At 37.3% G+C, this 70095-nt stretch overlaps 8 protein-coding genes and 2 long non-coding RNA genes across 20 annotated transcripts; 6 read left to right on the top strand and 4 right to left on the bottom strand.

The window, feature by feature from the left end:
- The first annotated feature begins 19626 nt into the window (after positions 1-19626).
- Positions 19627-20707, top strand: LOC130736768 (uncharacterized). The gene is made up of 2 exons (XM_057588558.1): positions 19627-20240; positions 20293-20707. The coding sequence occupies exons 1-2, from the start codon at positions 19627-19629 to the stop codon at positions 20705-20707; spliced, it is 1029 nt and encodes a 342-aa protein (XP_057444541.1).
- Positions 20708-24804: 4097 nt separating this feature from the next.
- On the top strand, positions 24805-25143 carry LOC130736767 (uncharacterized). Its single transcript, XM_057588557.1, has one exon. The coding sequence runs from the start codon at positions 24805-24807 to the stop codon at positions 25141-25143; it is 339 nt and encodes a 112-aa protein (XP_057444540.1).
- Positions 25144-36323: 11180 nt separating this feature from the next.
- On the top strand, positions 36324-38888 carry LOC130738634 (uncharacterized). Its single transcript, XM_057590724.1, has 2 exons — positions 36324-37902; positions 38596-38888. The coding sequence occupies exon 1, from the start codon at positions 36905-36907 to the stop codon at positions 37808-37810; it is 906 nt and encodes a 301-aa protein (XP_057446707.1). The 5' UTR covers positions 36324-36904; the 3' UTR covers positions 37811-37902; positions 38596-38888.
- Positions 38889-41060: 2172 nt separating this feature from the next.
- Positions 41061-42827, bottom strand: LOC130735518 (blue copper protein-like). Of its 2 annotated transcripts, XM_057587472.1 has the most exons (3): positions 42618-42827; positions 42189-42372; positions 41061-41770 (listed from the first exon to the last, which is right to left on the bottom strand). In XM_057587472.1, exons 2-3 carry the CDS (start codon positions 42367-42369, stop codon positions 41280-41282), a joined length of 672 nt encoding a protein of 223 aa, XP_057443455.1. In that variant the 5' UTR covers positions 42370-42372; positions 42618-42827; the 3' UTR covers positions 41061-41279. The 2 variants fall into 2 exon arrangements, with proteins under 2 accessions (XP_057443455.1, XP_057443456.1); XM_057587473.1 differs by lacking the exon at positions 42618-42827 and having other exon boundaries at positions 42189-42444.
- A 1740-nt stretch (positions 42828-44567) lies between these two features.
- Positions 44568-48663, bottom strand: LOC130738633 (probable ADP-ribosylation factor GTPase-activating protein AGD15). Its single transcript, XM_057590723.1, has 9 exons — positions 48210-48663; positions 47684-47742; positions 47136-47226; positions 46994-47048; positions 46726-46822; positions 46419-46617; positions 45652-45832; positions 45220-45346; positions 44568-44957 (listed from the first exon to the last, which is right to left on the bottom strand). Coding segments are annotated over exons 1-8 (735 nt in total). The 5' UTR covers positions 48261-48663; the 3' UTR covers positions 44568-44957; positions 45220-45344.
- Positions 48664-50863: 2200 nt separating this feature from the next.
- Positions 50864-54375, bottom strand: LOC130738632 (uncharacterized). The gene is made up of 7 exons (XM_057590722.1): positions 54216-54375; positions 53553-53617; positions 52993-53114; positions 52362-52504; positions 51592-51739; positions 51352-51511; positions 50864-51251 (listed from the first exon to the last, which is right to left on the bottom strand). Exons 2-7 carry the CDS (start codon positions 53563-53565, stop codon positions 51160-51162), a joined length of 678 nt encoding a protein of 225 aa, XP_057446705.1. The 5' UTR covers positions 53566-53617; positions 54216-54375; the 3' UTR covers positions 50864-51159.
- A 2459-nt stretch (positions 54376-56834) lies between these two features.
- LOC130738631 (uncharacterized) lies at positions 56835-59181 on the top strand. 2 transcript variants are annotated; one of them, XR_009019490.1, is made up of 4 exons: positions 56835-57723; positions 57792-57929; positions 58074-58208; positions 58494-59181. It is a non-coding gene; the product is annotated as an uncharacterized LOC130738631 (long non-coding RNA). The 2 variants fall into 2 exon arrangements; XR_009019489.1 differs by having other exon boundaries at positions 56837-57653; positions 58494-59177.
- Positions 59182-59397: 216 nt separating this feature from the next.
- On the top strand, positions 59398-60066 carry LOC130738630 (uncharacterized). Its single transcript, XR_009019487.1, has 3 exons — positions 59398-59696; positions 59773-59917; positions 60019-60066. It is a non-coding gene; the product is annotated as an uncharacterized LOC130738630 (long non-coding RNA).
- Positions 60064-62090, top strand: LOC130738628 (uncharacterized). 9 transcript variants are annotated; one of them, XR_009019486.1, is made up of 5 exons: positions 60064-60241; positions 60490-60563; positions 60989-61098; positions 61284-61518; positions 61631-62090. XR_009019486.1 is itself a non-coding variant. In XM_057590720.1 (2 exons), exons 1-2 carry the CDS (start codon positions 61491-61493, stop codon positions 61963-61965), a joined length of 363 nt encoding a protein of 120 aa, XP_057446703.1. In that variant the 5' UTR covers positions 61105-61490; the 3' UTR covers positions 61966-62090. The 9 variants fall into 9 exon arrangements, 1 of the variants encoding a protein (XP_057446703.1); XR_009019482.1 differs by having other exon boundaries at positions 60954-61098; XR_009019485.1 differs by having other exon boundaries at positions 60458-60563.
- Positions 62091-66204: 4114 nt separating this feature from the next.
- On the bottom strand, positions 66205-66528 carry LOC130736766 (sufE-like protein 1, chloroplastic/mitochondrial). The gene has a single exon (XM_057588556.1). The coding sequence runs from the start codon at positions 66526-66528 to the stop codon at positions 66205-66207; it is 324 nt and encodes a 107-aa protein (XP_057444539.1).
- Between the last annotated feature and the right edge of the window lie 3567 nt (positions 66529-70095).

The raw sequence follows: 70095 nt of genomic DNA, 5'->3' as shown, positions 1-70095 counted from the left end.
TCCTTAGAAAAAATGTACACCTTAACACCTTTGCTTCAACCAGAGCATGATTGCATTTTCTTACTCTTACCCCCGCCCCCTTCCACCTTTCATTTCCTTTCCTTCCACCCACTAATTCCATCAGTTTGGCAATCAAAGCAAGTAACAAATAACTACATCAAATGAAGACCTTGAAAGCTCAACAAAGAAACAAGGTTTTGAAGAAAGAGAAAGAAACAAGAGAATTCCAGCCCAAAGAGGAGTACAAATCAACAAAATCTTGTAACAGTGTCTGTGGAACAGAAACCCAAGCAAAGATTACAACGATTCCTCTGAATAGATGTTACCGCCTCTGACGGCACAACCACCATCACCTTCAGATGAGATTTCAGATGAGGCTTCTACTCCGTCGCTAAATTTAAAAGCAGGATGTTTACTTTTAAGCCGCGGATCCGTCGGTAATTCCGTCGCTATTAGCGACGGATTTTTGTCCCTCGCTAAAATCCGTCGGTAAATCACATTTTTTTAGTAGTGTACCAACCATTTAAAAAACTAGCTATATCAAAACATTTAGGTTTTTTTTTTTGACAGCAGAAAAGATATAGATATTTTATTGAAATGAATTCTTCATGAGAACAACATGCTCAAGATGTTAAATATACAAACCAACCAATACCTATATTACTAGAGTATGAGCCTCATTAAAACCATACTAGGAAAAACTCAAAAGAGATAAAAACCTAGTGAAGGAAAAAGAGTACATCATACTCTTAGTAAATTACAAACAAAACACATCAAAATCAAAACATTTAGGTAATATTGGAATGGTCCATGCTTCAATATTTTTCCATACCGTAAACACAACCAACTAATGGTGCGTTTGGATAAATAATTTAGACCGCGTTTGGAAGAATTTAATTGAGTTTATCTTATAGTATTAACACTTTGTAAGTATTTGGGAAAGTTTATATGAATAACTTATAAGGTATTTTGAGCTTATTTTCATAAGCGGTTCATATTAACTTATGAATAAGAGCTTATATATGCTTACATACAACATATTTTGGATCCGCTTATTTTGATAATTTCTTCGAATTGGCTTATGAATAAGTGTTTTTCGCATAAAGTCTTAGTTCCATATAGGCGCTTAATAAAGTTATTTTCAAAACACACCCTTAATTAAATACTTATAACAATAAATGTTTATTTATTAGTTAATTTGATAACTTTATTGAAATAAGCCTCAAATTAATAATTTAATTTATGTGCCCGGCTGACTACAAAGTCGTTGGGTTTGAAAGCATCTCAATCAACCAAAAGGCATGCACCTAAGCACTTTCTAGAAGTATGGATTGAAGGACTTGAAAATGGACACCTCGTCTCAACTACTGATCCACGACAAGAAGGCCGAGACACAAGGAGCTTAATAGATGGGCCCATATAAAGCCGACCACATGATCCGAAGTTTCACTCAAGGGACTTCTCAAACACTTGCAAAGACAATCTCCAATGATACCGAGCATATAAATACAGGTTCTATCATTTATTTACATAACATGTGTAAGATCAAGATTTGATCGTGTAGTACAACTCTATGTTTTGATGATTACATGTTAACTATTGTGTATGAACAATTATGGTACTCAAACGTTGTTTTCTGAGTGTTTATGTGATAGGCTCTGACTCTGATCAATACTCACACTTATCAGAAGCACTATGCCCAAAGAGTAACCTATGCAACGATTTCTCACTCACTATGTTCTTTTGAACATTAGTATATGCTTCAGAAGTTCTGAAGTTTACAAGCTCTGATACGGATTCAGATCACTTGAAGTTCTGAAGACCAGAAGTTCTGAAGGTCCAGAAGCTCTGAAGGTTCAGAGGCTCTGAAGGATCAGAAGTTCTGAAGGTCCAGAAGCTGAGAAGTGAAGACTCTGAAGTCCAAGAGTAAGCTGGCTCTGAAGACCAAATACCTTCTACTCTGAGGTCCAGAAGCAGAAGTTACGAAGGTCAGAGGATCCAAGCTTCCCTCTGACTCTGATCACCAAGCTTCACAAGTTCCAACACGAAGCATCGCTCTGATCAGAAGTCAAGGTCACGTGGCTATCCAAGTACAAAAGCAATTGTACTATCCTGACGATCTTACCTAAGATATTCAGCCACAACATAATCTGGAAGTTACATATTTGCCCTCCAACGGTAGTAATCCATGCAACGGATACAACCCTAATCCTTGGAGTATATAAAGAGGCTGAAGATGAAAGATGCCGCTGAGGAAAAAAACCTTGTTCAAGCTCAAGCAATATTCATATTCTCTTAGCAATCTTTCTTCAAACCAATCTTATTGCGTTTACCTTAGCTTTCTGAGAAGCATTTCTTTGTAAACCCAAACATTCAAACAGTTAGTTTATTTTTCCTTAAGGGACTAAGGTTGGTCAGATCCTTGAGAAGACTAAGAGAGTAAATCTTAGTGTTTACTAGTTCATTGTATTGTTAGTCACTGAGCAGGTTGCTAGTGCAGTTGTAACAAACTCTGAATAGTGGATTGCCTTCATTCATAAAGGAAGAAATCACCTTAACGGGTGGACTGGATTAGCTTGAGGGATTTATCAAGTGAACCAGGATAAAATCCTCGTGGGCTTACCTAAACTCTTATCTTAGCACTTTACATTCTTTGTTTGAGAGATTTGTTAAAATCTCAGGTGGGAAAAGTTTTAACTGAAAATACTATTCAAACCCCCCTTTCTATCGTTTTTCATAACTTCTATTGGTATCATAGTGCAAGTTCTGATTACCACACCTAACATTGTTCAGTGATCCGGGCCGGTGTGAAAAACTAAGATGGCTACCACCACTGATGTGCAAAAGGATGTTTACAGTGCAAAGCCTCCTGTCTTTGATGGACAAAGGTTTGAGTACTGGAAAGATAGAATCGAAAGCTTCTTTCTGGGCTTCGATGCAAATCTCTGGGATATCATAGTGGATGGCTACACGCGTCCAGTTGATAATGATGGCAAGAAGATCTCCAGAGAAAACATGACAGCTGAGCAGAAGAAGCTGTACTCGTTACATCACAAAGCAAGAACTATTCTTCTCAACGCTATCTCTTATGAAGAATACCAGAAGATAACAGATCGTGAGTATGTTAAGTCTATCTTTGATTCCTTGAAGATGATACATGAAGGAATCAAAAAGGTGAAAGAGACAAAGGCGTTGTCTCTAATCAGGCAGTATGAATCCTTCCAAATGGAACCTGACGAATCCATTGAGGACATGTTTTCCAGATTCCAGTTGATTATTGCTGGAATAAGATCCCTCAACAAAAGCTACACCACGGCTGATCATGTTATGAAGATCCTTAGAGGTCTTCCTGAAAACTGGGTGCCCTTGATAACCTCTTTGACGTTTTCAAGAGACATTGAACAGTTGGGTCTGGAAGAACTCATAAGCATGCTGAAGTGTCATTAGTTAGATCGTGCTGAACATCAGAAGCACAGGAAGAAGTCCATAGCCTTGAAATCCAAATCTGAAAAGGCTAAAGCTCTCTAAGCAGCTGCAGAAGAGTCTGATGAAAGCTCTGAAGACTCTGATGAAGATGAGCTAACCTTGATCTCCAGAAGGCTCAACCGCCTCTAGAAGCACAGGCAGAGCAAGTACAGAGGTTCATCAAAGGCCAAAGGAAGGCATGAATCTTCATCTGGTCAGAAGAAGTCTTCATCAAAGGAAGTCACTTGCTTCGAATGCAAAGAGTCAGGGAACTACAAAAGTGATTGTCCAAAGCTGAAAAAGGACAAGAAGCCAAAGAAGCATCTCAAAGCTAAGAAAGGTCTGATGGTGACTTTTGATGACTCAGAGTCAGAAGAAGTTGAATCTGATGGAGAAGTTGTTGAAGGACTCATGGCTATAGTCAAGAACAAAGAAGCAGAGTCAAAAGATGCAACTAACTCTGAACCTACATCAGAGGAAGATCTAAACGCTGATGATGAAAATGAGGTATTCACTTCTTTCTCAACCTCTGAAGTTAAAGATGTTTTGTCTGAAATTATGGATAAATATAACTCTCTCTTGACTAAGCATAAAAAGTTGAAAAAGGATTTCTCTGCTGTTTCTAAGACTTCTACTGAACATGAGAAAAGTATTTCTAAATTAAAAGAAAGTAATCATGCTTTAGTAAACTTTAACTATGTGCTCAAAAATCAGATTGTTAAGTTAGAATAAGTTGTTGCTTGTGATGCCTCTGATAGTAAGAATGAATCTAAATATGAAAAATCTTTTCAAAGATTCCTGGCTAAAAGCGTAGACAGAAGCTTAATGACTTCAATGATCTATGGCGTAAGCAGAAATGGAATGTATGGCATTGGATATTCTAGACCCAGTAGAAATGAGCCTCCTATGCCTAAGGCAAAATCCTTGTATGAACATTTTGTACCCTCTGGTACTATATTGCCTGAACCATTGCTTGATAAAGTTGTTGACCCCCCTCTGAAAAAGGAAATCTTCTCTATGTCTAAATATCATGCTCAAATTCCTTTACTTTATCATGTTGAGAAACCCAAGGTTGTCAGAACCTCTGAGGTAACTAACAAGAAAGGACCCAGAAAGTGGGTACCTAAGGATAAGATTATCTATGTTGAAGATATCCTTGATCGCTCCACTGAAACACCAATCATGGTATCTGGATAGTGGATGCTCGCGACACATGACGGGAGAAAGGCGTATGTTCCAAGAGCTAAAACATAAGCCTGGAGGCGAAGTTGGCTTTGGTGGCAACGAGAAGGGTAAAATTGTTGGTTCTGGCACTATTGGTATTGATAATAGTCCATGCATTGATAATGTTCTGTTGGTAGATGGTTTAAATCATAACTTATTGTCAATAAGTCAATTAGATGACAAGGGTTATGATGTTATTTTTAATCAAAAGTCTTGCAGGGCTGTAAGTCAGATCGATGACTCTGTTCTATTTAACAGCAAGAGGCGGAACAACACTTATAAGATCAGATTATCTGAGTTGGAAACTCAGAAAGTAAAGTGCCTTCTTTCTGTTTATGAGGAGCAATGGGTATGACATAGACGGTTAGGGCATGCCAGTATGAGAAAGATTTCTCAGCTGAGTAAGCTTGACCTTGTCAGTGACTAACCCACTCTGAAGTTCTCTTCAGACGCTCTTTGTGAAGCATGTCAGAAAGGAAAATTTACAAAAGTCTCGTTTAAGGCAAAGAATATTGTTTCCACCTCAAGGTCGTTGGAACTTCTGCATATCGACCTGTTTGGACCAGTGAAAACTGAGTCTATAGGTGGCAAGAGATATGGGATGGTCATTGTTGACGACTATAGCCGTTGGACATGGGTAAAATTCTTATCCCGCAAGGATGAGTCTCATTCTGTGTTTTCTACCTTTATTGCCCAAGTGCAAAACGAGAAGGGTTGCAGGATTGTGCGTGTCAGAAGTGATCATGGTGGAGAGTTTGAGAATGACAAGTTTGAGAGTCTGTTTGATTCCTACGGGATATCACATGATTTCTCTTGTCCTAGAACTCCTCAACAAAATGGTGTTGTTGAGAGGAAGAATAGAAATCTTCAAGAGATGGCTAGACCTATGCTTCAAGAAACTGACATGGCAAAGCACTTCTGGGCCGAGGCAGTAAACACAGCATGTTAATTTCAGAACATAATCTCTATCAGACCAATTCTGAATAAGACTCCTTATGAATTGTGGAAGAATATAAAGCCCAACATTTCTTATTTCCATCCTTTTGGTTGTGTTTGCTATGTTCTGAATACTAAGGATAGATTGCATAAATTTGATTCTAAATCTTCTAAATGTCTATTACTTGGTTACTCTGATCGCTCTAAAGGTTTTAGAATTTATAATACTGATGCTAAAACTATTGAGGAATCTATTCACGTTAGATTTGATGATAAGCTTGACTCTAACAAGTCAAAGCTAGCTGATAAGTTTGCAGATATGAGCATAATTGTTTCTGATAAAGGTAAAGCTCCAGAGCAAGTTGAGCCAGAGGCAGATGATCCAGAGGAAGCTGGTCCCTCTGATCCACAACTTCAGAAGAAGAGCTGAATCATTGCCTCACATCCTAAAGAGTTGATTCTGGGGCACAAAGACGAACCAGTCAGAACCAGATCTGCATTCAGACCCTCTGAAGAGACTTTACTAAGCCTGAAAGGATTGGTGTCTCTGATTGAACCAAAGTCTGTTGATGAGGCTCTTCAAGACAAGGACTGGATTCTGGCTATGCAAGAAGAGCTGAATCAATTCTCCAAGAACGATGTCTAGAATCTTGTCCAGAAACCCAAAGGTGTTCACATCATTGGAAACAAATGGGTCTACAGAAACAAGCTCAATGAGAAATGAGAAGTAGTCAGAAACAAAGCAAGGATAGTTTCTCAAGGCTACGGTCAGCAAGAACGGATAGATTATACTGAAACATTTGCTCCAGTAGCAAGATTGGAAGCTATCTGACTGCTGATCTCATTCTTAGTGAATCACAACATAATTCTTCATCAGATGGATGTTAAAAGTGCTTTTCTGAATGGATATATTTCTGAAGAAGTATATGTGCACCAACCTCCTGGTTTTGAAGATGAGAAGAACCTTAACCATGTATTCAAGTTGAAGAAATCTCTCTATGGTCTGAAGCAAGCTCCCAGAGCATGGTATGAGAGACTAAGCTCATTCCTTCTGGAAAATGAGTTTGTAAGGGGTAAAGTAGATACAACTCTCTTTTGCAAAACCTACAAAGATGATATCTTAATTGTGCAAATTTATGTAGATGATATTATATTTGGATCTGCTAATCCATCTCTTTGCAAGGAATTTTCTGAGATGATGCAGACTGAATTTGGAATGAGTATGATGGGAGAACTTAAGTATTTTCTGGGAATACAAGTTGATCAAAAACCAGAAGCAACTTACATCCATCAGAGAAAGTACACAAAGGAACTTCTGAAGAAGTTCAATATGACAGAATCTACAATTGCTAAGACTCCAATGCATCCTACATGCATTCTGGAGAAAGAAGATGCTAGTAGCAAAGTGTGCCAGAAGCTCTATCGTGGTATGATAGGTTCACTTCTATACTTAATTGCATCTAGACCAGATATTCTGTTTAGTGTACACTTATGTGCTCGATTCCAATCAGATCCGAGAGAAACTCACTTAACTGTTGTTAAGAGAATTCTCAGATATCTGAAAGGTACCACTAACCTTGGCTTGATGTATAAGAAAACATCATAGTATAAGCTTTCAGGTTACTATAATGCTGATTATGCTGGAGATAGGACTGAAAGGAAAAATACTTCTGGAAATTGTCAATTTCTGGGAAGTAATTTAGTCTCACGGGCAAGCAAGAGGCAGTCTACAATTGCACTATCCACTGCAGAGGCAGAATATATCTCAGCAGCTATTTGCAGCACTCAGATGCTCTGGATGAAACATCAGCTAGAGGATTATCAAATCCTTGAGAGCAATATTCCAATTTACTGCGACAATATTGCTGCTATCTCACTCAGTAAGAATCCAATCTTACATTCAAGGGCAAAGCACATTGAGGTAAAGTATCATTTTATTAGAGATTATGTTCAGAACGGCGTACTTCTTCTGAAGTTTGTTGATACTGACCAACAATGGGCAGATATCTTTACAAAGCCCTTGGCAGAGGATAGATTTAATTTCATACTGAAAAATTTGAATATAGACTTTTGTCAAGTATGAGGATGGATCAGAACCTCTGACTATGATGCTTCTTTATCAGAAGATGTCTAGTTCAGAAGGTAACTTTGTCAGATGCTGAGTACCCATTGGTACCCACTCTGAGACAAGACAGCAAATGTGTGTCAGTCTTTTCTGATGCCTCATTCCTTGTGCCCCTCCGGACAATCTATTGTAATGAGTGTAGATGTGTTTATTCTCCACCGTGTGTTTTGTGTATTAACTGTTCATAATCATGTATTTAATTTCTAGCCGTTGATTTTACTTTTGTTTTACAACCACCAACGGTTACTTTCAAAACCACTACGCACACACGTTGTCCACCACTCTCTATTTTTGTTTCTCTCTCTCTCTTATTTGCAAAAACCTAAACCTCCCTTTTTCATTTTCTCTTCTCTCTTTCATTCACTCCTCTTTCGACCCAAACCTTCATCACCATGGATAGATCAGAAAGGGTTGATTCTGCTGATGGAAGAGTGTTTCCAAATTTGGTAGTGGGTCTTCCAATGGGTCAAGTTGGTCCTGCTCCTCGTTCACGATCCACTAAGTCTACTCAAGCTGCGAATCAAGAAACTGGGAATGTTATTCCAATTGCTCAGAGAGGTTGTGCAGTTACCTGCAATTCTCCTCCAGAAGAACTTCAGGTTCTTTCAGAGATGCGTTTTGACCTCAACAACATTGCTGCAAATGGGTTTGATCTTCGTCCTGCAGTGCAAGCTCAAGGCTGGGAAGGTGGTTTTCTACGTGCTGGGCAAAAGGATCATCATCACTGAGAGATCTATTGCTCTGCTTCTGGGTGCAGAAACCATCAATGGCTACAAGTTTCATACAAGCGAACCCAAGACAAAGGGAACCAAAGACAAAATCAACAAGGCGTTGTACTCTACCTGGAAACCAGGTAAAGGTGATTGCAAGACAAAAGATATTCATCCTAATCTGAGGATTTGGCACAAGATTATACTTAAATGTTTCAATCCCAGACCAAAGGGAAGTTCTCCAGACTATATCAATTTCAATCAGAAGGTGATGCTGTACTTCATTAAGACTCACAAGAAAATCTGTCTTCCTTATTTCTTGTTCAACTATCTCAAGGATTGCATCAGAAAGTCGAGAACAACAGCAGCCTCAACAAGCCTACAATCAAGTACATTTCTTTTGGAAGGCTACTATTTGATTTCTTCATTGAGAGCAAGTTGATAGAAGCTCTGACCAAAGCAGGATGCTCTGAAGATCTCTCAACTATTGTTGGAGATGCTTTCACTCCTACATCAATGAAGAAGATGGGTCTGGTAGATATGAAAGTTGAAGCTGAATCAGCTGCCACAACAGATGAAGTCAGGAAAAGAAGAGTCTCTCTCACAGACTACCCCCTCTGGTCAAAGGCTGATGATCCAGATGCAATCATGTTCTATCTTGATGATCTGAAGAGGCAAGGCTTCGAAATTGATGTGGATGAGTTCTTCAGAGTTCTGCCAGACGCTCCTGATTTTGAATCACCCAAGAAGAAGAAGACCAAGAGGAAGCAATAGGATACTGCTGAAACAAAGGATGACTCTGATGGTGATGATGATGAGCAACCACCTCAGAAGAAGAAAAAGAAGGTCAGAATTGCTACAAAGGTTATTCGGCTGGAACCTACTAGAGCAGCAATTACAACCAAAGTTACCAGATCTTCAATCAGGAATTCAAGTAAGTTCGTTGTTCTTACTGATGAAGATGAATCCGATGTTGTTGATGCTGTGTCTAACCCCACTCCAACCTTAGCTTTACCTTCTCCTATTCCTGAGTCCACACCTGTTGTCCAAACAACCACTCACATCTCACCACCTAGGCCTTTATTCTTTCAACCTTCCATTGAGGAAGAACCCCTCTGACAAATGCTTCAAAATCCTAAACCCTCTGAACCAACCTCACCTATTATACTTCCATATAATCCACAAGCCTCTGAAACACAAGCTTTTGAAACACAAACCTCTGAAAAGCCAGACTCTGAACCAAAATCACCTGATCACTCTGATCGAGAAAATCTCTCTCCCGCTCCATCTGTTTCTTTTCCTACCAATACTCCATTTTCCTCACCATCCAACAAATCTGAATCTAATCGCCAATTCGTTCAAATTTCAAGTTAAAGGATCTCAGAGATTCCTGAGCATGTCCAAACCACTATCCTGGACCTAGACCAGAACCTCTGGTTGCTCCTGATTTTCCAATCAATGCGGTCCCTCTGAACTCAGCGCCACCTCCTCCTCCCTCTCCTCCTTCTTCTCCTCCTCCTCAGAAGGAAAAAGATTTCTCCAAAGTGTCCCTTTCAAATCTCTCTTCAGTCAAATATGCTGATTTTGAGTTTCCTAATGTTGACACTGGCACTTCAAACCAAAACCCTAAGACCAATACCACTGTCCCTAAGACTCTGAATATTGGCTCTCCTCAAGGTACCTCTGAAGCCACTAGCAGTAATCATCCTCCCTCACCTGAAACCAATTTGTCCATCATCCCATACACTTACCCTAAACCAGACACTCTACTTAGTTTCCTGAACTTATTTTATGATCAAACATCAACACACATTCACAACTTGTATGGTCAGACTGACCACAGTGAAAAACCCAACTTGGTTGCTGAAGACTGGAGTCGTCGGTGCAATTGGATGCATAACCAGATTGATGAGATGATGTTACTCTACAATGAGGAAAGAGAGGTCATAATTAATGCTGCTAGACAGAGATTTGAAGCCAGAACCAGGAGAAGACAAGCTCTACATGAAAGACGCTTAAGGGAAAAACTCCACACTAAAATAGAAGAAACAAGAAAGAAGAAAGAGGAAGCAGAAGTTGCTGCAAGGCTTGAAGCAACTCTACGTGAGTCTGCCAGGCTTGATGCTTTGGAATAAACTGCAAAATTAGAAGCTGAGACCGCAGCTCTTAAAGCTCAAGTGCTCGCTCCTGTTCAGGTTACAAACATCGCCTCATCCTCTGCACAAGCTCCTCACTCTGATCAAGCTGCTCCGTCTGCTCCAGTTCAGTTAGACTCCAGACTTGACCTCATTGAAAGAAGACTTGATTCTCAAGAAGCTCTTCTCCAGAGTCTTCAAGAGATGTGCGCAGAAATTCTGAAGATGACAACTAAACCTTAGTTTAGGATCTCTCTTTTCTTCCAATTTTATTATTATGTTATTATCGTTCTTATCTCTAACTCTGTTCCTTTTATCAAACTATTTTCTTTTCTTTCTTATGTGCTTGCATATTTACTTGTTCTTTGTTACCTTAGTTTTACATATATGCATTAATCAACAAACAAGCTTCTTTTATTAAAATCAGTCATACATTTACATTCATACATTCAAAAAGGAGGATTTTTCCTCAAAGATCTACACTGCCTACGCATCGCTGCTTTCTCAAGCTCTAGACGATGCTGCCTATACTCTAATTGGACCAAGCTCTGGCGCACTTCCTGCCTCTCAGGACCCTCCGCCATAGTCTCCAGTGCAGTCTCCACCGCTTCTATCTTAGTAGAGTTATTCAGCTCCCGCTGGAAAAGATCTTGAAGCTCCTCTACAAACGCGAGGAAACCTCTAAGGATGTTGTCCATTTCTGGACTTAGGCCCATGCCTAATAGTTGGTTTGTCAGACTATAGACACTCGGATCCTCTGGATGCCGCACATTAATGAAGAGATCTTCATCAAATGCCTTCTTCCTTAGTTCTTCGATGAAAGCTATGTTGGATGCCATTGCAATGTTGATTTCAGAAGCAGATAAGATGTGAAGACTGTTATGCTTTAACCGCTATTTATAAGCTCAGTTCAGTCTCCAGAAGTTATTGTTGAAGCAGTTTCTCGAGGATTATTCATTGGAAACAACTGCTTACTTTTGACTCCTTGGCCGGTGGTAAACGTTCCACTCTCTCATTTAATTTTCTGCATATGCATTAATTAACTAATTTTTTTTTAATCCTTTTATTTTCTCCTTTTTCTTAACTTAGACTTTCTCTAAGGGGGAGTACCTTGTACTTCAAGCTAAGTTTTTCACACCCCATTCTTTTTGCTTATGATAAAAAGGGGGAGTATAACCCAGTTTTTGATGTGTAAGCTGTGTTAGTGTGATTTTTTTTTCTTTTGGAGAATTCAAGAGTTCCACCTTTATGACCATAAATTTGTCACTGGGCACATACAAGGAATACATTTTCACTTCTTCTGAAGTGATTGCATGCTCAATCGGTTAATTCTGTTACCTTTACCTTGCTCATGACTCTGAATATTTATGCGCTTTGATATTCACATATTATCTATGTCATAAACTCTTACTCTGATCTCTTTTATTATTTAGCTCAGAATCTAGATATTACTAATGCTTTCATTAAGTCTTAGATTCAGGAGGAGCTAAGCTCAGAATCAAGCTGTGACTTGGATTCAGAATGAGCAACATAAACCATTTATCTCAGGATAAGTTTATCTCTACTCTCTAAACTCTGAGTGAATTAAGTTTATTGTTTAAATATTGTTCATCAAAATACTTGGTTTTGTCATCATCAAAAAGGGGAGATTGTAAGATCAAGATTTGATCGTGTAGTACAACTCTATGTTTTGATGATTACATGTTAACTATTGTGTATGAACAATTATGGTACTCTAACGTTGTTTTCTGAGTGTTTATGTGACAGGCTCTGACTCTGATCAATACTCACACTTATCAGAAGCACTATGCCCAAAGAGTAACTTATGCAACGCTTTCGCACTCACTATGTTCTTTTGAACAGTAGTATATGCTTTAGAAGTTCTGAAGTTTACAAACTCTGATATGGATTCAGATCACTTGAAGTTCTGAAGACCAGAAGTTCTGAAGGTCCAGAAGCTCTAAAGGTTCAGAGGCTCTGAAGGATCAGAAGTTCTGAAGGTCCAGAAGCTGAGAAGTGAAGACTCTGAAGTCCAAGAGTAAGCTGGCTCTGAAGACCAAGTACCTTCTACTCTGAGGCCCAGAAGCAAAAGTTACGAAGGTCAGAGGATCCAAGCTTCCCTTTGACTCTGATCACCAAGCTTTACAAGTTCCAACACGAAGCATCGCTCTGATCAGAAGTCAACTAGGATAAAGGTCACGTCGTTGTCCAAGTACAAAAACAATTGTACTATCCTGACGACCTTACCTAAGATATTCAGCCACAGCAGAATCTGGAAGTTACATATTTTCCCTCCAACGGTAGCAATCCATGCAACAGATACAACCCTAATCCTTGGAGTATATAAAGAGGTTGAAGATGAAAGATGCCGCTGAAGAAAGAAACCTTGTTCAAGCTCAAGCAATATTCATATTCTCTTAGCAATCTTTCTTCAAACCGATCTTAATGTGTTTACCTTAGCTTTCTGAGAAGCATTTCTTTGTAAACCCAAACATTCAAACAGTTAGTTTGTTTTTCCTTAAGGGGCCAAGGTTGGTCAGATCCTTGAGAAGACTAAGAGAGTAAATCTTAGTGTTTACTAGTTCATTGTATTGTTAGTCACTGAGCAGGTTGCTAGTGCAGTTGTAACAAACTCTGAATAGTGGATTGCATTCATTCTAAGAAGGAAGAAATAACCTTAACGGGTGGACTGGATTAGCTTGACGGATTTATCAAGTGAACCAGGATAAAATCCTTGTGTGCTTTCCTCAACTCTTATCTTAGCACTTTGCATTCTTTGCTTGAGAGATTTGTTAAAATCTCAAGGGGAAAAGTTTTATCTGAAAACGTTATTCAAACCTCACTTTCTATCGTTTTTCATACCTTCAACATGCTACTGTTCAAGCATATTACACTTGAGTTTTACTGAGTTTCTAGGATTCTCTCCCAAACGTAACACTTATAATAACTTGAGCGTCGGAGCATCTTCTGCAGGAATCCCCTTGTCGTGGAACTAGCTACGCCATCGTCATCTCGTAGACACTCACCATTGTACGTCATCGCTAGCTCTGAGAGAGAATCTCATGTTATCTCAGGATTGAACAAAATCAGTGCTATTGAACCAACAAGAACTAATTTGAAGTTAATTTTTGAAATACTCCAAAAAAATCCAAAATCTATTTATTATAAATTTAATAGAAATATATTTTATTCAAATAAATTTCTTAATAAGAGTTAGAATCCCCCACATATTATTGATTATTTTTATTTTATCTTTTTATTATTCATTTTTATCTTATATAATATATATATATATATATATATTAGAATGACTTTATATTAATTTAAAATTTAATTTAACTTAATTTCTTAATAATATATATATACATATTTAATTTTTATCAGCTTAATGTACAATTGAAACCATTAAACTGTGAACTAGTATCTTCACCGATTAAATATGTTGTCTAGTTTTTAGGACACCGTTATGTTTATAAGTACACTCAGACAATTATACAAACACTTTTATTAAAATAAACTCAAGTACACTCTTTTAAACCAAGCCCTAAATTTGAAAACACAAATTGCTAGTGATCGTGAACGTGAAAATTAAGGTATGGATGTGGTGTGCGAGTGGTTGAATTTGGCCCACTAATATATATTAATCCTACCCACTTTGAGCATCTGAATTTATTGATTGCATGTGTGTTAGTGGATAATTAATTTTTCCATTTAGACACCGAAAAAATTGGCTTTTGTCCTCTGGCTTTAGCCCAAACAATAACGACAGGGCTGAATTACTGTTTTGTGAACTTGATTAGTTTCTTTCTATTACATGTATGGGAAGCAATCATCTTTCAGAATCAGCATGTTGAGCATTGAGGTCTTGATAAAACAAAGGAAAAAAAACATTGTGAACAAAATAGATTGGTGACCATGATTATGACTGGTAAAGTGGTATAATACATATTGATCGAGCAATGAAATGAAGTTGGGGATAAAATTAGTCTTAAGTTTTAGAAAGTCTTTCCTCTTTGGTTTTTTATGAGTCATTTGTTCTGTCTTTCCTAATAAATTATGATGAAGCCATGGATGATGTTAATTTCTTCATCAGGTCCTGCATGGATGTAAATCTATGATAGCTTACACCTCACGTGAAGCCTAAGCCTACGGATTAACCAAAGTCGATCTTCAACTATAAAGACTGCTAGTTTCACAAGTATAGCTAGGAATGAAGATGGTTTTAATTAAGGGTAAACTTTATATATATATATATATATATATATATAACCACGGGTAAGACATACATGTCTGAATTGGGTACATTCACATCATCACAAAGGTCGTCATCTTAGAGAATTATTTTCATACACAAAATTTAAATATGAAATATTACTTAAGAGAAATCAAACATATATATCACTTGAACCGATCATTCGTTTACTCTTGTGTTATACTTATCATAGTATATAATAAGTCTACAACATATATCAGAAAATGATTGATCACAAATTTTTAGATCAAAATTTTGCATTTCTTATGCATCAATGAAGTTTTTGTGAAAGAATTAAACTAATTAAGGGATAAATTAATAAAAATTAGAATATAAATGGTAAAGTATCAACATGATCTTTCCTAATTAAAGCAGGCTTAGCTGTAAGCAGTGGAATTTGGTAGCTCCTTTTAGTAATGTGGTAGTCTAGTCTTGAAGCCTAAGGATGGGGACACTGAAAGTCACATTCTTTATAGGTTGTGGCAATGGAGTTGTTGCCACTAAATGACCTTGAGAGCTACATCATATTGGTGAGTCTCCACCAAGCGGCGTTCTGCCTTTTTCAACTATTTTTCTTCAACTTCAGTGTGAGTTTTGTTCTTCTTTATTCATGCTAGAGTACAAGGAAGGATGTGGGGCTATTTTGAATTTGAAGAGGGTCCTATTGGGACAAACAAGAAGTGAAATCTATTTGGATGGGTCCCCTGAACTTTGGGGTTGTTCTGGTCTGGCAGAGCTATTGAGCTAGGCTAGCAAGCTAATCTCGATGCTATGGCAGGCAGACCTATCATATTAATTTACATGACATGTATCATTTATTTGAGATAATCATGTTTAAGTGACAAATATATAAAGATGTCATTTGGGATGCCCGACTCATTCGGCTCGGCCCGGAACGGGTTAACAAAGATTTAGGTTGAGTTGGACTGAGCCAACTATTCCCTCCGTTCCAAAATGGTTGTTGTTTTAGAAATCCAAGACTATTTGTCACATCTTCTTCCATATACACCCTCATTTAATATTGTATCTCTCATTTACCACCTTCAATTCTCACCAATCACAATGTCCACCAATTACTTAACCAATAATTATCATTCTCTCTCTTTATACTCAACTTTAAATATGAGTGTTTTAGTCAAATATTATATCAATTAATGATCTCTTAAACTATGTGCATTACCTTAAACAACAACCATTTTGGAACGGAAGGAATACTAATTTACTAATTCAACTCAACCTTCCACGAGTTGCGAGCCTAAATAGGTTTGTCCATGACCATTGTTTTTTAAAAATTAACTTCAAAGATAGAAATAAGTATCAAGTTTTTTAACACGTTTATAGTTAATAAAAAAATCCACATCAACGAGTCGACCTAGCCCGTGTCTATTTAAACAACTTTCCAGTTAATATTTAAAAGTTGGGCAATTAGACAAACTCATCGACCCTAGCGCATTTTGGCATATGTTCATCCATACCTTGGAACAAGTTCTCTCAACTTTTCATACGGAAGACTTAACCTGAGACAGAATAATCTTTTGTTCGCATCTCATTTTTTGTAGAGAAAGAAATGAGATAGAAAGAAATGAGATCGAAGATAAAGATATGATAGATAATTTGATTAATAGAGAATAGATAAATATATAGAAAATGGAAGTGGAAAAAAAATGAAGGCGTGTATGAATCTTAACTCTTAACACTCCCCGGGACACCTATTTGATTTTGCAGGCCTCCCATTTGATTTGCATGATGGCACACGCTTTTCTGTCAATCTAAGCACTTTGGTCACTGAAAATGTTGTGGCCCTCTTTTGAAAATGTTGTGGCCCTCTTTTCATCATGCAATGACATGATCTTTACCAAGTCTCCACACTCACCAATACTTTTGTTTTTTTACTCCTCTAGCTAGGTACTGCACTTTCTCAAATATGCTATTCCATACAGTATCACAGATGGCATAATGTGTATCAAGACCCATTATGTGAACATCAAGCAGAGCAGATGATACATTCATTGGAGGTATCAGGTATGAATTAATTACAGCAGGTCCAATCATTAGAATCTACCTGGCTCCTCCTGTTCATCATTAGAATTAGAGGAGGAGATAATATAATTTTGCATATCCAAAATGGATGAGTAGTGAAAGCCAGTGCACCATAAAGTTAAGGTAATTAATATGAGATGCTAAATAATTGCCTAGCTACTTTATGGAGTTTAGCAAACACCTATGAAATAATCTTTAACTAGATATAAAACCCGTGCACGGGTTTATTTATAATATTTTTTAAAATTATATACAATTATTATAGTTTAAATAAATTTATAAATATTAAAATATTTAATTATAAAATAGATAATAATGGAGGTGTGACATTTCATTAAATAGAATTAGAGTTTTATTGGTGTAAATAATTAATATTACTCAAATTTAATAATTGATGTAAATAATTAATAGACATTTTACTTAAGATTTTTTTATCTGATAATATAGAAAATAATTAATTGAATTTGAAATATTTTAAATCAAGTAATAATTTTTGCCCGGTATGCGTCAAGAGAAGGCTCTTCGCATCGCATTTAGCGAGTTCTCCCGTTGTTCATTATAGCTTTGTTGTATTTGGACATCGCGATGTAGTTTTTTGTGTTCTTTTAGCCTTCCTCTTGTAACAAAAAAAAGTAATAAGTTTTTAATATCATAAATAAGTTATAATGACATTTTTTTACTTTATATCAACAATAAAGAATTTTAACAATCATCAGTGTAAAAAATTATTTATTAAATTTTACTTTATTCAACTTTGGTCATGGTTATTTTCCTCTGTTATGCATCATCAAATCATTTTTACTAATATAAAATCGATCAAAATTATATTTAAATAAATTTTTCAATCAATACACATATTAGCAGCACAAAATTAAAGAAAGGTGCAAACAACAACCTTTCAATAACCAGAGATAAAAGTAAAAGTTAAACTAAGGAAAGAGATGTAATGTTACAGTTTGAATGAAAGAGTTATATTTGAAAAGTAGTTCTGCAATATAAATCATAAAGCAAAAGAAATTTTTTTTCACTGGTATCATGAAATGCTATTTATGTATATAGTTAAGCATACACATTACACAATAGTACATGTGAAATACATGTTTCTTCAAGTTTTAGTATAAAATGAAAGGGAATGATGAAGAATAATTAAGATAAAATAAAAAACCACAAAAATTAGTAAAAGAAAAAATGTGCAAAAACTGAGATCCTTGAAGAATTTAGTTTATACATACAATATTAGAGCCTCAAATTAAACACCCCGGCGTGAAAGCTAGCAAGGAAAAAGTGAGTAAGAAACCGAGAAGGGTTAAGCAAGGTGGGGTAAAAGGGTCGAAATATGGTGGTTTTAAAGAATAAAAATATCAAAGTAGGTGAGAGAACAAAGAAGAAGCCATAAAAGGACAAATAAACCTTACCAAAGCAAGATATGAAAACAAATAACAAAACAAATACATGTAGCACCCAAGATCCATGACCTCTATCTCCATATATATCTCATACTTCATGGGGGTTGAATGAAAGTTGCATAAAAATCAAACAAATGAGGTGTATTTATACTTGAAGATTAATCATTGAAGAATATGAAATGTCTCACTAATTTTGAATAAGAGGATGAATGATTAATAGCTCATAAAAAATGAAACTGATCCATATTTGTAACCGATAGTATTAATTGAATTTGGGAAAATGAATTGGTGAAGAGAAAGATGACATATTTCCATTAGTCGAAGGGAATTTGCACTTTCAAAAACAATATGTATTCAAATTTTCACTTAGAAAGATTGGCATGCGATTATTATATATCTTTTTCAATTACAGAAGCTATATGTATTCTTTTCAAGAGTTACATTATATTAGCATGTGTATCGTAAAAAAATAAAAATTAGAGAGATTCAAAAGTTGCATTATAATAAAAGAAGTTGAATAGAAATTTGTCCAACTTCATTGTTTAATGCTAGTATGTGTAACATTAAAAAAAACACAAAAAGATTGGAGAGTTTCAAAAGTTACATTATATTAAAAGTTGAATAGAAGTTTTGTTCAACTTCATTGTTAAATGCATTTAGTACTTACATATATATATACATATATATATATATATGTATATATATAGAGGATAGATAGATTTAAAAGTATTTTATATAAATTATTTATTATTAATTTTAATTTTTAATATTTGTAAAATGCAAAGCTCAAGTCAATTTTAAGTTTATGAATGTTGTTATTTAATATAAGTAGTTGAATACTTTTTTATTATATAATTTTTTTTCAGTTGTTAATATATTTAAATTTTTTTTGTTATTTTTTAATGTATTTAATATAAATGTATGGGAGCTTTATGGTTTAATGCATTTAATACATGCAAAACCTCAAGTCTCCTTTATATATATATATAGATAAGATGACCTTGTTTTCTTTGGGACATTAATAAATCATTATCGCAACTTCTATGTATAGAGTATCTTAGTATTCTAATTGTGATCAGTGATGAATTAAAACCTATGCAAAAGTACAAGCAAAAAGACTGCAAAAGGACAATAAGAGTTTTGTGTATTAAATTAATATATCACAATTTTCTTGAGTTAGAGCATCTCCAATGTAAGGTTGCTAAAACACTATTCTAGTGGGTCCAAATTACCACATAGAAATTAAACAATTCAAGCAGAATTCGCTCCAAGGCAATAGCATAAGTTCTAGAGAGAGTGAGAGAGAGTTCTAGAGAGAGAGAGTGAAAACACCATGGAGTCCACTACTCCGGCACCGGTGCCTGAACCGGTGGGGGGAGGCACACAAGGTGTGTCCTTCAGGGACATGGTTGTCGGCAACCAATCTGCTACGATGCCTAGGACCAAGGTAGATCTGATTGCCCACAAACTGGTCCGTATTGAGCATGACAATGGTGATAGGCTTTGCCCTAGAGTCTATGCGGCAGATTCCATTGTGGATGCACTGAGTATTCCTTGGAAGGAAGCTTTACTGGTTAGAATCCTGGGGAAAAACCTGGGATATTCTCTAATGAAACAGAAGTTGCAAGCTACCTGGAAGCCACAAGGCGCGTTTGACCTTGTGGATTTGGAGCATGGTTTCTTTATGGAAAAATTTGATAATGTCCGAGATAGAGAGCGGATTCTCCAAGGCGGCCCCTGGATGATCTTTGATCGATACATCGTTGTTAGCCAATGGAGTCCAGACTTTGTGTCCACACCACACGCGGTTGGAAAGATGTTGGTTTGGGTGCGTTTCCCACGTTTGAACCTCACCTTTTATGATGAGAGCTTCCTCTTAGCCTTGGCTACAACCGTGGGTTCACCGGTGATGGTCGATTCTAATACTATCAAGGCCATGAGGGGCAAGTATGCGCCAGTGTGCGTTGAGATTGATTTGAGCTTACCGGTTGTGGGTAAGGTTTGGTTTAGAGGTCACTGGCTTCGAGTCGAGTACGAGGGTCTCCATATCATTTGTGAGCACATCGGGCAAGGTCCAAGATGATGGATCCCACGAAACTGCTGGTAAAGCATCTGCTCCGGCGGCAGCGGCGGACCAATCAAAGCCTGCTCCAAACCCTAAGGCAAATAAGTCAAATGATGACGTCATTTCTTCTTCAGCGGTGGGGCCATCGGATGATGTACAACATGGGGATTGGCTTGTGGTGAAACGCAAGAAATCCAAGAAATTAAATGCTAATAACTCCAAGGAAGGAATCAAGGGCACAAAACTAGGAAATTCCAAAATAGCAGATTCAAAGAATAAGGGGCCACCCAAGTCAAGTGGGGCCAAGGAAAGTGGGACCCCAGTTCAGTCTACCATGGGAGTGGCTTGAGTGGATAGTCAGCATCAATTCACTCCCCTCAAGCGTCGTCGGAGCAACGATGGCACGCCGGAACAATCGTCCAAGGGATGCCAAGTTACGCCAACACCCTCGCGGCCCATATCTACGACCTTGAAGCAGGGTCCCAGGAAATTCTATCGAGCCAAAGGGACGGCACAAGCCCAGACTGATGCTATCATGTGCACTTCTACCCAGACTGATGCTATCATGTGCACTTCTACCTAGTCACGAGCAGTGAAGAACCTGAACCTTGCTCTCGCAGCAACTTCCACCCCTCATCTCCAGGAGCAGCCACCTGACCTCCCGGTTGCTCCCCTGGAATCTTGATGTCCAGGTGCTGGCCTCCCCCATATTATCATTAACCATGATTGAGTTCAAAGATGTTAATATCCTTGCATGGAATGTAAGGGGGCAGCGACTGCCTCCTCCAAGAGGCATATTCAGGAGATTATTCGTGCGAAACAACCAGTTCTAATTTTCCTGTTTGAAACGCATGTGGCTTTCAATAGGGTTCGTTCCTTTTGGACAAGATTGGGTTTTCAACCAATCCACATTGTTGAGGCTCAAGGCCACACTGGGGGCATCTAGTGCTTGTGTGCGACCGCTTTTGCTGGGTACTTCTCGCTTGTTGACTCCCACAACCAATCTGTGACTATCCAGGCCTCTAGAGGTGGCTTGCTTTGGTACTGCACAGGGGTGTATGCCAGCCCAACACCTTCAGCCAGGGCACTTTGTTGGGACCATCTCTCATCTCTGCGAGCAAACTTGCATTCGCCATGGCTCATGCTCGAGGATTTTAACGATTGTTTGTATCTGTCTGACCAAAGGGGAGGTTCTTTCTCTTTCACTCGAGCGGCGCCGTTCCAGGACATGGTGGAAACTTGCAACTTATTGGACATCCAGCCGGTGGGCTATAAATTTACATGGATTCGTAAGCGGGGGGGGTTCCGATCCTCTACAAGAAGCTTGATTGGTGTTTTACCGATCCTGCTTGGCGCTTGGAATTTCCAGAAGCTACAGCTGAGGTTCTATCGCGTGTTGCTTCTGATCATCACCCCCTCCTTGTTCGGTATGGTAATGCCCCGCCGCGTGGCCCTCGCCCCTTCCGGTTCGAGGCTGCGTGGCTTTCGTATGATGGCTACGCGGGGTTGGTGGAGGATGCTTGGAGTGGTTCCGGTAATATGTTGAGCAAGCTTGGCTTAGTCAAGGACCGCTCGTTGGTGTTTAATAAGGAAATTTTTGGCAATATCTTTCACCGTAAGTGTGAATTGGAAGCAAGAATTCGTGGCATCCAACGTAAGCTAGAGAGGGTAGATTCCGCCTCTTTGTTGCGGTTGAATGATTCCCTTGAGCATGATTTGGACTTGGTTCTCCGGCAAGAGGAAATGCTTTGGTTTCAAAAGTCTAGAGAGCAAGCTTACTTTCTTGGGGATCGCAACACTAAATTTTTCCATACTCAGACTATTATCCGGCGTCGTCGCAGTAGGATTCATGCTTTGACTCTTCCCTCTGGAGAGTTTTGTGATTAGGAGGATGTTTTGAAGAGGGAAGCCTTTTTATTCTTTAAATCTCTTTTTTTCTCGCAGGTTCAGGTCTCTCCTTGCACTATGCCATCTTCTGCTCCTGTCCTGCTGACAGGAGAGTGGTGCAATGACCTTGTCCAGCCGGTTTCCAATGCGGAAGTTTGGAATGCGCTAACTTCCATGCAGCCGCTCAAAGCCCCAGGTCCTGATGGTTTTCAGGTGATATTTTTCAAAAGCTTTTGGCATGTCCTGGGTGATGATGTTTGGCAATTAGTGCGGAATGCATTTGATACTTGCTCTTTTGACCCTATTGTCTCTGAGACTCTGATAGCTCTTATTCCTAAGGTGGATGTTTCGTCTTCTTTTAAGGAGCTTCGACCGATTAGTCTTTGTAACGTGGCTTATAAGCTCATCACTAAGGTCCTTGTGGCTCGGATACGACCTTTTATTTCATAGATCATTGGCCCTCTTCAAAGCAGTTTCATTCCTGGAAGAGGCACCTCTGATAATGCAATTGTGTTGCAAGAGATGATTCATGCTATGTCTCGTCGGAATAGGAAGAATAAACATCTTATCTTTAAGTTGGACTTAAAGAAGGCTTATGATAAGCTGAGCTGGTCGTTTCTGAGGGACACCTTGGTTTTCTTTGGTTTTCCCTCCAGTACTATTGAGCTTATTATGTTTTGTGTGTCCTCTTCCTCACTTTCGCTTTTGTGGAATGGTGTCAGGTTATCGGCTTTCTCTCCAGCCAAGGGTCTAAGGCAAGGCGACCCGTTGTCTCCTTATCTATTTGACTTATGTATGGAGCGTCTAGGCCTGCTCATTCAGCATCAGGTGGAGGCTAAGCAGTGGCATCCTTTACCCACTGCTCGGGCGGGTCCGCTGATTTCCCATTTATTCTTCGTTGATGATGTTCTCCTCTTCTCTAAGGCGAAGATATCTCAGGTGCGGGTCATCCAAAGTGTGCTTGAGGAGTTTTGTCGTATTTCTGGGCTTAGTGTGAATCTGGCAAAATCCAGGGCTTATGCTTCTGTTTCAGTTTCTCATGCAAAAAGGGAGAGAATCACAGCTTGCACATCCATTTAATTCATTGATCGCATTGATAAGTATCTCGGGTTTCCTATCTTTTCTGGTAGGCAAACGAGTGCTCATTTCCAGTCGGTCTTGGACAGGGTACCCCGCAAGCTTGCATCTTGGAAGAGTAACATGTTGAGTAAGGCTGGGAAGGTTACTTTAGTTAAATCTGTCTTGTGTTCCATGCCTATCCATACTATGCATATTTACTGGTTACCTCAAGTAATTTGCAATAACCTTGACTCAGTGGCTAGGAACTTTATTTTGAACAAGGGGGCAGCAAGGGGGGTGCACCTTGTGGCATGGGATAAAATGACATTACCCAAGCGGTTGGGTGGTCTAGGGATTCGGCGAGTCCGGGAGACTAACATTGCCATGCTTGGTAAGCAAGTGTGGCACATGGTGCACAGTGACAATAAATTGTGGGTTAATATGCTTCGTGCCAAGTATGTTAGGGGGCGGGACTTTTTTCACACTACACCTACTGTGTGTTCACCGGCTTGGCGTGCTATTTGTAAAGCTAAGGACGTGTTGCATGATGGTTTTCAGTGGCGGGTTGGTGTTGGGAACCTATCATTCCGGTATCACAATTGGTTCGGTCTTGGTCTCCTGTGTGAGCAGGTCCCTTTTGTTAATGTCTTGGACATTGAGCTGCGAGTGAAAGATGTTTGCTCAAACAGTGCTATTGACTTCCGTGTGATCTATACCATGCTACCATTGCCCCTTCGAAACAACTTGGCTTCTGTTCTTGTTTGCATCAATGATAATGTTCCGGATTTACTCACTTGGCGTCACAGTTTGCATGGGCAGTATTCCGTTAAGGAGGGCTATGATTGGTTGCGGAGAGGTGTAGGTATGCCCTTTTCTGGTGATGGTTGGACTTGGATTTGGGGCCTCAAGGTTCCGGAGAAGGTGCGGATATTTGCTTGGCAATGCTGCCATAACTTTCTCCCTACTGCGGCTACTCTGTCACACCGTGGCATTCCTCTTCCAGACCTGTGTCGATGTTGCCATTTGTTCCCGGAGTCCTTGATTCACTGTTTGCGGGACTGTCTCGTGCCTCGTCAGGTGTGGCTCTCCCTGGGTTTCAATGCTGCAGAGTTTTGGGGCAGCTCGTCTTTCTGCCTGTGGCTTGATTCTGTTGCTCGGAATCAGAAGGAAATGTTCTTGGTCTATGCCTGGTGCATTTGGAGGGTCCGTTGTTGTGTCGTCTTCGAGGGTGTACCTTGCTCCGTGCATGCAGTTTCTGGTCTCGCGGCTCCCCTTTTGCGTATTCTAGAGTGTGCTGTGGGCGATAGACCAGCTCGAGTACCGTGTTGGGTTGTGTGGCAGGCACCGGAGCCGGGGTGGGTCTGTGTTAATGTCAATGGCAGCTCCAAAGGGAATCCGGGACCTACGAGCTTTGGTGGTGTAATTCGCGATGAGGGTGGTCGGTTGTTACTGGGGTTTTCATGAGCTATTGGTCATTCCGAGATTCTCCAGGCGGAACTGATGGCGCATCTTCATGGTTTATCTCTTTGTTGGGAGCAAGGATTTCGCCAGGTCTTGGTTTATTCGGATTCAGCTTTGGCTCTTGATACCGTCAAGGGTTCAGTGGCGCGGTTCCATATCTATGCTGCGTTGATTTGGTCTATCAAGTCTTTGCTTCAGCGGCCTTGGCAGGTTGTTTTGGAGCATACTCTTCGCGAAGGGAATGCTCCAGCTGATTTTATGGCGAAGCTTGGTGCTGACTTACATGGTGTGCAGATAGTGCAGTTCTTGGTGCCTCCTCCGGGCCTTGCTCCTCTTTTGCTGGCGGATAGCCTTGGTGTTCCTCATTTGAGGCCTTAGCTTTTTCTTTTGTTAGCTTTATTTACCAAAAAAAAAAAACAAGACTGTCATGTCGTGTTGCTCCAATGGTGCTCCAAAATAAGCAATGTCGCTTAAGTGCTCAAACTGGATTAATTAAGCAACCTCATTGGAGATTTTCTTACTCATATAATCATGTCTATTTATAATTGAAATTGAATGTTACAAATATGACCGGCCTGAGGTATATATTCATGGTATTGTGGAATTAAGATTATCGCTACTCTCAATTTTTTTTTTCACAAATAAATTTTAATCATATATATTAAAAAAACATGAGTGATCTCCGAATGATAGCTTAAGTGGTAAGAACTAAAAAATATATTGAGTGAGTTTATGAGGTCCAATGAACAATTCCTTGAAGATGTAATTTATCTTTCCGATGTAAAAAAAAAACTTAAGTGAAATTATGTGTGGAGTAAGATAAAAAAAAATCAAAAAGATTAAAAAAAGGCTCATCATCAAACGTAGAAGCAAATAAGATGCCCATTTCGGAGTTGACTGTGGCAAAAGCCAAGGGAGGTTTTGAAGGCACGCCATACTGCACGAGGTTTTTAGCCAGTGTGGAGGGTCTAAATTGAAACTTCAAATAAACCTACAAATAAAATGAGTCACATTCAAGATGGGTGGAAGTTCAAAAGGAGGAGGCACCATCTACAATTAGACATCTTTTGCTTAAGTATTAAAGAAACAACCGGTACAGGATGACTGAATTTGAGGAGGAATCAAGCATGATTCGAAGGCAAAGTCCAATGATGTCATGACTCACTTCAGGATCCCACGATCAAGGAGTTGAACACACTAACGACCACATACCATGATCTTAGCGGTTACAAGATGTGAAAAACTTAAAGCTTAGTTCAAAGTAGTTTGAGAGGTTTGCAGAAACAAGTTCAAGACTTCTTAGGATTAGTTTTCAGTTATCATGTACTATAAATAAGCTTTTGTAATATGGAAAAATGGTTGGCTATCTAATACTCACACTCTAAAAGCCAGTGTCTATCATACATGATACACGATCGCACAAAGTTTATGTTGAAATTCTAGCAACCGTAGGACAGATGTTCTACTTAATGTCTAAGACATCGTGTACAATATATCACAAACAAAAATGTGCATTTCAGAAAATTAACCAGTAAAACAATAAAGATTAACACAAGAGATTGGTAACGTAGTTCGGTGCAATATCACTTACGTCTGGAGGGTTTTCACCCGAGAAAGCAAATCCACTATTAGTGTATTGGTACAATGATTTTACAGAAGCAAACCTTGCTTAATACCCATGTCCCCTAATACCACCCAGTGTTTTGTACTTAGTTCTCTCCCTAAGTATGAGAGTCTCTCTCACTTTCTCTCATAATCATTACCATAGTGATTGATCCCTTACAACAAAAGCAAAGACAGATGTCACGATCAAACACAAAACAACCAAACAACTCCCAGCCAAAGGATAACAAATAGAATGGCTAAGAGAGTTGAAAAACACAGTATGAACTCACAAGAATAAAACCCTAATCTCTCAACAAAAAGCACGCCTAGCAACTAGGTTTAGGTCTTCTAATATAGCAGTTCTTCAGGCCTTGTCTTCGATGGGCTTGAATGAACAAAGAGTCCACAACATATCCAGGAAGTGAATCTTCTAAAAAACAGGCAACAAATCTTAACAAGTAAGATTTGAGTAAAAGATAAAACTTTCACACAATTAAATCCAAATCAAATTCTTTGCAGCCGATTTGATCACACTTGATATATTCTCTGAGTAGCACACGGAAGCTCCTTCAACAACCCTAACTTGTTGACCACGTAAACAATCCAAAGCTTCCCGAAAACAACAATTAACACAGAGCAGGCTCACAGGGACAAATGTTGCATCCAAGATGCTAGAACATCTGGTCCCACATCATGTCACATAAAACACACCTTAGCTAAAATGTAGACAATCATGATCAAAGGAACAACACATCTCATGAATTTCCTTCCACTCCTTTCATGCTTTGATATTATTAATCACATTTCCTTTTACTTTACCTTCTCGTTGATTTTTGTTATATAGGTACTAGTGAATTTCGGTTTCTATCACCACCATGATTTTGAATTTTTTCGTACTTCAAATCGAGGTCCATTGGGACTGATTTGATTTATCAAGCTATCATTGGATAACTTGTCGTTTTCTCATCGATCTTAAGACCTAGCAACATTTCAAAGTCACACATACATCACACACCCCCAACACACTGTTTTGTAATCATCAAGCTTAAGAACCTACAGTACTTGAGGACCTGATCCAAGTCTCGGATTGCCCTTTTGGATCTATTTATTTGTATGTGCAATTTTTACGCGTAAATAGACGGTTACGAACTTATATTACGGTTTTTACTTTTCGTATTGTTCATGTATAATGAGACAATAAAGCTAACCAAATCAGAGCTTTAGCAAAAGTAGGAATCCCTTAAGGCCTAACTGCTTTGATATTCAAGTGAACATACATAATATAATACATTCCCCTTTTATAGAGATGTCTAGCCCTAAATACATGGATTTGGGCTTTGGTGCAAAATGACATATACAGAAACAACTTATCACAGGCGGGATCTCCTAAGACTCCAAAATAAGTGACAAACCAACATGGCATAAAGAGTACATGAATTGCCAACTGAGACGACTAATATACAAGGCAATTTGAGACCGCCCACGTATAAAGAGATCACCCGCAGGACGAAGAAGTTGTGGGGCTAAGGGCTCGCCAAATGTGAGATCGCTCGCTAGACAGAGAATTGCTCACCAAGTTGTAGAGTCGTCCGCTAGATCTAGATAATGATGTCTCCCATCAAATAAGAAGTCGCCACCAACTCCTATTAACTTATTTTAATTTAGATCATTCATGATGAGATCTAACAGTCATAATTTATTCTTATATTTTCACATAAAAATATTTTAATTTTATCCTCATAAGATACATTTTTTACATATATAGTATCAAAATTCTAATAAGGCGTCCTTGTTTTTGAGCATACCCTTGATATGTTGTACTTTAGCATTTTGATAAGGCTTAATTGCACTTTTGGTCCCCCAACTATTGCCTTCCTGCGAAAATCGTCCCCAAACTTCAAAATTAGCAAAACACGTCCTCCAACTATACACCCGGTTGCAAAATTGGTTTTCCGTTAACTTCCGTCCAAAACTTAACATATTGCTGGAAAATAAAATAAAAAATCACCATCGATTCTATCCCATCCTTGTCCCTTTTCCTCCCTCTGTCTCTGTCGTCCCCTCTTTCACCTGCAACCTACCCATGAAACCCATCCCCACCCAAAACCCATCGCAACCCACCGCACCTCACCTGCAACCCAACCCCATCCCCACCGTCACCCGCAACCCACCCCTGAAACCTCACCCGCAACCCACCCCTGAAACCCACCCCTCACAAAGGCACCAATCTCGCTACCAGCCCAACGATTCAGATATGAGATTTTGCAGGTGATGAGGGTGAGGTTTGAATCTCAAAAACCCCAAATCCATACCGAACGAAAACCCCAACTTCCATAAGGAGAAGGCGAGCTCAGATCGAAATCGAAGGAAGAAGGCGAGTTGATGGTGGAAAGCGGTCAGTGATGGCGGCGAAACAGGAGCTTGGAAAACGCCGCCATCACCGGCATAACAGGAGCTTGGCGGTGTAACGAAGAAGAAAAGAGCATGGCCCAATTGAAGAAGTTGGAACAGAAAGAAGAAGGTGATGCTGGAACAGGAAGAAGAAGAATTTTTCTTTTATTTTTTAATTCATTTTTAACGGAATATTCTGTTAGTTTTTTGACGGAAGTTAACGGAAAACCAATTTTGCAACCGGGTGTATAGTTGGAGGACGTGTTTTGCTAATTTTGAAGTTTGGGGACGATTTTCGCAGGAAGGCAATAGTTGGGGGACCAAAAGTGCAATTAAGCCTTTTGATAATGATATATGCCGCTTAAGCCCCAAATAATACCCAATTATTTACTATATCTTTCCATGCTTTATCGAAAGGATTATCCCAATTTATCTTAAACATTTTACCAAACAATGCACGTTTCAACGCACCTAATTAATCTTGCTTTTTATTTTATATGCAGCCATATAGTTCCCTCGCTCTATTTAGAATCATACGCAGAAAGAATAGAACATTCCAATGCATAGTTAAATCATTGAACACAGTTGAATTTATTATACTACCTTACATGAAATTGGAATATGGAATCCCGTGAAGAGGGCATAACGATCGATCGATCGATGATGCTTTTGAGAAGAGTTGTATTTTTTTTTCTTTTTCACCAATGATTGAAGATATTTTATTTCAGCCTTTGAATGGCTAAAAAGTTTACTATCAAAATAATTAGGGAGGCCTCTTTTTATGGATAAAAAAGAAGAGAGAACGTGTAGTAAATCCAACTCTTGTGGATACAATAATTCTCTAGTGTTAGGTACTTATCACTTATCAAACAGTACTTTACGTTAGTGTGCTTCAAAGTTCAAAGCATTGGCGTATGTAAATGTTTCCATACGTAGTCTATATATGAGAATTTGTCAAAATGACTCGTGATTGATTTTGAGTTCAACTTTTCCCTTCGTCCCATCAATAGTGAGTTTAGAAAGTTTATTCATGAAGAACTTTTCAATCAGTATTAAATCTACATTAGTTAGAGATACTAATATATTAGAAATGAGATTATGAGATTACAATCTTCCATTATATTTGAATTAACCTTTTATATAAAGTTCAATTGACCACAAAATTTTAATATATTTTATCAAAGGCAATTCGAATTTCATTGTAGGGCCAGTGTTAAAATTCAATAAATTGATCTGGCCATTCTTAAAATATCTCATGATGGGGTTGTGAACACTCCGATGAATATCTCATGATACGAATAAATACATTGACCTGAATCACCTGAGTCACTGTTAGATATCTCATGATGGGGTTGTGAACACTTCGATGAATATTCAGTATGATCCAAATACACTACAAAAAAAAGTGTTTAATTTGTAGTAGCACCTTTGTGGCCTTTACAAAAAAAAACCAGTAAGTAAAAGTATTCTAGCATTATTAAAATGTTAGCACTTTAGAAGCTAGGTTAGCTTCAATAATTATTCTCAATAGGATTCGATTTCAAATTTTTGCAATAGATTATCTCTTTGCAGCTACAATAACTTCTTTAAAAACTTTAATTAGAATTCTTTCTACGCTCGTAGATTCATTGCACTCTGTTTTCTTCACGAAAAGAACTTTTTTGGCTCGATCTTTCTTGCTCTTGTTTGTGATGTTCGATCGTTCGATAATATTATCTGTTTTTTCTTGTCTTCAACATTCAGTATAGCTCTCACCCTCACTCTCATAATTCATTATATTAATTCCCTTTCAAAAAAAAATTATATTAATTCAAAAAAACAAATTAACTATATATTTTTTTAAAATTTATATTATTTAAAAACTTTTATATTCCAAACAATGTCTTGAGTATATAAACCTTCATATCAATATTTATCTGATCTGATGTTTGAAATTCTCAATATTTGAAAGACACTTTAGACTCGGATTAATTCAACTTAACTCAAGTGAACACTTAATTTTGACATTCATAATACATCCGATCTTGTTTTTTTTTTTTTGAACGTTACATCCGATCTTTAATCCAATGTAAAACTCATTGGTTTAACATTATATACCCCCTTTCAAAAACATTATATACCCAATTCTTGAATATCATGGGTACTACTATAGACATGTTTTTTCTGATAGAAGAAGAACACCTTTGCGCCCCCAAAAAAACAGAGTGAAAATATTATAAGCATAAATTATATGTTTATAATCAAACATGAATAAATTTGAAAACAAAAGCAGATATACTAAAATGTAAAATATATGGCAGGAAAAGAATTGCAAAAGAAAAAAGGAAACTAGATGACAGAAAAAGGAAGTGCCTCAACAGTACAAAATAAAGAGGAAAAAGCCGAAAGACCAATTGATTTGATGTCATATTATATATGGAGCTCACATTGACACTTTGTTGGCTTAGAGGTGATAGATTGCAGGATGATTTTCCTGCTTGTTGCAATTGATACAACATCAAGTTTCGGATTTCAGCCGTACATATACCTAATTTTTATTTTCGTCTATCTTCGAATCACATCATATTGTATATGATTAACTCATTTATTTTTTTATGAGAAATAACAACTTAATACTTAAACAGAGCAGTGAACACTAAACATTTACTAATCAAATTGCTAGAATCAATGATAAGCAATAGAAGTGTTCACAAATTGAGAGTTTTTTATTAATTAAAATATATGAATCAAACCGATCAAATTAAAATCTGGTTTATTTGGTTCAATGATCAAGTTTGTATATAAAAGTAAATAACTATAGAAAAATTATCTCCATATATTATCATTTTTTTGCATAGAATTTGGAGCAATATGTCTTTTTGAGAGCCCCAGAGCAGGTTGCAGAACTTGTTTGCATTTTGGTTTATTTTGTTTAGGGCTAGAAACAAGCTATGTTTTGATGGGATACAACGGGACTCCGGATGAGGAGAGCTCTTTCTAGAAGGGGTGGAGAGAAGTAGTAGGGGGTCGAGCACCGTCACCGAATCCGAGAGGGGTCATTGTGAAGTCATTCTGATGCCTAAGTTAGTGACTGAAGAGCTTTAGGAAGGAGCCATGTATACCCGTTCATATGGTAGGGGTAGCCCAAAGGGTGCAATGAGTGCTTAGAATCTGGGCAAGCGTGGAGCCTTGGATCTCTCTAAGCTACCAACAGTTCGCAGCGATCCATGGGCCAGAGGTTCCTCGTTAATGAGGACTAGATCTTGAGTCTCACGCCTACTCCTATAGCTAGGTCATAGAATCATTGATGAGATTGGTGAGGTGATGAGGATTGTGCCCTCACAAGCGACTGGTTGGTCTAGTCTGGTCTTCCCTAAGCTTGGTCGGCTGGAGATGACCAGCTTTAGGGTCTGATCGTCTGGGACTGATCATCGCGTCAGCGACCGACTGCTGATCTTCTCCTGGAACAATACTCTTCTAACTCTAGTCCACAATGATTGTGGGGTGTGAGTTAAAAGTGTGAAATTTTTGTGCAGGAGGTGCAGGGGAGTGGCCGAGTGGATCTTGGAACGCCAACGGGTATATAAGGCTTTCTCTCAAGAGGAGTCAGGTACGTTATCCATTCTCAATGTCTTAGCTAGAGATTCCCAAAGCTCCTCAGCCACTAACTTAGGTTTCAGTGTCTTCGCAGGAACCCCTCCTAGGCTCGGCGATGGTGCTCGGCCCTCTGCTACTTCTCTCCATCCCCACTGGAAATAGCTTACCTCAAACGGAATGTTATCGTTTCCTCCTCAATCAACAGCTTCTCGAGTAATTCGACTAGCCTAATTCAATCAAAATAAGAACAAGGCTGTAGCTCAAATTTGAAAACTCTACTTCAACGAAAGTGTCCAAATTGTGGTTTGAGAAATAAATAAATAAAAGAAGGTGTTGTGGTTATGATTAGCAGACATTTAAGCTGCTAAGATAGAGAGAGGGTTATATTATAGCAGCTTGGGCCTTGGGGGGGGTCAGTGGGTGGCTGGTTCCCTAGGGTAAGACAAGTGACCCCATGCCAGATGCTTCTACTCACTCAATTAACTAGCAACAAAATACTACTATATACCTACTATATTCAAATAGTGTGAATTGTGCTTTACATTTTTTTTTTTGACGAAATTCTAAGCAAGTGCACGGAGTTTACATTGCGCGCGTGTCCTCCACAATTTTCCTTGTTGTCTTAAAATTTTCTTTCAGGAATGTCGGTCTCTCCCCCTTCTCTAGATGCACTCTATAAAGAGATGGAATATTAGTATTTGTGTAGACATTGAGAAAAATGTAAAAGTTTTTATTTTAATAGGATAAATTTGACAATTTGAAAAAATATGCAGGAAAAATGTGTTATCACTTTCAACTCACTTTCTAAACTTAATCAAACACAGTTTTAGTTGAATTGAAAATGATTCATTCTCTTTTGTAGATTTAGAGTTTGTTTGTTTTGAGAAACCATTTTATATGATTTTTTATTTTTATTTTCGAAAATAGTTTTTATTCTCAAATTTTTCAAATTTAGATAACATGTCTGTTATGACTTTTTATTTTTATTTTTATTGTCGTTATCGTTGTGATCGGCCCCGCCATTGTCATCGCCCCTACCACCTCAACCATCATCACTATGTCGTTACCGCCACAACCATCATTACACCAATTTTCACCATCAGAAATTTTCATCTCACTAGTTAATGGTAGTAGAAATAATGACGATGATGGTGCTGACAAATGTGTCAGGGGTAATGGTAGTGGTGGAAGAAGCGTGGCGATGAGAATGGTGGTATTGGCGACAATAGTGGTGACAAAGGTGATGGTGCCGGCGGCAACAGAAATGGTTGGGTGGTGATAGTGACAGTGACGATGGTGGTAACTCGTATTCATTTTCAGTCAAAATAATTTTTTGTTTTAATCATATTTTTGAAATATTTTCTAAAAAAATCAACCAAATATGTTTTCAGCTTTATTTTTTATTTTCTTTGAAAATAAAAATAAGAAATGGGCAATCAAACAAGTCATATTTGTTTCCTCTTGTAACCAAAAAAAAATAAATCATATTTATTTATTAGATTGTGTAGCTCAAAAGAAAAAAAAAACAGCCATATTTATTATATAAGTTTTTATGGTTGATGAAAATATAATTGCTTAGGATGGAAAACTTTTGTGTCAATGATATCTTATCAAGCCAATAGAAAAAATAGTAATGTAGTTATAAATTTACATCATGGTTTTTAATTAGAGGTGATCTAGCGTCTACCATCTATTTGAGAGGTGAATATAAACTTGCTATTAAATTGTTACGATAGCAAATTTGCAGCTAATTTTCGAGCAACTATTTTACTATCATTTTTTTCTGATTGAAACCCTTATTTCACATGATTACGAATCTTATGCTTATACAAGTTTAAAGCGGTGTTCTGAACAATGAATTAAGTTCTTAAAATCTTTAGGATATATGTTTTAAAAATTAAACAAGTTCTTATTTTTTTCTCAAAAATCAAGTTACCACAATTTAATGGAAGAGGAAGGTCGACAAATCACCAAGCACTTGTTCTCTCTCGATCCCTCTGTTCCCCCACCTCCCATTTATGAATATCATTCCCCACCTCATTATAGCTCAGGTGAAGTCTCAACTTTACCCAGCTTATGGTGGAACCAACTTTACATATATATCTGATTAATTATGTGGAAAATTAAGTGGCAAAAATAGAATTACAAATTGCACAAATTCTTGCAAACATTGGACAGCTGTTTTGGGGGAACATTTTTCTTTTAGTTCTCCATGTTTTAAGACATAAAAAATAGCAAAAGAATAGCACTGTCCACGCAAGAAAAATCCAGAATCCAGCAGTAAATTGTCACTTTGTTGTGTATATAACTATATATATGCGATGTACACTTATGGTTAGTTTATCAGCTTTAGCTTAGTGGTGCCAAAAGTTGGTATTATCACCTCCGCAAATTGAGCTCGCCGTCGCCCAACACAGCAACTTTAATTCAGATAACTTAAATTACCTTCCAACATTAGTTACACTAATTCTCAATAGAAAAAATAATTGAACCATGCTAACAACTGAATTAATCAATGATCAATTAACTAGTTGTAAGATTTTTATTCATGTTCAAACTTTTAGTTTTGTTTGACTTTGCAAAATTGATCCAAATAATTAAAAAGAACATTGGTGGGCTCTCTATTATCTTACCATTATAGTGATAGAATTATTAAAAAGGGTGCAAATGAAGTCTTGATATATCTACTACTACTATTCTAATTTCTAAAGCGTCTCACTTACCTCCTTTTGTTTAATAAAATAAGTATACTTCTATTAAAAATATACACTTTTTAAAATTCTCTATATTAATTTCAATTTTTAACTGAGGTGCAATTTTTAATTTTTTTCACTTTTTATCATTTTCTTTATTAATTCATTTCCGGTGAAGGCTAAATATTTAAACTTGTCAAGTGATCAATTATCTAAAAAGCTTAAATTATTAGAGAAGAGTCATATGAATGATTTTATATTATATTCTAACATGGACATTTATGTCTTGAAGTGTGGGTAAATGCCCAGACCTACTTACCATATGCTTAAATATCTTTTTTTCTTAATTAGAAAGTGAGGCGAGTAAGGATCGAACTTTAGACCTCTAAGTCACATAGAGGCTATGATATTATGTCAAATAACCAATTATCTCAAAAGGTTAAGTTGTTGGGTAAAGGCACCCCCTCACGCAAGAGAGGTTCACATGGAACTTTTCCCCTCTTCGGCCTTCAACGTTCTCACTTGAATATTTGCTACTACCACCAAGATCTACACCGGCGACTGCTCTGCCTAGGCTTGCGCCCCCAGGTTTTGCAGCAACCGCAACCCCCTCCTACTCATCGAGGCTCAGCCCTTGACCCAACGGTCGGGTATATGTGAAACGCTTTAGCGCCATCCATTTTTGAGGCTAGCTGATTCGGTATGTGAGTTTTTACACACTCCTTAGTAGGTGAGTTGTTAATTAAAATATAATATAAAACTATTCATGTAACCCCTACCCAATAGCTTAAGCTTTTGGGATAATTTGTTACTTAATATGGTATTACAGTCTATCCTAGATCCATTTGTTGTGGAGACCACCAATATTTGGGCCACCTATTGATGTTCATTCCACTCACCAGATGTCCACCCCTTAGCATGAGTCTCACATTAGCTAAAGATATGCATGGTCAAATAAGTGTATATAAAAGATAAATTAACGATCAACTCTTAAGCTAACTTTTGAGTTGAATTAGGTTTCCAAAATTCTAATAAAACTCGTATACTAAATACTAGACTCTTATAAGTTTTCTTTCAGGATTCGAACCCTGGACCTTCTCCTTCCCACCCTTATGTCCCCTATCTCTTACCACTTGAGCTAACCCTCGGGCACCATTCACTTTCATATGACATTCAGATTGAAATTGTGAGAGTTATTAGTAAAAATGAATGTTGTGTCATTAGAGGAAGAGACAAATACAAAAAGGAAAATGTAATTTGAATCGGTGGGTAATTTATCAATGTCTTGGTATGAGAAAGATAAGAGAGCCTCATGCTTCTTCATTTAAATCCCCTCCTCTAGATCCCTGACTCTCCTGTGGTCCTTCCTCTATTCTAAAATGGAATTTTTGTTGTCTCTGCATCTACCTACAGCACCTGAAACAGTGAAACCTGAAAGCTCTCTCCCTTTAAAACCCTTCTTTCTTTCTCTGTATTATTGAGAGGACTGAAGTTCTAGGCCTCTATCTTATCAGTTTTCCCTTTCTTTCTTCTTTCTGTCCCTTTTTCTTCTGTTTCATGTTCAAAGATCCTATATAAGCCACCACAAATCTTGCTTCTGCAACCCCTAGTTAACATCCTGATTAAACTTTCAGAACTTTCTTATTCTCTGTTACAGTAACCCAGCTTCATGATTTGATAGTCTCATACCCTCAGTTTCTCAAGCTCTAGTCTCATCTTATTCTTCTGAAGACCTGACCTTGTTTATTTCCTAGTTGATAAATTCCATCCTCTGAAAAATTTTAATTTCTGGGGCAAATTATTTTCACTTTTTCTAGTTCAAAATCAAGGTTTTCTGAAGGGTGATCAATTAGTAGTGTTTCAATCTGGTAAGGATGGATCTTTTTCACAACCCATCTTCTCTAAAACCAAACAGATTTGAAACAGCTATATGGGTCTCAAAGCTTGTGATCATGTCCATGGGGATTGCCTCCATTCTTGTTTTGTTGAAAGTTACCATAATCCCCTGCACATTCGACCTTGTTCTCTCTACTCTCCCTCGTCTTTGGGTCTCAGCAAGAAGCTGGCTAACACTTCCATTCCTCTATGTTATAGTCAACTTCATCATCCTCACCATTGCAGCTTCCTCCAACTTCTTCCCCCACAAAAGCAGCAGCAATAACCCCATATCCTTTTCCTCCTCCGTTTTGGACACTGCCACCTACATCACAGAGCCAGAAGAAGAACATGAAACCAAAGAGCCCAAGGAAGAAGAAGAAAAAGAGGTTGAAGAGGTAGTAATAGAGGAAGTGGACCAAGAAGAAGAAGAGAAAGGGGTACTGAATGACTCTGTTTTTACTTTCAACAAATTCATCACTGACGACCCATCACCGGAAAATTGCACCAACGACTATTTCTTGCCGGATTCCGGTGACAACGATGACGACACACTGGAAGCGACGTGGAGGGCTATAATGGAAGGACAGGGAAAAACGATGAAGCCACAGCTGAAGAAGAGTGATACATGGACTGCGAGGATTGTGAAAGCAGAGCCATTCAGAAACAATGGTAAAAGGGGTGGTGGTGGTGGTGAGGATCCAGTGGCTTGGGCTCAGAAGGAGCTGACAAAATCTGACACTTTCAACGACAGAGCCTCGTTGAGGAGGGAAAAATCCATGAGCCCTGAGGAGTTGGCACTCAGATCAGAGGCTTTCATCAAGAATTTCAACAATCAGATGAAGTTGCAGAGGCTGGAATCTTACCAGCGTTTCAAGGAAATGGTCAGTCGCGGTCGTGTTTGAATTTGATGAGGTTACTCTTTCCTTTTCACCAGTCACAGTGAAAATATTTAGCAAAGTGACAAAATCTCTGGAAGTTTATTAACCAATTGGAGGTACATGTGTAAAATATGTTCTTAATTTTAGTTTAGTGTTCTGTTCTCAGTTCTGCATTGCATTCAGCACATTACCAATTCTATGATGTATCATGCAGAACTTTACTGTTAGCTATTATGTACTTTTCTTGTTAGAAAACAATTATTAGCATGCACCTACCAATTGAATGTTTTGGAATAGATAATCCTTGTCTTGTAGTTGATGACAACTGTTCGCATATACTAAAAGTGAATTAGTAATGGTAGTTAAGTACAGCACTTTGGTGTGGAATCTTTTTATGTGTAAATTAAACATAATCAAATGTTATGTTTAACTTTGATGCTTCTTTTCTACTTGGTATGACCTCAGAATTGATTTAATAGAGCTTCTTGTATACACAAATATACATTTCAGCATTTATATGACGCTATGCCTATGTCTCTAAAAGTGTTCCTGTGATTCCATGGTATCTATGACATCTTATACTCTTGAAGCATTGGGCTTTTAACACCTGGCCACAATATGAATAGTTGTTTGCACAATTAAATGAATCTAGCCTTGATTAGGTTGTTCCACCTACAATACACTTGATTGGTGTGTAGAAAAATGTAATCTAAATTAGTGCATATATGGCATGTTTGGGTTAGATTTGCTTTCCTCAGAATAAACTTTGACTGCCAGAAATAATTTACAGAAGCTTTCACGTCTTGCAGGATTTTCAGTGTACATATTTTTGCTGCTGAGACTGTGTGAAGAAGGCAAGACATGAATCAGACAAGGTGGCCTTTTTTCTTGTTACATAGTGGACATAAGTTAGTTTCTCCGTAACCTGTTGTGCTCTCTTTCTATTGTCTAGGTCTTTCCTCTGCATGTTTTCCTAGCTATTCAGAAGTCTAGTGTTTCTTATATTACAGAATAATGTTTGTATTGATAATGTAATTACCCTAGGCATCAGTGTAAGAGAAATATTTGAAATTGCATGAGCAATTTCTCCAATTCCTTTTTACCTTTTTAATTACAAGGAAACAGACATACGAGGACGGGGGAGCAAACCTGGACCACAAACTAATTGCATAAAGTTTGAAAGTTCTCCCATAATTGATCTAAACCCTAAATCAACTGCAAGAAGAATTGTGAGTAACTTCAAGGCGTCATAATTGATTATGAGGAGAAGATCTAAGAGTGCTATAAATAAACAACATCACCTATAGCGGATGAAGATTCTCAGTTTCTAATTGTTGTACCTTTCATGAGTGATTTTCAAATAATATGACATAATTTAATTTATGAGACAGGGAAGGGAAGAGGACATTGAATAGGGACATAAGAGTTGAGTCTCCCCTATATAACAACATTACACATGCAAGGAGGCGATAGACTGATAGTTGCTGTTGTTTCTCGATTGGCCAAACTCAGGGTCAGCGGGTTGGACTAAGAGACCGATGGACCCCCTTTGGTGTGTTGTGGAGGAAAGGAACTAAAGCTTTTTTTTCTTTGGCGGGTGGAATGGATTGAATTAAAGTGAATGAACTAACATAAATTGAACGTAACGCTAACAGCAAGTTGTCCCTTCAACTGTGCATGGTTGCATGTCACTTCAATTAAGATATGCATCTTGGCTTAAACAAATTGGTTATGCTGTCAATATCACCAAAGGTTAAATTTGTTTAGGGATCAAAATATGAGATTAGCACAATACAGTTTAGTGACCTTAAACACGCACATGGATCTAATCTGTCAAGTATGGTATGGACCATTATAGATGTTGTAGGTCTTGCTGTTTCTTTAAGCATTCATTTTAATTATGAGCTAGCCAAAGGTCGGAAAGCAAGTTCCCTCTTTACATGTCAGAGAAATTTGAAACTGAAGAGCCCCATGTTTCTTCGTTGTGTCACAAACTTTGAGTGGTTTATGTGTACAGACTGCAGAACCTCAAAAAAGAAGTAGGACCTTTGTACAATTTGAAATATAAACCAGCTGGTGAATGTTTTTTATTTATAAGAAGCCACACACACGGACCCTCACCATCACCACCCTCCTGCAAAATGCCTTTAATTTCAATCAGAAAGTTTTTATGTATATTCGGCCTTCTCTTTCTAATTATACCCTTTCTTTCTACTTTTGTGTGTGGATAGTGATACCTTGAAGTTAGCTGTGTAATTTGATAACTAGTTTTGTATTCTTTTAATAGAAATCTTAATTACTAATGCAAAGGCAACGAGCTAGTGGGGGTGGCATTGAAAAGAGTTGCCTATATAAGTTACTAATGCCTTATGGCAATAATGATGTATAAATTAAATTGATTAACTAAGACTATACTATCAAGAGGAATGAAGAATAAGACCCATGTTTGCCATTATCAAAGAGGAGTCATTTTCATATTAACCACTCATGTTTAACAACCCACAAAATGCCTATACGCTTGGTATGGCAAAATTAAGCTGTGGACCTGAAGCTATGGTAGAGGGACCCAGGCAACACGGGGAAGAGATCAATAAGTGCTTCCAGCAGTAAGAAGCTGTTCAGTAGCTGCCAATTAGTAATTAGCACTTAAGTTGAAGCAATTGCCTCAAGACGCAGCACTGAAAACAGCCCCAGATATGGACTTGTAACTTATAATGGATGGAACAAAATAGGACCATTGATAAAATTAGAACAATTCTTGCATATTGAAATACTTGTTGTACCTATGACATTTACTACAATATTATTCATTTTGTATGACATGTCTAAATCCTTTTACCTATGACAATTTTATTACAAACTAAATTCTTTTAGATTATTTTTAGACAATTTAATAAATAGTTTCAGATGGGATGGCATAAGAATGATGGTGCTAGCTACTCCTACAATTGGAGTGGGCTAGTGGCTGCTACCCGATAGGTTGAAGGCCCAACCAAAATCTGTTTTGAGTAATAAAATGGCCCAATCATCTTGAACAGCCTTAGGCCTTAAATGGCAAAAAATAAAATATCACACAATCTATAAATTGAAGAACTAAAATGCACAAAAAAAAAATTAAAACTAAAACATACCAATAGGAAAATGCAATGAACTATAACATGTCAGAAGTCTAATGGAAAGAAGCAATTTATAGCCAAAGACATAATACTTCCACAGATTGTCATACAGGTACATAGCATGGCTAGAGAGAAACCAAGTTACCAACAGAACAATGGGCAAACAATCCCAAATCACAGAATCAAACATTCATACATGCCTGAGGAATAGAGTACCGTGAGCTGAGTTATTCCAAGAAGGAAACAGAACAATTCCACATACACCAACAGAACAATGAACAAACAAACCCAAAATCACACAATGCAATATTCATATAACGAAATGCAAGAAAGAAACATGGGTTAAATTTCCAGTGTGACGTGGTAAGAATGACCAGCTAGATGCGAATAGGCGGAGAAGAAAGGAGTATGAGGGTGATTACGATGGTAATCAATGGCACCATCAACAGCACATGATGGCTCTCCTCAGCACTGGAACAATTGCAAGGCCCGGGCGCAGGTGGAAAAGCCCCGGGAGAAGGAGGAGACCGGCGCGGAGGAGAAAGGCGCGGAGGAGGGCGGATCATCGGAGGAGAACGTCGAGGAGGAGAGCGTCTTCCGCCGCGACGGTTTGGATCGGCACTGGTTCCGTTGTTATTGTTAGCGTTGGTAGCGTTGTTATTGGGCTGGGCCTGAACTGGGACCTCGATTTTGAGCCCTTGCTGGCAATGGCCCAGTCGGCCACAGACAAAGTAGCGGGTTCCGGGTCCGGTGAGGGGGATCACCGTCTCTCCGGTGTCGTACGTGCCGATGGCGTTTGCGATCGTACACGTGGCGTAACCTTGTTGGTTCACCTCCACCACATCGTTCACCGGCGTGTATGAAAACACTGCATGCAACAACCATCCCACACACACTTCGAGTTTTAATTTCAATTTATCTTCCCAAATTCAACTGAAATTCAAATTACTGTAAATCTAACATGCAATTTGCGTTTACTCGGTACAAAACGTAAAACGTGAACCGCACTCTGTTAGTTTTGAGTGTTTGGCTACCGAGAAAATGTAAAAGAAAATGAAGGAAACTTGCGCTAAGAGAAAATTGTAATTGAACTGAACTAAATCTGACAGAACTTGAGCTAATTAACTATTACTCTATCGTTTGTTAATTTTTTCATGCTAGATTTAAAGCTTCAGAAACTCAATTTTCAGATCTAATTACGTGTTTGCTCTGTTTTGGCGTGAATGGAAAATATTAGTGTGTGCATTTCTGAATGGAAATGGAGAGAAATTGCAGTAGGAATTTACCGAGATCATCGCCGACATTGAATGTGGTGGTGGAAGCCCAGGCCTGAACGTTGGATCGAACATCCCAGCCGGAAGCTCCACCGACGGTGATGTTGACGCCGCAGACGCATCGGAACAGAGCAGAAGTGAAAACGATCACGAAGATAGCCTTGACAGCCCACGCTGGCCTGATTGTCTCCATTTTCTTACGAATCACACAGAAACAAGAAAGAAAACAGCAAAAAAAAAAACTCTGATTAGCTAACTAGTTGAATGTGAATTCTGAAAGAACTTAAAATTGCAAGTTTATCTCTAACTCTGAGTGTGAAATATCAAAATCGAAAACATAATTGATTTGAACGAATTGAAAACAGAAACGAACAGAGAATTGCGAAAAGTTGATACGTGATTTGATATGTTCAAGAGGATGAAAGGTGAAATGCGAGGTACCTGCGAGGAGATTCAAACTGCAGAGAAGAAATCTTAGCTAGTTGCAGATTCAGAATGTGAATTTTCAGAGCACCGATGAGAACGAAGAAGAAGGGAAAGAGAGAGCGCTTTGAGGGTGAGGTATGGCGGTGTTGGCAGAGTGAAGTGATCGTCGACGAGAGAGAGGGAATCGTTTTCCCGCCTTTATGTTTAGAGAGAGAAGACGGTTATTTGTTTCTGTTACGGAGGGTAAGCTACAGTGCGGGCGTCCTTATGATGAGGATCGTGCGCGCTCAAATTCTATTGTAGAATGTCATCAAGTTTTCAAATCATTTCTAATTTCTAAATTCCAATGACAAATAATTAACGCATGAGAAATTGGAAGCATTGTTAAAAGTTTTGAGTCGGATTAGAGATATAGGTTAAATTTTGACTTCAATTGAATAAGAATTTCAAAACAATTTTGGTTAGATGACGTGACACAAATGTAAAAAAGGTTGAGATAAAGGATTATAATTCTAAGTTAAATTGAGTGGAAATTCAGAGGAACCCAAACTTGAGTCTTTGATAGGGAAAATTTATTGATGACAAGTCACACATCTATTTATGTCAATTCTTTTGTATGGCGCATTTTAAGTTGTGGTAAGAGAAAAATGCATACGACACTTTAAATATGCGACATGCATATTACATTTGTTTCAAACAACACTTTTCAAGTGTGGTATACCTTATTGGAAAAAATGTGGTGGCATAAATAATGTGTGTATGATATCAACAGATTCTCCGAAAAAAAATTATGTTATAAATTTGATCATGTGACAATCTAAGTAAACACATCTCATAGTCTCCTAGGGTTGGCATAACTGGTGATAGATTAACGTTTAATTCTCACATTCCCATAGATCGTGAGTTTAAACTTTTCTGTTGGTCTCCGCAGCATGCCACTGAAGCTCTGCCCGATAATTCAGCGGTGTTTTCTCTATGTTGTTCTTATGTGATATGAACAATAAGATGTGAGTGTAAAAAGTATAAAATATTGTATGTATAAATCAACATAATTCCATAATTTTAGGTATCTTTCACCCTATGAAAAACTATAATTTAATTAATTACAATCTTCTTTAAGAATTTAATAACTATACACATGTAAATAACTTTAACACTAAGTAAAAAATAGTGAGTAGATCACCCTCATTAAGATTGAGGGAAGATGGATCTGGCCAACAGAGATGTAGTTCCTGGAGCCATCATAATCAAGGTCGAAGATCTTGGTGCGAACGATCATGAAGACAAAGGTTTCAAGGGCGCGCAGTTGACCAAGAAGAGATTGTACTCGTTGGGGGAGGTGCGAGGTTGGAGTGGTTGAACAATGCTCTAGGAAGGGGATAAAGGTCGCGAGAGGTGAAGAGGTGGAAGATGTAGTGTGAATCGGGGACGCAAAAGGAAAGGGTTTTCTAGATCTCCATGAGCACTTGAATTCAAGGCACGAGGATTCCGATTGTGCCACCGAGGATAGAACCACCACAGAGACAGAGGAGAGGGCAACCAACACATGGCTTTTGTGGGTGAACCCGAACTTGTCAAACATGATCATGGGTTGGGCGTCAGAGTTTATGGCAAGGTACTTGATCTTAGCGGTGGAAGGGGAGAGGAGGTGTAAGAGGACTAAAATTAATGTAGGGAAATTAGGTTTTGGTTTTTTTATCCTTTCTCAACTATGTTTTTACAAATACGCATGAATAATAAGATAGTATTATGAATATCTAGAAAAATAAATAAATATATAATTAATATAGTGAGTTTAAAAACTAAATGTAAATAATTACAACGATCAGTTTTCCACTTATCAGTTTGTCCAATTTTTTGTTTAACTTATTCATGGTTTTTTGGATCAATTTTCTTACTGAATTGGTTTAACTTATGCACATCCCTTTTTTCTGAACATATCAAACCATTGTTATGCAATCCAAGTTCAATGCACAAGTTGGCTGCTGTACATTTACACTGATATTTCTTGGGTTCATGGGAACGTTACATTTAGACTCTGATATAAACTGAAAAGGTTGGACCCAAATTTAAAATAAAATAAAAAACTAAAAAGGGCGCACTAGTAAAAGAAGAATAAAAATAAGCAGGGCATCTTTCAACTACAACCTCTTCCAGTGAGACTCTGAAAGATGAAAAGGCTAACAACTCTAATTTCCTAGATCCCTTTCTTCACCTGAATCAGTAACTGTTTTTTCAATTAAGTAATATGACCAACAATGAAAATCAAACCATTTAGTTGACAAAGTGTTGCAGATGAGCGCCTAAGTTATATCTTGCTCCAGCCCGTGTTAATTGAAAAATTTGTCCTCAAACCTGTGAAACACAATTTTTATAAACTACTTTCAGGACATGTGTGATATGTCATGTATATACAGAACAAAATAAAAAAGACCTTTTGCACTAAAAATAGGAAGTACAGTTATAACTCAGAATAAATGTTGGGCAGATTCGAGGCCAAAAACCATGTCTAGTCTTGATTTTAGGTGAATGTACAAAAACATGAGGATCATCAAAACGTGGAAACTAAGAAAAACATCAAATTAGCATTGTTAAATTTGGAATGAAAAGTACACACCAGTCAAATGCAGCTCAATGTTCGTGCAAGGCTGCAAGAATGTCTGTAACTGTGATATTATGAGTTGTGACATCTACCCAAAGAGAGAGCTCAACAATATATAAACTAACACCCTACGCGCCTTCTCCTGCAAACATAAATTCTGGTTTAATAACTTGGAAATGCATAACATGAACTGCACCTATTTTCTGAGTTCATAGTTTCATTATGAATGCAACAAGAGTGCAAGGATATTAGCAGAAGAAAGAACTTGCTGAAGTGAAGAAAAGTTTCAACAGCTTCAAATTTATCTAGACAAAATAATTTGATGTAAAATGCCACATCCTCAGTAGCTTCTATTATTCTCCAAGAACTCTTGTTCCAATATCAAGGGAATAAAAGAAAATAGAAGAATGATTATGAAGATGTGTGATAGAAGTATTGTCATCTTACAATCAAATGTTGTCCAACTAGGAGGAGGTGCAGTTGAGAAACCCTGCTTATCATCATGGATGGAAAGCAAGCCAAAAAGATCAACAGTACCATTGCTCTTTTCAATACGGTTACCATAATCAACTGATGCAGATGGCCTCTTCAATGGTGGTGAAATCTTCTTATGTATATCTAAGGACCCCTGAATCGAAAAGATCAACCTCAAATTGAATTTTGATTTTCTGGGTAAACATGGCAGAGAAAGAATAAAGTGATGGCAAAGGGGAAAAGAGAATACAAAATGCAAATTGTGCCGGGCTACTAGAGACTGTAACCATAATCCTCCCACTACCTTCCACGTTCCTTTTTTCTGATTAAACATGTGTGTTGACTAAATGGATAACTTAATACAATACACCTTACAAGGGCCATAGGGCAAGGAATAAGAAATTTTGAGGATTTTGAAATCAGAAGCAAAACTAATGGTTTCATTGCATACTACCATGCCTTGCAAAAGAAAAAAATAATAGAAATACAGACGTTTCCGTGACAGATAATAACATCTTAAGATTTAAGAGTATATGAGTTCAAGCAAAGTAGATAACAATTTGGTAAGAAATAGGGCAAAAGAGTTACAGGATCACATGAAGACCAAATGATAAGCCACTTGCTCAACGATTGAGCATCATGTGACCGGTTTATCAAACGATCCACTGAAAATGTAGCTGTGCAATTAAAATATGAAAGGAAATTCTTTATAATGGTAACTCAATGTAAAGTATGAATACCTCTAGAGGTTTAGCTACAGGAGGCCGAATTCGCGCCATATGGTCAACAAGAATGCTTTCATCAAGGGACAATCTCCTATTTTTTTGAATACCACTCTTGGCCCCAACTTCTGGGGACTCATTCAAGTTAAAGGTTGGGTCAGCTGACTTTAATGCTGCTAGAAACTCACCTTGCGAAGCCCATCTTTTCTCCACGTACCTAAAAGATCCTAAGAGAATTAATAATAATAGAAAATAGGAAAGTGGATGAATACTTAATCTTCCACATTCAAGTAATGTCATGTATAAGAATCCAATAACTGTTTACTTGGCATTTATAAACTTCTCGATTCCATATCCATTGCTGTCAAAGTTTGGTGGCAGTTTTGCCTCCCAGTGCTTATTTGACCTCGCATTACCTATCACTGCATAAAACCCACAAATCAAGAAACTAATCAGTAGCTATTATCTAGCCATTTAGTGAAAAATTAAATTACCTAATACTGGAAGAGAGAGAGAATTTTCATAGCATCTCATGATTTGCTTAGTCATATTTTTGACTAAGAAAATAAGAAACGGATTTTATAGTTTCTTACACTGCATGAAAGAAACTTGATCTGGCAACCATGTATCCAAAGTTGTGGACCGCACCTAGTCGCAAAATCAGAAGATTCAGTCATTATCAATATCTAAATTCTAAACTGAGACAGTGAGAAAAATGTATATAAAGTTATAAACCTTTGATATATGCACTCCAAGACTTCGGTGAATCCCTGAACATTGCATGCAAATGAAAATTCCTAAGTTCACACTTGCCCATCGCGGTGCCCTGAAATATCAAAATTGTGTCCCATAAACCACAAAAACCTTATTATTCTAAGCAAATATTTGCAAAATCAATACCAAACACAAACTGAATTGAAGCGCACACATATTATTGAAATATGAAATGTGACTCTCTTGCTTTCGTTCACAAGACAAATGCCTCTCATCATACTATATCTCCTATTCCCTCTAGAATTATCAATATAGAGACACAAAGTTAATTCCCACCAAAATCAGAGCAGGAACAATAAAGTGAACAAAAAGGGCCGAAAACTTAGAAGCCAGTTAAACACCTTTTATATAGCTGGAATTAAGAGATGCCCAATCCACATATGGATATAGGTTGCAGAAGTATTCACAGTAAAAAAACCTACTCAATCACCTATTGTACTTGAAGCTTTGATGTATAAAAACACCAATGTCTATGCTTAACACAAAATAACAGTTCTCAAAGCACGTACTTGTTCCTACAATCTGCACATTCCCTGTTGTCAGGCAGCTTAAGAAGTCCCTCTAAAATCTGCATAGTCAAAAAGAAACAAAATTAAAATAAAAACAAAAGCATCAACCAACCCACAATACAATTCCAATGTTTCTTAAACCCCCAGCATAGGTATCACACTTTCACCTAATCCACCACCTAAGCCCAGTTTGGATTAGCATTTAGCTCATGAAATATTTTCAATTGACAAAATCCTTATAAGATTAAAAGTGCTTATGCATAAGTTAAACAATACAATTTCTACAAAAACTAAGGTGCAGTAAGAAGTTATCATATCAAATACTAATAACCATTAAACCAACATTTCAATTTATTTCCCCTACTACAAGTTCTTGTTAAGAAGATTATCCAAACAGGCTATTAAATTACCAAATTGCCAAAACCTTAAACAAAACAAAAAATGCAATAAGCAAGAAAAAGAAAAACCCATCAAAACCCAGATAGGAAATGATGAAAGAGGAAAAGGGGTGGAAGAAAAACGGAACCTTAGCGTGCTTAGCATGAAGCTCTTTCGAAACGGAAGCTTTCCCGTTCATGTTTACAAAACCTTCCCTGCTTGTGTGGCGGCGAGGACACACACGGAATCACAGCGAAGGTGAAACAATCACAGAAAGAAAGAAAGAAAGGAGAATGAAAGTGTGGTCAAAAGAGGGTCTACGAATTTTCAATCCGTTTTGGGATTGGTTTGTTTATTTGTGGCTCCACAGATTTAGAGGGGAACGCGGTTTTGGGTGAGGAAAACGCGGGAATTTCGTTCGTTCATCGTTACACGCCAGAATCATCGAACCATCACTGCGAGATTCACAAAGTTGACATACGAAAACGAAACCACAACAACGATCTTTGGAAACGAAACTACTTTGTTGTTGCTGTTGTTTTTGTTTGTGAGTGCCGATCATGGACCATGAGAAAAATTGTGATTTTGGAATTGTTCATTGAAAACATCCTTTGATGACTTTATTTGTTGGCTTTACATAGAGATGGATTTTATCTTAAGTTAAAAGGTTTACCCAAGAATTTTGGAGTGTTGAAGTAACTGAATTTTGTATTTTTTTGGGAGATAAAGTAACTGAAGTTTTTGTTTTAAAGCAAAATATTTATTGAATAAGAAGTCGAGATACAATCCTCTCAACTTTGGAATAATTACAACGACGCAAACAATGACGGCTAACAACAACAAACAACGATCGCTAATAACGACAAGACCGCAAACAACGAATGCAGTCAACGCAAAATTTAAGGGTTAATTAGTGTAATTTTATAAAGATTAAAAGACTCTTTTACAATAATAAAAAAGAGTGTCATTTATAAAACAATATCTTAATTATATTTAATTAACCCTTAGATTTTTTTTTACCTCTCTTGCCAAATCAGACCTCTCTCACTTACCATAATTGATCCCTCTCCACTTACTTTTTTTTTATGGTAGTCTCTCTCCACTTGCTTTGGTGAGACAAGTGAGCTTTCTCATATTTGACATTTCTTCACATAGAAAGGGAGCACAAAACCCCAACATAACTTTGTATTTTTTTTTTTTTTTGAAATAACTTGTATTTCTAAACTTAAGTGTTACAAGACTATTGTTTTTTTTCTTTTTCTTCTTCTGAAAGACGTTACAAGGCTATTGTTAATTGTATATAAATAATAATCAAAACTTAAAAATAGCAAATCATATACAAAATAAACCTATCAACAAACAATATCCTATCAATAAAATTCAAACTTCAAGATAATACTCCTACATAAACTATATCATAGATTTAAATCTTTGGTATAGAAAACAAACTGCATTAAGAGAGCTTGTCCCAATGCTTTCGACTAAGATACCTGATTTTTTTAAGTAAAGGCAACACATTTTGCCTCTTCTTTTTTCTAGACATATATGGGTCGCATACACCAGGTGTATCATGTGCCCCCTGGATAGCCGCCCTCTTCTTTTCTTACTTAGCGGACAGTGAGAGTTTGACATCATCTTACATAGATCATCTCTTCCATGGGTATTGCATGCTTCACAACTTTATAGGCCAGTTATAAGTGCGTGACTCAAGAAAAAATCTCTGGTACATTGGTGAGTTAAGTTGTGTAAGTTACACAATCTCTCGTAAAGCAATTTGGGTCACATATATGTGATAAAAAATAATTTTAAAATCCTAAATAAAATGAGTAGTTATAAAAACTCAATCAAGTTACCATTATACCCTTTCTTTTTTCCTTATTTTTCATGATTACCATACTACCCATCCACCCCTTTCTCATCTCTCTTTCATCTCTCACCTTCTGCACCATTACGAAGGGTGAGGTGGTGGCTCCAAGGTTGTGTTCTCCAGTGAAAGAGGAGCTCGCTTCGTTTGGATTTTGGTGGTAGGATCTTGCATGAAGGAGGATAATATGAAAGAGGGTATACTTGTTACTTAATTGACATTTTATAACCACTCGTTTTATTCAGGATTTTAGAATTAATTTTTATTACATATGTGACCCAAATTGCTTTCTGAGAGGTTGTGTAGCTTATACAATTTAATTGGTGAAGGCTACGGTACATTAGTGACTTAAGTTGTACAACTTGCACCAGCTTTGAGGAGCCAATTAAGGCTACAAAAAATTACGAAAAAATAATCCAAAATCTCTAAATAAGTGAGTGGCTGAATTGGCTCCTCAAAGCTGGTGCAAGTTGTACAACCTAGGCCACTTACGTACCGTAGCTTTCACCGTGACTCAATTGTGGTTGGTTTTACCTAATTAGGTGTCCGTAATTAGGTCTTGCAATGAGCCTAGGCTATACATATTAGATTAACAAGTGTGTTTAATTCGGTCGGCTTTCAACAACAAAAATCCCAATACTATGCCACTCGGATATGACCGATTAAACTGACCCGACCAAACTGTTAGGGTGAAAAATCACCAAGTAAGGCAGAACCGAGTCAGGGCAATGGATTTTGGACGCCCCTACCCTGAGTCATCAAAGAAAGAATCAAGATATGTACGAAGCCTCTTAATTCCGTACTTTGTCATTAATACATATGTCACAGTAGTCCTAGACATCAAACAACGCCTCCTAATTCCATGACTCCTTACAAGCGATCAGCAGAATAAAAATGCTATCAACTATTAATCTCAGAAAGAAAAAACGCAAATTCCGTCCATACAATCCAATAAATATATTCAAGGTAAAAGTCATGTTGAATGTTGCTACGTTCATCTTCAATCTTTTTAACTTTTATAAATCATCTAGTGAAAAACCAACATCCAAGTATATAAAAATGGTGACAAAATTGAACCTGAAAAAAGACACTGATACACACTCTTATTGAACAAAATACATGATAGTACTCATCAACTTTTGACAGAGGCATGCCGAAGGGTCTTTTTCCAACTTCCAATGTTGAAACAGTTGAATCTCATGACTGAATCTGAAGGAAACTGAACCAAAAAATTTCACATGAAATCATAATCATCCATAGCATCATATCGATCAGAAACTATATCATCATCAGGTTTGTCAACATTAAGCTGCTTTTTCTTGCCACCTGCAGACACAACAAAACCATTGTAAACACCCGAAAAGAAAAAGAAAAAAAGACATAAGTATAAAAGCCACACTGAAGATTCTAGTTAAGATGAAGTTACCTGTTTTCTTTTTACCAGCATTGGCTTCTTTCTCTGCTTTTATCTTCTCATTTGCAATGGCAGTTATTGAAGATGCAATATCTTTTGCATCTGCTCCTTTAAGAGAAGTCATTGACAGTCTCATTACTGCCTTCAGTAAACCCATATAGTGATAACTTTTCTGCATTCATCAAGAAGGGAATAAGGATACCTTATTTGCAAGGATTTAAAAGAGAAAGGCAGCAGAAGTATTTAACTCACCTCAAAAGAGCGCAATCTGTGTGAGATGAGCTCAGCATACTCCAAGAAATCACTCTCAGATTTTGGTATGAAAGTATCAATATTCTTTTCATCAGGACCCCCACCAAACAACTCCTTAGTGGACTTATAATCTGCTTCTTCAACTAGTCTGTCATAGAGTAAATTAAACAACAAACAACGGTAAGCTGTTTCATCTTAATTAGCAATTTGCTTTTTGTAAGTGCTGTAGTCATTGAGGCTCAACAGTCATAATTTTAGCAAAAGAAAATGGCTTTTATCGATCACATTACTTAAGCATCAAATTTCATTGCAACAAAGAAAAGAATATGCCTATTCTATCACTCAAAACACCTTGATAACCACATATTCAGACTAGACTTCTTCCAAGTACTTTTTAATCATTCAAGTTCAGAGTTTATAACCGTAAGCCTAAGTCCTATTGTAATGCACTAGATATATTGAACTTTAAGGCTTCTATTAAAGAGGAATGGACTTATTCCTAGGCCTCTCCATGGTATGCAAACAAAACCAAGCTGCCATCAAAAGTACATGAAGGCAACTTAACAAGAAAGAAGATTCAGTGAATGCACATGTAACAATCTGCACTTTCTCATAATCATGTTTTCCAGACCAGTGAACATGGCAAACCCACACATTGTCAAATGCACTCTTGTAGTGTGTAATAGTATATGATATCTGTATCCATAGTAATACATTCCAAAAGGGACTACAGGGTAGTCAGAGTAGAAAAAACACAGTAAACAATATACCTTTGTTGGCGAAGTTTTTCAGCTAAGGGATCCAATGGTTCTTCCTTCACTGGTTCTACTTTCTTTCCCTTCTTTTCAGCAGCTTTTTCAGAAGGTTTTTGAGGAGCCTTCTCAGCATCTTTTACAGCAGGTGCAACAGGTGCCTGACAATAATATTATGCAGAGAAAAAAAGGAAGCTAGTAACTAAGAAGACACTGAAAAACCACAACCAAAACTAATTCAACATCATTTCATCAAAAGAAATTGTGAACTCAAATTTCAACGTACCAATAAATAGTCATTGTTACAAGTATAACGTTAAACACCATGTTTACTTTTATACAAGCCCCAAACCCACCATCATTTCTTCTAAAAGAAGATAAATAAATCAAACATAATCGCAGTTATGTAAAAATTTACAAACAACTATATATATTTTGACCTTTTAGTAATCTACAACGTGTAAAAGATTCAATGCAATAGCTCTTGTGCTGAAATCATAATAGTAATAATGACATGCAATTCAGAAAATAAGAAAGTGGCTGGCTAGCTATTAATGAGTTATTTCCAACTTTCTTTAAAAACTAGAGACACAAGCATACAAATCCAAATGAAATACACTGTAGTGACTTATTCGTTAGTTCTTCATACCGGAGCAGGCTCATCAAAATCCTCCCACGAGTCCTTCACATCATTTTCATCCACATCTTCATCATCCCATTTACTTATAGGTTGATCTTTTTTAACATCAAGAGGAGTAAATTGCTCTTCCTCTGAAAACAAATACAAAAGAATTTCTCAAATTAACAACTGTCCAAAATAGAGCAGAAGAAACATAGTATACATTGACTGAATCATTAATACATTATGCTAGACTTGTGGGCTTTAACAATCAAATATAAGTATGTTGATAGTCACAAAATTAGGGTATTGATTTAGCTTGGAAAATCACAAAATGGGAATTTCTTTGATTTTGAAATCATATTATTTTTGTTATGAGCACTTAGAAATTCACTCAAATATGGTTGGATGAGTTACAATTACAAAGCATCTGAATCAACAATTTCTTCCTAAATAGTTTATCCATGACAATTACAAATACTCTAAGTAAAAATTCAACCCCCAAAAAAGGGATTCCAGTAATCACATTAACATGAAACAATAGGTGAAGTGCATGTTCAAACAAAAGACATGGAGCAAACAATCATTACCCCAATCATCCATTTCGTAGCAGTTCGTGGATAAAACAGAACAACAGAGTCCTTGGTAACCACAACTGCACAAAGAGTAAAATTAGTCAGATATCTGAAAACAATGAGAGTTCAATCACATCACCAACTACTACAAAAGGAGCCAGAGGGATAAAGACAAAACATAAGTCAGCAAAGACACATTGAAACCAAAAGTAAAAACTAGTCCCCTAGTAATCACCCTATATACACAAGAATTAACAAAAACAAGCACTAGCAGCAGCCATAGGTTCTACAAAACCAGACATTGGGTCTCCAATAAACCATAGAATCAAAATTGCTGATATTACAAGATTCTTTCAAAACTCAAGCAGTTATCCCTGTTCCTTCCAATTCAGAATCTTCTAATCCTCTTACAAAGCACGCAACCCAGTTCTCAACCAAAACTAAATAAAAAAATCAATAAAAACCAAAAGAAACTTGCATTTTCAAAGGGATAACGCACCCAATTTACCCTAATTCGAGCCTACAAGGATCAGATCCAAACGACAAGAAATTCCCAGAAATAAATTTTCTTTTACGGCAAAATACCCAGAAATTTTTTCCAGTTTGGGGGTTGCTGAAGCATTGAACAATTGAATTCGATTGGGGGAAAGAAGAATCGAGAAGAAGAGTGCATGGTACCTGGTGAGCAGACGGCGGCGTAATCGGTGGTCGGAAGAGGGTTGGGGCGGTGGAGGGTCACGCTCCGATTTGAGGAATTAGGGCACAGTAGGGTTGGGTTGGAGTCAGAGGAGGACGAACATAAACTGCCGTCAAATAAATTTTAAGGAACCGATTGCGTTTGTTAATTTATGTATTATATAAAATAAAATTTGAATTAACTTATTTTTTTCTTTGAAAATTCAAAATATTTTATATGTAAATCAGTAATTGTACGAACAATCTAGATCTTAGACTTTTTTTTTTCATACAACCTGTACTAATGTTTTTTCAAAAGTCTTAAAAGATTGGATAGATTAACTCAAAATGACTTAGTATTTTTTCATTAATTAAGAAATTTAGAAAAAAAAACTTAACGTAAATCTTGATTAGTTTTGTTCCCGTAGGATAGCTCAAGTAGCTGGGACATATGGGTTGGGTAGAGGGAGGTATAGGGATCGATTTCTGGTAAGTCTAATTTATCTTTCCAATGTAAAAAAAAATCTTTGATTAGTTTTGAGAGGATATTTATCTTTTCTTTCAAAAGTTATTTTCTTAAAGAAGATTTTTTTGGCACATCTTAAGATGATTTTATTAGGTTATAGTTTGTTAGGACTAAATTTATATTGTTATGATAAATATGTTTTGTAACCATAAAAACAAAGGAATTTGGGGCGCTTGGAAATGGCGGAATAATATGGTGCTTGATTCTCAGTCGTGGCTCATTCAAGTTGCATGGCATAAGCTTTGCAATGATCATGACGATCTGGTTCGCTTTGCTAAAAGGGATATGGGCTAGTTTTTGCAAGTTCTTTGGTCTCCTCCCTCGCATGGGTTTGTAAAATTCAACACTGACGGAAGTTTTCGGGAGCACGACAATTGTATGGTGTGGTGGAGGTTTGTTGTGCGGATTGCTGATTTTATGAGCTATGCCACTGTTGGAAATCTGCTACTTACTAAAGCAAGGGCCTTGCGAGATGGCCTCCACATCGCTTGGAACCGCGGTCATCAGAAAGTCCTGTGTGAGGTGGACTGCTTGGTGCTTAAGGAGGTGCTTGCGGGTGAGCTTCATTTGATGCACCATGATCACGCTGTTGTGTTTCTGGAAATCAAGGATTTGTTTAAGAGGAATTGTAGAACCAGGTTGTCTTAGGTCCAGCGAGAGGCTAACTCCACATCAAATTTGCTCACAAGACAGGGAGTCGTCTCCCTCACCCTTGGCATTCGAGAGCTGGATCATCCCTCGCCATAGTTGGAGTACCTTCTGTTGAAAGATCATCTAGCCTTTTGTGTTTATTTTTCTTATCATTAATTTTTCGAGGCAACAAAAAAAACCTATGTTAAGATATAATGTTGTTTTATGATAAACTAATCAATTTACCCGTGCGATACAAAAATTAGGATAAGATAAGATTTTATTATTAAATTTGTAGAATTTATAGTTTTTTTATAGGCGAATGTTAGTTGTTAGTAATGTTAGTAAATTAGTCTTCCTCAGGGTTCTAACTCTGAACCCTTCACCCTTCATCTCACCCATACTCTTACGTTACTAACTCTTACCACTTAAGTCATCATTCGGGGACGGTAGAATTTATAGTTGACTAAGAAAAATGTAGAAACATAATTTTATAAATATTGTATTTTTTTGTGTGTTATGTTTTTTTTTAAACCAAAAATGCCCTCACGCAGTGCTCTCATAATTTCGACCTGAGTATGATAAATACCAAATGTCTTTCCAAGAGTGTAGCTCTTAGGAGTCGAACACTTGAAATAAGAATTCAAACTATTAATTTTTATTACTGCGACCGACACTTATTAAACATAAATATTGTATTTACGAATTGCACTAATCATTAAAGATTTAATTTATATACATCCAATCGACAATGAAAAGAGTTTTACACATGCATCTAATCACAACTCTTCATTTTTCATTTTAAATAAATTTAAAATTATTTATAACATGATAAATTAATGTATTATAATAGAATGATTGTAAGCGCATAGTAATTAAGTTCAATCATCCATCAGTTATCAATTGACTATAGTGTATGCTTCGAGTTAGGTTTATCAAATGTCTAATTAGTAATTAGAATCATATTGTCTAATTAGTATCGTATTGAAAAATGAGGTAACTCATTCAGCTTTTGCAAAGTTATCAAGTTATCAAAGGATGTAACTCAAAAGTTGAATGTAGTGACATAAAATATAAAATTTATGCATCAAAATGATAATATGTGGGATAAACAATTTAAAAATTATGATTTATTTCTTACATATAAAACAAAGACCAAAAACAAACCACAACGATTTTAATCGAACAAATTTGGTTCATATTTGCTATATATTTTTTTAACTGAACCAAACCAATCTACATACACTTAATAGGCTGTTAGAAAAGCATTATTCATAAGAGAAATTGCATCTTGGTCATTCATTCTCTTTGATCCTACGGTTCAATCTTGAGCATATTGTTGGCCCCACCCTTACATTTCTCTCACGTTTCTCTTTTTCTCTTTCCCCTTCTTTGTGGTATTTTTCTTTTCTTCGATGACGAATTCTCTCCCCCTCTGACCTAAGTGCGTCTTTCTTTCCCCTTTTTCTTCTTCCATGACCTAATCGCCTGCATCGATCATGTTTCTGCTGAAGGAGTACAGTGTGCTGCAGTCGTTTTGCTCTCCAATTTTTGTACTTTTGATGATCTCACCTTCTGCGTTGGAGAAGTTTTGGTGGAAGGTGAAGACTGTGGGCATTGGTTTGATTTCGACAGAGATCGTCACATTTAGCAGGCTCTCTCACTGTATATTCTCTGATGTGTGGGAGCAGTTGGTGTCAATTGTAGTTGTTGAAGTTTCAATGAAGAAGAATGTTAGTTTCTTTGATTAGGGTTGTACAGTGTTGTGATTGATGCAAGATTTCGTGTGATTTTAATTTTTGTTGTTGAATTGTTGAATCCATGCTGTTTTACTTGATCAAAATGAGAAGGGTGACATTTTTTGTTGAAGTAGAACTTTGATTTGATTTGTTACTCTCTTTTGTCAGTAGAAGAGAAGAATTAGAAGCAATGTTTGTCAGGTCACCGTTTTGATGTCAGCTTAGTACAAGAGGTTTGGTTTTGGCAGTGTTCCAGCAATTTACTTGCTGGCATCCTTCAGTTTAATTAATTTGAAATTGAAATTTGTAATGACCTACCTGTCTCACTTTGTATCTGTCTATAAATACCGGTGTATTGTGGTCTCTTTGTTGCTCTTGCTCATATCCTGGTTTGATTTTGATATTGCTATTGCTTCATTGCTACCTATCTTCATATCTGATATCTGATATTTGTCTTGTGCCTTAATCTCAATCATGGCCTTTACTGCTGGTCCGTTCAACCCTCTGAGTTGCTTATTGCCTGGAAAAGACACATGGAAAATTAAGGTTCGTGTTCTTCGTCAGTTGGTTTGACACAGACACTTACGATTATCCTCCACATCTTGATGCTCACTTGGTATTAATCATTCCTTTATTTGTGCAAGAGTAACACTGCTATGTAATTGAACCAACTTCTGTATATAGATTTTTTACTAGGAAGTCAGCTGTGCACGTGTTTCACTGCTCTGTTGTATGAGAAGTTTAAATCAATTGCAGAATTACTTTTCGTTCCAGTCCAAGCTTTTTGATTTAGGGTGCCATCTGCTCTCCTTTAATGACAAGGTAACAACTTTAATGCTTTCTGAATTCTGAGTTTCTTTATAGGTGAATAATACTCTATATTTCTAGCAAAATAATTAGAATGCTTACAATTGATGCAAAATTTCGTCACTGTGAAATATGTTTCTTCAATCCCTCTTTGGTTAGGTGACAATGAGAAGGAGTAGAATAGATTGTTGAAGGAGATTGGGGAAGTGCTCACTGTTTGTTGTCAGGAGTAGAGCAAAATCAGAAGCTAAAGACGTCATTTTCTTCGTCAGCTGAAGCTTTCCCTAATGTCAGGTCAGAAGGGTTGGCTTTCCCTTTCCAATTGTCTATAAATACTGCCTTAGTTTGTTGCTTTTCATTGTTCCTGTTGCTATTTCTCTACATATCTGAGAATCGGTCTTTCCCCCAATCTTACTGATGGCGTTAGGCTGGCCTTCTCAATCCTCTTCCAAGTTTATGCCTTGGCAAAGATACATGTCTGATCTTATCTGGCCAGTTTTTTTCTTTCTTACAAGTGTAGATAGATAAAACTGATGGTTATTTCTTTTTCTATTTGTTTTTTCAATCTTAAATGTCCAGAATATGAGTGAAGAAGAAATAGGCGAAGAGAGATTGTCCACAAAAATGGATGTCTTTCCAATCGTGAAAGGAGCAGATGGAGGATTGGAAGAAACAGCAAAGTAAAAAACTTTCTAATTTGCAGGTTTTGGAGCATCATGTAGGGTTGATTTTGAGAGAGAAGCTTGGAAATTTGGTGTACCAGACACGAATCCTTAGGGACTGCAATGGGAAGGTGTGGTTTCTTCCCTTTTTTTATTTTTTTTCCTCATGCTATGCACTTAAATTTCAATGTTTCTCTACTATTGCATATCTTATTTGGGAAAGTATAAACAAAATTCTTTTTAGAATAAGAGGAACTTTGTTGAATATACTCTTTCAAGAGTTGCTTCTTTTTGCTCTCTTAGTGAGTTTCATTCACAGCCTCTCCTTTCAGCAGCTGTGCAGCAGTCCTAGACTCCACCTCATTATGCAGAGTTGCAGTAGTTCTGCTTTGGTAAGGTATAGTTCCTTTGAGGTGTTATTGTTTGAAGGTAAATTAGAAAATAAGCTGAGTTCTTTTATCCTTAATTATTAATTCTTATTATCAATTTGTCGGAATTTGTAACTTGCTATGGAACAAGAGATGCAAATATAAATGTAGAATTCATTAGTTTGGTAACAAATGTTGAGTAAAGCATATAAATTGGTCCTGAAAGTGAGCACTTACCTGCTATAGTGAGAGTTACCATTTAGAAAAATGGCACTTATCTGCTATAATGAGAGTTTCCATTTAGAAATAATTGATCTGGCTATTTCTTAAATTAGGTTCCAAACTTTTGGTGGCATTCCCACTGTTTTGTGCGCGGTCAATTTCTAATTTACTTTCTATCATTTGCATCATTGCTGGAATATTTGGCTGCTTCAATTCTAAATTAAATCCAACTAGATCCAAACCTATGTGCATGAAATTACCTTTATATTGCACAACAGTTCTAGCATTAATTTACTAACTGTGTTTCATTTTCTCTTTGAGAACACTTCCCACTGAGGTGTGTTTTAGAGAGGAGTTGTTGTTGAGGTTGGCTTAGTGAGATAAGATGGTGGGTGCTCTGTCTATTGCAGGTTCATCAGTGCTGGAATGTAGAGGTGAGCAGTTCCTTCACTGGCCGTGAGGGAGTGGAGGCTCAGTCTGAGCAAAAGGTTGCAAGAAGCACCGTAGGAAGAAAAGCGGATTTTAAAATGGTAACATGATCAATGTTTTGTGTTTAAAGTTGTGATTTGTAAAAAAGAACTTGAGGTACTTTTTTTTTTGTTACAGAGGTTTGGTTTCTTCATAGGCTTGATTGAGAAAATTCTATCTAGGAATGTGTCATCTCTGCCTTCTCGACTTAAGGCTTAGTGAAAAAGAAGTAGCAGTTGAGGACACAACACAATGAGCCTCACTGCTGCTTAAGAATTTTAAAGTACATCCTTTGATTCTCCTTACATGCTTGCTCACTTGAAAAACCAAGTGCACTTTGAAATCCCCATGCTTATCCGTTTTCACTTCTTTCTTGAATTTCAGTTTGGAATTTCCCTCTTTGCATTCTACAGCTATAGATGCACCTTTACATGGATCTGAAATGAAGTGGCTTCCCATGGAGAAATCCTGTTGAAAACATGTGCCACAGTACACAGTTCTAACCACCACAACTGAAGGAAGAAGGTCGTTGCTGTCAAGGCTAGCTTCTAGAAGACTACCACGAGTGAGACTGAAACAAAATTACCAGGAGCCAAGACATTCTAAGGTTTGTTATTTTAGAAACAATTATTATGAGTGAACTGAATTAGTTTTCTCTTCCCCTCAAAGTCTCAAACCTTTTATAATCAAGCTCCCCAAAAGTCAATCTCATCTAGCTAATTGCTTTCAAACAACTTGATTGTGTTTTTTTGGGTTACTTTTTTAAGCAATAAACCAGTTTTGCTGTTAGTTTTGTCCAAGTTACATTTTTCTTGGTTTTCAGTGAAGAGGAAACTAAGGAGAATATTTTTTCAGTATTTCCCGTGACTATGAGATGTACTTTAGACTTGGATGCGAGATTGATGAGGAGACACCTGATAAGCTAGAAGGTCTGTAATGAAAGTATTGTATGTCTAGCATCTTGTACTTTGAATTGGAAGTCTAGCATGTTTTTTAAGCCAGCTTTGCGAAGTTTAATAATGAATAACGTTTTCGTTTTTCCCTCCATCATTAGATTTGCTACTTAAAAGCTAATGCAATGAGTACATTTTATGTTTTGCAGTCTTAAGTTTAAGTTCTACATAAAATGAAGTAAATCGAGACTTTTGTTTATTTTCTACTTTCTTTCATTTCCCATAATCCTTTTGAAATAATCATCTTCTTAGATAAGATTTTTGGGTCCTCTTTGTTTCAAAGATTTTCATTCAAATTAATCGCTTGATGCAAGGGATTTCAAATATGGTTGTAAATTGTTGTCTATCTTTTTATTTATCATGTAGTTTTTCAGAGCTAAGGTTGAATCCTTATTGGCCAGAGACATGGAGACATCTATTAACAACACTACAAAGGAAGGGAGATCAATTATCTCTACTGTTGATACATTGATACACTATACCCCTCTTCCTGTAGTTTTGTTGCCTTCAGGTCCGTTAACTGGCTAAAAGAAACCAATTATGCCATCTTCTCAAGATGAATGCTCCAATGTCCAAACCCTTACTTTAATCCCTGTTGTGAATTTATTTTCCTTCTTTTATATATTTATTATTTAGTTTGTTTCCTTTTATGATTTTAGAGATATCTTGACTGGATGAGTTGTTTTTTGGGTACAGTTCACTGCATATGCTTAGTCTGAGAAAGAGGGACATTTAAAGTTTTTCTTGGTCACAACTCGCTTGCTTACACGGTTGAAATTTCATGTGGTGAACTGTTTATGCTTTGTCTGAAAGACTTCTAAAGTAGATTAATAGATCCTAAAGTATAATTTCAGCGGTGTTAGCTTGGCATGGGCTCAAGATGCAAGTTCATTATTTTACACTATGTTAGATGAAAGCAGTGGCCTAACAGGTAAAATTGTTATTGGCTATTCATTTTTATTAGTTTTTGAGGTTGGAGGAACGAAATGGATTTTAGCTTAAGATAGTATCATAAGTTCAACTTTCATGTGGTTTTATGGCAGGGTTTTTTGTAAAAATACTTGGATATGATCCTATGAATGATTTTGCAATATTTATAGAAAGTGATTCCAATTATTGCGTGGAAATAACAAGCACAAAAGATGGCAAGTTCACAACTGTTAACTTGAACTTAAGGACTTCATTGGAGGAAGGAAGTAGACAAAATGAAAAAGCCAACTCTTTTTTGTGGGTTTGTGAGTGTGTCACCATTTTGCTGAGAAAAATTGGTGTGAGTGCTGCATCAGAGGGAGAATTGGGATATTTGAATAAAGGTGCCCCTTGGAGCAGTTGCTTTTATGTACTTATCATTTACTTCTCTTTGTTTCTGGTTAGATAATGTTATTCACCAATCACATGTACCTTAAGGTGATTGGAGCTTCACAAATATAATTTTAGATGTGGTTAGGTTACATTCTATATGAATACTTGATTCATTTTCTATATATTTTTGCATTCCATGGATTTTGTAATCCTCGTCTTTCATACATTTTTTTTATTAACAAGACTTTATCATTTACTTTCTAAAAAGGGTAGCCCCTATATATGTGTCACACTGGATGACTGGGATAAAGTCTTCCCGCTGAAAACCCCTTCTCATTCAGTCTCTTCGCTACCCACTTTGGTTAACTTTCTCATAAAAAATTCCCGCTTTCTTTGTTCACATGAAGTGCTTAGAGCTTTCGTTTGAGTTTTTTGAATTCAATCTAATGTTAATGACTCTCTCTTTTTTGATCTCTTTGAAATGAAAATGTTTCTCTTTTCAAATCCATCAGTAGAATTTGCTTGGTATGAGAAAAACTAATGTGTGTACTTTTTTATTTTCCAAAAATTCATATTTTTGTGTTACAATATGCTTTGTAAGACTTAAGAAGTTGTTTCCTTTTTATGGGACCACAAATCAGTCGTTGTCCATTGTTTATATTGATTTGTCTATTGTCATCTTTTCTAAGAAGGTTGTCTACTTTCTTTGCTAGCTAGGCTTTTAAAATTTTCTAAAATTAAATATTTTTGCTAAAAAATTAAATATATTTGTACTAATTCTTAGAATTATAAATATGCAAAGTTTATTCAAAATTGACATGAAGATTTCCTACTGTAACAAAAAAAAATTGACATGAAGAAAGATGCACAGTTATTAATTATTTTATGTATAGGTAATATTTTAATATAATAAATCAAGTAGGTTTTTTTCCAGTTTATAGGTGTTGTTGGATAACAGGAGATCTAATCATACTTATTTTTTGTTACATCTTAGAAAAAATAGAAACCATATCTCTTTGACTTATCATTTTATCATTTGTGCATTTCTAATAAATATTCTAACATTGTTATTGTAGTATAATTATATTAAAAAGTGAAAAAGTGCAAAATACATATGTTTTATATCTATTATAGTTTTTTTAAGAAAAAAATTATACCTATTAAAGTTAATAAGCACTTTATTGTCACCTATATATTGACAAAGTTGACAATAAATTTTGTTGATTTTAACATCATCCTAATGAACCAATAAAATATGAAAATCATATTCCATAAAAGATTGCAAACTATTGGTATGTAAATTAATTTGTTCATCTTAATAATTACGTAATTAATTATATCAAATCGTAGAATCGCTCGTCCGTGCATCGCATGAGAGACTTTCTTCAAAATCATTAAAGAATTATCTTGGTACAACAATATACACCTGAATATTCCACAAAAATAAACATAAAAAGAAAAAAATATGATCAGTGTCCAATATTTTCATCTCACTCCAAACATAAAAAACAAATTTCATAGTTACCTCCTCCAGATGAAATTATTAAATATCACCTATCTTTTCATAGCTGCAAACATTATTAATATTAATTACCATAGACATGTAAATAAATCTATTTATTTTATAAATTATTGAATTAAAAATTATAACTCGTAGAATCGCTCGTCCGTGCATCGCACGGCAACGGGCTATAATCCTAGTTATTATTTAACGATTCAAATTCTATTATACCTCAAATCCGAACCAAATCAACCCATTAACACCTCTATCTATGTTTATTTGGATTCCCTAAATAAACTAACCCTAACAGTCCCAATGAGATCAAGTATGAAAGTTAAGTATTAAGCAATGGCTCACACAACTTGTGAGTTCCTATTATATGGTTGAAGGATTTAATTCATAAGTTGCGGTTATATGAAGCTGGTCCTTTGGACCTAATGTGAGATAATGCATTGGCTTTGCATTTCTCATCGAATATTTTCCTTCAAGTGAGAACAAAAGTATAGAAGTTGATTGTTAGTTTTCAGAGGGAGAATTTCTTCAAGCATCACCAAAACTTCTTGAGCATGTTCCAATAATCAAACTTACTGATAACTTCACTAAATCTTTAAGGTGTCAAAAGAAGGCATATACATACGTTCCATGCTGCAAGATGGTGCAGCTATACGCAAACTAAAAGTGCAAATGTTATTTTATTTTAGTATTACGTTTCCTTTCGTTTAACCACTTCCTCTTAAATTCCAAATAAGAATAGAATAGAAATTCCCTTTATTCCACAGTTTGTCTGAAGTTTAATAGCTTGGAAATCAGGAAATGGTGGATACTTTCACACATCAATCTACATAGAAGTACCCTCCCGTCGCAGCAAAAATCAGATGAGACTGAATGGGGAAAAAAACCCAAGTCAGTATGCAAAGCATAATAAGAAAAAGAAAAAAGCAAATATTTGGCAGCTACAAGCAATAACTTGACCCAAAAAAGGAATTGTAGGAACCAAACCAAACCAAACATACTTCAAAATGTTTTGGCCTAAAATATCCTAAAGATAGCCAAATTTGACAGCTTTCATCCTCCATATGATTAGATTGCTATCACTTTCATAAACAACTCATGAGGAAATAGCCTCCCAAATCTCTTTCTTTACATGTTTTGTGTGTGTGAAAGAGAGAAGGAAAAAGAGGGGGGGGGGGGGGGTTCAATGGAAAGGGGTACGCTTAAAAAATATGATAAAATACATGCATATGCGTGACAAATAATGAAGTTGCTCACTTGATTTTCCAATAAGGGTTATAAGTCTCCACCTCTCTAAAATAAATTTTAGCATGTTTGGATGAGTTTCTCTTTCATCAGAATCAATTCTGAAACTCAGAATCTACTCACATAAGCTTATCTATAGAAGTGATTATGGCATAGTAGGGTTTCCAAACATGCACTTAGATGGGTCAAATTGATGAGTGAGAGAGAGAGAGAAGCAACTTAGAAAAATCCTGCAATTGCTTATTCTATGGAAATGATAAGAAGATATCAAGAAGTCTGACAGAAGCTCCTCAGATTTACCTTCTTCAACACAAAACAAGAAAAACTAACTCAACTTCAGAAATTGGAACGATAGAGTTACAAGTTTAACTAGCATCTTGTTAATTCATCATTGGAGCTTTAGTCCAGACTCAATACCAAAAATCTGGGGAAAAACCATCTAAAGCATGTGAAGTAGAAAGACAAAAACTACTAACACTATCCCTACTCCCTATCCCAGGAAACTCATTCTATTTGGATGAAACCCCCCTCCAACCGAAAAATCTAAAAGTCAATGCAATATGAGAAGCTCTTATCATTTTGCACTACTATCCGTCAAAAAAATAAAATCATTAATAAGGTTGCCTTTTATATTTCAAACTGATGGCAAAATTAAATCTAAATTGAATTTTTTTTCCAGAGAAACAAACCAGTCTGACCTCATTATGCACGAACTCTAAAAGTAAGTCTTAAGTACCTAATGGTCAAAAATCAAAATATTTACGAACTCAGCAATTTTTTCACAAGAAAAATTTGCATTAATAAAACTTAGATCTGTAGTGCCATCCAACAATTGAACCCTCACACCCATGCCACTCATCTAAAGCTCACAAATCATGGTTAGCAAAACCTTCACTTTAAATATAAAACCAGGATAAACAAAGCTGAAAACCGGATGTGATTATCCTAGCAGGCAATGCATACAGTCCAAATAGATACTAAAACAAACAAAACTACTCCAACATAGTGCTTCAAAATAGGATCAAAGTAACATCTAATCATTTTTCAAATTCTACAAACAAATTACAATAAAACACCTCACATTCTACAGAGCACTCAGTCACATAAGATTATTAAAGTTCCATTATTTAAAGCACAAGTGCTTGACAATACACATGGGCCCCGTTTGGGAAACAGCTTAATTAAGCGCTTATACCATAAGCTATAAGCGACCATAAGCGCAAATTATTAAAATAAATTGAAAATAAGCAATATATTATATATATATATAAGCATAAGGTCTTTTTCATAAGCTATCCTGAGTAGTCCATAAGCTATCCTGAGTAGTTTATGAAAATAAGCTCAGCTTATGGCGGTTTGCAAAAGCTCTCCCAAACACTTACACAAACGCGTATGCTATCACATAAGCTCAAATAAGTTCATCCAAATAAGTTCATCCAAACGGGACATGTGATGAGATAGCACAATTGAAATGGGTCATTTGAAAAAGAAGTAAACACTGAAACATCAAACACTCTAAGCCGAAAAGGTAAGAACTATGGCATGAAACGCACCGTATCATTTCGCAGCGGTGGTTGTTGATTCACCGGGGGTCTTAGCGACAATGGAGAGCGCGTGCAACCCAGATTGAAGCTCGTCGGAGAGAAGATCGTAGACCATACGGTGTCGTTTAACGAGACTCTGGCCTTCGAATTTGGGCGAAACGATCCTCAAATTGAAATGAGTCTCCCCCTTCTCGGAACTCTCCCTGACGGCGGCGTGGCCGGCGTGCTGGTGCGAGACGTCGTCGACCTCCAAGACGGTGGCTTCTAGTGCTGATTGAAGCTTCGTCTTTATACGGTTGGCCCTCGATAGCACCGCGCTACCTCCCCTCCAACTCATTGAATGAGTGGTGTTGTTGACGATTTAGGGTTTTGGGGAATGAAGGTTTTTGCAATTGGAAAAGGGGCACAAGGTCGCAAATATATGAATGGGGAAAATGAGTTGAAATTGTTTTTAAGATTTGGGTAAATAACCTTGGACAGCGTAGTTGTGGTAAATGAGATTGTTCATGAGGCAAAGGTTAAGAAGAGGCCGACGATTGTTTTTAAAGTTGATTATGAGAAGGCGTATGACTCGGTGCAGTGGGACTTTCTGGAATACATGATGACTAGAATGGGGTTTTGTGGGAAATGGATTGGCTGGATTATGGGGTGTCTTCGTTCAGCATCTGTTTCAGTTCTGGTCAATGGTAGCCCGGGGGATGAGTTTAAAATGGAGAAGGGCCTCAGACAAGGTGACCCTCTTGCTCCTTTTCTGTTTTTAATTGTGGCAGAGGGGTTAAATGGACTGTTTTTAAATGCAGAAAGGTTGGGGAGGTTTAAGGGATATCAGGTGGGGCGGGACGGCAAGGTACATGTCTCTTTACTTCAGTTTGCTGATGATACTATTTTTATTGGGGAGGCCTCAGTGCAGAATTTGGTGGTGTTGAAATGTGTGTTACGCTGCTTTGAGTTAATTTCTGGGTTGAAAGTTAATTTTCATAAAAGCAAGTTGGCTACAGTTGCGCTTGAGCTTGGGGTTCCACAGCAGTTTGCTTCTTATTTGAACTGTAAGATAATGCCTATCCCCTTTGTGTATCTGGGTATCCCGTGGGGGGAAGGACTAGTGGGCGTCAGTTGTGGGAGCCTGTGATAAAGAAGATAAATGATAGATTATCTAGTTGGCAGCGGAAATCTATTTCTTTTGGGGGGAGGATTTGCCTTATTCAAAGTGTGCTCACGGCGCTCCCATTATTTTTTCTATCTTTTTTTAAGCTTCCGACTTGTGTGATGTCTACTTGTAATCAGATTATGAGAGCTTTTCTTTGGGGTGGTGGTCAGTTAGAGAGCAAAATTGCTTGGGTAAAGTGGGTAGATATTTGTAAGCCTAAGGAAGTGGGTGGGCTAGGCATAAAGGATTTATCCATTTTTAATAAGGCGTTGTTGGGAAAGTGGATGTGGAGGATGAGAACTGAAAAGGATAGTCTATGGTGCCGTGTGCTGAGTGCTAAGTACTCTACTGAGTTCAGTATGCAGGATTCACCATGGTGGAAAGGGGTAAAAGAAGCTTGTGAAGATGATGTTTTGGGTTGGTTTCATGATGGCATTTCTAAACAGGTTCGTTGTGGGGAAGCAACTCAATTCTGGAGTGAGGAGTGGACGGGGCGAGGTAGCTTTCGTGAGAGGTATTACAGGCTGTATAACCTGTCCAAAGGGAAACGTTGTTATATTTCAGATTGCGGGCGGTGGAACCAAGGGATATGGCAATGGGAGTTTACATGGCGCAGACCACTGGTAGGGAGGGAGTTAGGGTGGCTAGCTGAGTTGCAGCAGGAGCTCTCCTTGATCCAGCTTACAGAAGGGGTTCCTGATAAGTGGGTGTGGTTGCCAAACACTGAGGGAACTTATTCCGTTAACACAACTTATTTATTTTTGCAGGGACCATTGTTACCGGAGCCAGATACGGTGTTTTCAATTATTTGGCGGGCACTAGCGCCATCTAATGTGAAGGCATTTGCTTGGAGGTGTTTGTTGAATAGGTTGCCCACATCAGATAATTTGCTTAAGAGGGGGGTGCTGCCTTCTCCAGAAGATGCGGTCTGTAAGTTCTGTTGCATTGAAGCAGAATCTTGTTCCCATCTTTTGTTTTCTTGCCCGGTTTCCATGGATGTATGGAGGGAAGTGTATCAGTGGCTTGGAGTCTCTACTGTGCTTCCAATAGATGCTAAGAGTCACATTTTACAATTTCAGCAAGGTTGGAGTAATGCTAGTTTCAGGGGTATGTTTCCAATATGGTTGGCAACAACATGGACAATTTGGCTTCTAAGGAATGATGTAATTTTTAGAGCTAGTGTCGTTTGTATTCCGACGGCAGTGGAATTAATTAAATGGAGGTCTTGGCAATGGGTGAAGGCACTTGTTCAGAGTTTTACTTATTCCATGGCTGAGTGGTATGCTGAACCATTACTGTGTATTCAACACGTCTGAGGTGCAAGCTGGTTTGTTTTTGGCATCTGTTGAGCTGATCTGATATGTTGCTGCTGAATTCGTCATTTGTAACTTGTCTTCCCTTGTGTTGATGTTTTGTTATTGGTTGGTTTATGGACTGGGCGAGCCCCTAGAGGGGCAACGCCCAGCATGTATCCCGCCCTGAGGCGGGGCCCTGGCCTTCAGTTGGGCCTTGACCTCGGAGGCCCAATTGGCCCAATAGGTAGTACCCAAGCTCTATAAATAGGAGGTAGTTATCAATTGGAAGGGACTTTTTGGCTCATTTGATGGAAATAACACTCGAAATTCAGCACTCTCTCTCTAGCACAATCTCTCTACTCTTAGGTACTATACCTTTCCTCAATGTTCATTCCCAGAACATTTGGCGCCGTCTGTGGGGACCTGTAAACTCTCTACTCCCATTCACGTGGATTGATTGTGCATGAAGTTACCTCTGATTGTGATTAGGCAATTCTCTGGTTTTCTGAGAATGAATCAATGTCGCAATGCGGCAGATTGCGAGCGAGCGAGCGAGCGCGCGGGAGAAGAAGAAGAAGAAGAAGAAGAAGAAGGAGCAGTATCACGACGTTATTGAATTCAGATCGAAATGTAGAGAGAGAAGGAAAATTGAAAGAGGAAAAATAGAAGAAAAAAAAATTAAAGTTTAGAGAGAGAGAGAGAGGAAACAGGGGTTTTAGGAGAATGAGAAATGAGAAAGAAAGAGACTCTCTCACACTCTCTCTCTTTCTCGTTCCTCAAATGCCAGCAATTTCCGGGGGTCCCAGATTTATATTTATAAATTATTTTTTTGAAAAATTTGGAAATGTCACAGTTGTTGTTGTTTTGGGACCTAACTTAATTAGTGTAATGCTTTTTTTGGGTGTGATGTGAGTTAGGAACAGAATACAAACGGAAGGTGGTGTTTGTTTTTGGAATGAAGGAATTGACCTGGCGAAAATGAAACCCCAAAGTCTCCCCCTCGCCAAGATGCGCCTCCTAGCCCGCCCTCAACATATGATGCAGGCTCCATGCCTTCCCCGCCTCATCAAGGGGAAAAATCCTGTCCTGGCGCTGCCACTACCTCTGAAGCAGCTCAAATTGAACAAGCCCCTGCTCCCGAGGTCGGTTCTTCAAGCTATTATAATATGCTCCCCAACGCCAGGTTTTCTGATTTTGATTCTGTGACTTAGTGATTGGTTTTCCGATCGAGTTTGCATCGTTTCTGGTTTGGATGGAGACTCGACGCAGGAGGCAACATCATTCACCAATGCGACAGCGGATTTCGCCGCCTCGGCGGCCTCATCGTGTGGACCTGGATTCTCCGGTACGAACGACAGGAGTGCAATCTCCTTCTCCTCCTCCATCACCTCCTGTACCACCACCTCCTCCATCGCCTTCACAGGTGGGATCTCTGGAGCGCTCACCAGAGAATTCACCTGCT

This window comes from Lotus japonicus, chromosome 2 (genome assembly GCF_012489685.1).
Source record: "Lotus japonicus ecotype B-129 chromosome 2, LjGifu_v1.2".
NCBI classification, from domain to species: Eukaryota; Viridiplantae; Streptophyta; class Magnoliopsida; order Fabales; family Fabaceae; genus Lotus; species Lotus japonicus.
This window is presented reverse-complemented; position numbering and strand designations above follow the sequence as displayed.

Excerpts from the sequence above, each read along its gene's own strand:
- LOC130736768 (XM_057588558.1), top strand. The coding sequence starts at position 19,627 with ATGGAGTCCACTACTCCGGCACCGGTGCCTGAACCGGTGGGGGGAGGC. Across the intron at positions 20,241-20,292 it reads ATCAAGGCCATGAGGGGCAA|GTTTGGTTTAGAGGTCACTG; the intron begins GTATGCGCCAGT and ends GTTGTGGGTAAG.
- LOC130736767 (XM_057588557.1), top strand. The coding sequence starts at position 24,805 with ATGGCGCATCTTCATGGTTTATCTCTTTGTTGGGAGCAAGGATTTCGC.
- LOC130738634 (XM_057590724.1), top strand. The coding sequence starts at position 36,905 with ATGGATCTTTTTCACAACCCATCTTCTCTAAAACCAAACAGATTTGAA.
- LOC130735518 (XM_057587472.1), bottom strand. The coding sequence starts at position 42,369 with ATGGAGACAATCAGGCCAGCGTGGGCTGTCAAGGCTATCTTCGTGATC. Across the intron at positions 41,771-42,188 it reads CAATGTCGGCGATGATCTCG|TGTTTTCATACACGCCGGTG; the intron begins GTAAATTCCTAC and ends TGTTGCATGCAG.
- LOC130738633 (XM_057590723.1), bottom strand. The coding sequence starts at position 48,260 with ATGAACGGGAAAGCTTCCGTTTCGAAAGAGCTTCATGCTAAGCACGCT. Across the intron at positions 46,823-46,993 it reads TCAAGTTTCTTTCATGCAGT|TGATAGGTAATGCGAGGTCA; the intron begins GTAAGAAACTAT and ends GGTTTTATGCAG. Across the intron at positions 46,618-46,725 it reads GAGAAGTTTATAAATGCCAA|GTACGTGGAGAAAAGATGGG; the intron begins GTAAACAGTTAT and ends AGGATCTTTTAG.
- LOC130738632 (XM_057590722.1), bottom strand. Across the intron at positions 52,505-52,992 it reads ATTTTGATGAGCCTGCTCCG|GCACCTGTTGCACCTGCTGT; the intron begins GTATGAAGAACT and ends TATTATTGTCAG. Across the intron at positions 51,252-51,351 it reads TGCTGGTAAAAAGAAAACAG|GTGGCAAGAAAAAGCAGCTT; the intron begins GTAACTTCATCT and ends TTGTGTCTGCAG.
- LOC130738628 (XM_057590720.1), top strand. The coding sequence starts at position 61,491 with ATGTTAGATGAAAGCAGTGGCCTAACAG. Across the intron at positions 61,519-61,630 it reads TGAAAGCAGTGGCCTAACAG|GGTTTTTTGTAAAAATACTT; the intron begins GTAAAATTGTTA and ends GTTTTATGGCAG.
- LOC130736766 (XM_057588556.1), bottom strand. The coding sequence starts at position 66,528 with ATGAGTTGGAGGGGAGGTAGCGCGGTGCTATCGAGGGCCAACCGTATA.